General features: G+C 37.1%; 3 protein-coding genes across 4 annotated transcripts; 2 read left to right on the top strand and 1 right to left on the bottom strand.

The window, feature by feature from the left end:
- Positions 1–25,527: 25,527 nt before the first annotated feature.
- LOC148864877 (putative WRKY transcription factor 21) lies at positions 25,528–26,601 on the bottom strand. Its single transcript, XM_088980946.1, has 2 exons — positions 25,807–26,601; positions 25,528–25,729 (listed from the first exon to the last, which is right to left on the bottom strand). Exons 1-2 carry the CDS (start codon positions 26,099–26,101, stop codon positions 25,551–25,553), a joined length of 474 nt encoding a protein of 157 aa, XP_088837072.1. The 5' UTR covers positions 26,102–26,601; the 3' UTR covers positions 25,528–25,550.
- A 10,176-nt stretch (positions 26,602–36,777) lies between these two features.
- LOC148864876 (uncharacterized) lies at positions 36,778–37,452 on the top strand. The gene has a single exon (XM_088976342.1). It carries the CDS (start codon positions 36,778–36,780, stop codon positions 37,450–37,452), a length of 675 nt encoding a protein of 224 aa, XP_088832468.1.
- A 12,732-nt stretch (positions 37,453–50,184) lies between these two features.
- Positions 50,185–55,945, top strand: LOC148864875 (uncharacterized). Of its 2 annotated transcripts, none has more exons than XM_088975706.1 (4): positions 50,185–50,437; positions 50,573–50,650; positions 55,031–55,072; positions 55,610–55,945. In XM_088975706.1, the coding sequence occupies exons 1-4, from the start codon at positions 50,216–50,218 to the stop codon at positions 55,655–55,657; spliced, it is 390 nt and encodes a 129-aa protein (XP_088831832.1). In that variant the 5' UTR covers positions 50,185–50,215; the 3' UTR covers positions 55,658–55,945. The 2 variants fall into 2 exon arrangements, with proteins under 2 accessions (XP_088831832.1, XP_088831831.1); XM_088975705.1 differs by having other exon boundaries at positions 55,031–55,107.
- Positions 55,946–57,357: the final 1,412 nt, after the last annotated feature.

Raw genomic sequence — 57,357 nt, 5'->3', positions numbered from 1 at the left:
CCCCAGAGTACAAGGGGGATCTTTGTAATTTACCCTGAAAATTTTAACAAAGAAATGAAAAAAAAATCTTAAAAAAATACAAAATGAACAACAAATTGAAAAAAAAAATAGGACTTATTTTATTTAAATTTGAAAATTGAACAATACAATGGTAAAAAATATTGTAATGGCCTTTTTAGATGGAAGGCTAACGAAAGGAAGTCTTTGTCTCATGGTCATAGTACAGGGGTGGTCTTTGTCGCAAAACAAAGTACAGGGGTCTTTGTCACAGACCCCAGAGTACAAGGGAGATCTTTGTAATTTACCCTAAAAATTTTAATAAAGAAATGAAAAAAAAATCTTAAAAAAATACAAAATGGAAAACAAATTGGAAAAAAAATAGGACTTATTTATTTAAATTTGAAAATTGAACAATACAATGGTAAAAAATATTGTAATGGCCTTTTTAGACGGAAGGCTAACAGAAGGAGGTCTTTGTCTCATGGTCATAGTACACGGGTGGTCTTTGTCGCAAAACAAAGTACAGGGGGTCTTTGTCACAGACCCCAGAGTACAAGAGGGATCTTTGTAATTTACCCTAAAATTTTTAACAAAGAAATGAAAAAAAAAATCTTTAAAAAAATACAAATTGGACAACAAATTGGAAAAAATTAGAACTTATTTCATTTAAATTTGAAAATTGAACAATACAATGGTAAAAAATATTGTAATGGTCTTTTTAGACGGAAGGCTAACGAAAGGAGGTCTTTGTCTCATGGTCATAGTACAAGGGATCTTTGTCACAGACCCCAGAGTACAAGGGGGATATTTGTAATTTAACCTAAAAAATTTAACAAAGAAATGAAAAAAAAAATCTTAAAAAAATACAAAATGGACAACAAATTGGAAAAAATTAGGACTTAATTTTATTTAAATTTGAAAATTGAACAATACAATGGTAAAAAATACTTAACAAAATTGAATAAAATATAAAAAATATAATACAATTATAAATTGAAAATAAAAATTACATTGTTGAAAAAATAACAAATAATTTAAATAAAATTGAATAACAAAATTTACAATAATTTTAAAAAATGCTACAGAACTATTGAGTATACAAAAAAATATTGTCTTGATCATTTTTCTTCAAGTTTCACCTCTATCTCCATCTCGATTTTGGTCATGCTTTAGGTGAATCATCAGGTGTAGTATCATGCACTCCTTTGTCTTGTAATCTATCCTTAGCATCCAAGCAATCTTTTGAAGTAGATGCACATCTCTAGATTTTCATCATTCATGCAACTTCTTCTATCATCTAGCATCCTAGTACCTGCACTAAACAAAACTCCGATGGAATTGCATTATAAAAATCAGTAAGAATTTGTTTGTACGGAATATGACTCTCTACCATAAAACATGATTCCATCAAACAACTAACAAAAAACGTTTGTACTTGAAACCATAATTATGACATAAATATTTAAATTCTTGTTTTTTGCTCAAGAACTTTTAATATATATAATACAATTTCTAATTTTAGAAACATGATGAGAAATAATAGTTAAAGCATTTGAATACATAAATTTAAGATATAACATACACATCTAATATGAAATAATTTCCATTTAAACATGATTTTATTTAAGATTTTAAAATATTTTATTACTGAATTATTATTGCTAGCATTATCAAAATTAATAGAAAAAAAATTATTGTCAATTCCATATGCATGTAAAGTATTTAAAATACTTGCAGCAATAGCTTACCAATATGTGAACATTTAAGCCTAGTAAAACTTAAAATTCCTTTTTGTAAAACCCAGTTTTCATCAATAAAATGACCAATAACACAAATATAACTTATATTAAATTTATAGGTCCAAATATCAAAAGTAATTGCAACTCTATAATTAAGATCTGATAAAATAGAAATTAAATATTCTTTATATGAATAAAAAATGTCCAAAGAATATGCTCTAATAGTATTTCTAAAACTATAATAGTTAAAATCACTCCTACATTTTTAGCAAATGGGCCTTTTTCCCTTCCCCTCAACCTCCTCTATTTTAAATAATTTCCAAACTAGGCTAGTCAATTTAGCTCCCTTCTTTTTCTTTCCCCCGGTAGTAGTATTAGGGGTGGGAACTCCAACAATGTTAATAGCATTTATATCAATACTAACACTATCATGTTGCGATTGAACATCGTCGGCATTGAACATGTTGGGGAATTGGTTTTCGGGAGGAGTTGTCATTTTTTTAATTCTAAAAAATAAAAATTAATTTAATTGCACTCACCCAAATTGTTGGTTTAGAATCTCAACTTGATTTCAATAGTCGAAGCCTCCAAGCCTCCTAAATTGCTAACTTGAGATATTTGAGCAAGCCTTCTTCTTGTTGAAACTTGAAAAAAGTAGAGACTTGAGAATTGGAGAGTAGAGAGAGAAAGTATTGAGAGTATAAGAGTGTATGAAAACCTAAGAGAGTATGAGAAGAGAATTGTTGAATTGGTGTGATGAGAATGGTGGAGGATAGAGCTATTTATAGTAATTAAAAATAATTCAATTACCCAAAATACCCTAAAAACTAACCATTTTCTAATTATTGGGAGGGGTATTTTGATTATTGTAAAGTCATTTATCACTTTATCCAAAATGCCTCCAAACTAGATGTTATATAGTTGTTGGGGGCATTTTTGTCATTTTCTTCCCCAAAGACAAAATACATAAATACTGCCCATATAGCTATTTATAGTTATTAGGGGTATTTTTGTAAAAAAACCTAAAAAGCTATAACTAATCGTTCGAGGAATACATAAATACCTCCATATAGTTTATAGCTTGGGGGTATTTTTATAAAAAAAAACCCTTACCCCCCCCCCCCAATGACTAGTTCCTCAGGCGGGCCCGTAGACCATGTCATGCTAGCCCATGGCCTTGAAACCCCTAGCCAGCACGGCCCATGTATCATCGTGATGGGTCATGGGTGGCATGACCCGATTTACACCTCTACAAATACCCCCAATAGCTACAAAATAGCTAGTTTTGGGGGTATATGTGTATTTTGGCTTTGGGAGTAAAAGTTGATCTAAATGCCCCAACAATTATATAATAGTTAGTTTAGGGGAATCTTAGTAAAGTGATAATTAACTTTATGAAATACCAAAATACCCCTCTCAATAACTATAGAATGGCTAGTTTAAGGGCATTTTAGTTAATTAAATTATTTCTGATTTTATAAATACCCTTACCCTTCATTCTCATCACACCAATTACCATACTCATTCGTACTCTCATTCTCATTTACTCACATTCTCTCTCTCTCTCTCTCTCTCTCTCATATTCTCTGCCCTTAATTCTCAACTTTATTTAAGTTTCAAAAAAAAAAGAAGGATTGCTTAAGAATCTCAAGTTAGCAACTGGGAAAACTTTAGAAGCTTTATAAGTTGAAATTAAGTTGGGATTCCAAACTGGCGGATTGGATAAGTTGTAATTAATTTTCATTTTTTAGGGTTTTAATATTTCAATTTTTTTTCTAAAAATGGCTGGTGTTGGGACAGATGACCTTACAGAAGGGAGGGATGGGGGTGAATTGGATAGAGCTTTAAAAAATCTTTGACTATGAACAAGTCAAGCTCAAAACCATTTCCCCTAATTGAAGCTAAGCCTTCTTGATAATTAGAATCAAAATGTAGTAGAAGAAAGGCTTAGACAATTAACCTTAGTAGCTAATCAAGATATTTACCTCAATGATCAACATAATTGTTGAACAACAGACTGCAATAACAAAATAAATAAACAATCTAATAGCAAGAGTTGTAGGGGTTAGCAATTAATAAATATTAGGGATGCCAACAGATTGGGTTCAACACAGGTTTGCCTCAATCCTAACCCAACCCTCTAGTGTCCTAACCTAAACCTAACCCGATCGACCCTATAAGGTCTAACTTGAAACCAACCCAACTCGACCTATAGCATTTCAAATCTATTTTTCAACATGTTTTGATGACCTAAAATCCATTAATTTGCATTAGGAAATTGTTTTATAGATTCTAAGGTGTCACTTTTTCCATTTAAAAAAAGAAGAAAATCAAAATTAACATGTAAATAAATCATAAACTTTAAAGCTATAGAGTTAGAAATCAAAAAGTTGCAAGAATACTTTGTATATTTGTAGGGTGTTAAGACCCAATGGGGCAGGCCAGCCAAAACCTGAACTCAACTTGATTCAAAAAAATCAAAACCCTAACCTAACCCTAAAGCCAAATATACCTGACCCTAACCCAAATTGGGTTTACCATTTAACCCGATCCATTGACATCCCTAGTAGATATAAACCACAAGAAGCTTGAATAACTACTAACAAGATGATAGCAACTGAAAATACATGAAACAAATAAAATATTGTAGCTTACTATTAGGTTAGTGGTACTACAATTATATAAACAAATATAAATGTTGGAAGTAAATAAACTACAGAAATTAAATGAGCAATTAAGTGTAAATAAACAATAAAGTAAATGGCAATTGCACCAATAGTGTGTGCCTAAAGTAGTAGCTAAAGAGAGATGACTGGCCACTAAAGGTAGTTGAGAAAAAGGACCAACGACAAGATGATAGTTAAGATTATAACAAGCTATCAAAGTTGAATAAACTTAAGATTCAAGCAGTTTGTTAGACTACTATTGGAACCCAATGACAAATTGAACTATCGAAATGTAAATATAGTTGAATGATAAATGGACAATAAAAATAAATAACTGTAAATGTACAAGCAAATGCAAAGTAGCTAAAAGTAAGTGGTTAGCAGTTGAAAGATATTAGCAAATAAAGTCCAAACTTTTGAACCAAGATATTTGTACACTTAGTAAAGTTAGTGAGATTAGAAGCTCATAACTGCACTAACTGATCTTGTATCTTGCATATCTAAATAAAGAGAAACAAAGTAAGAGCAATGTCCGCAAGATCTCAAAAAAAGTTATTACAATTATGAGAGAATGTTAGTAAAATTAGTAAACAACTAAACTACACAACTTGAAAAAAAAATGCACATACAAAGGCACACAAGACTTTTATAAAGGTCTAGCCAATCCTGTCTACATCCTTCATCTCAAACCACCACTGATGATTTTCACTAATCTACTAAACTTCTCGAGTGCCAACAAAACCTTTTACAATGAATAGGACTTCACGGGTGCCTATAAGTCCTAAACTAGTTGGACTTCACGAGTACCAACAAGACCTAACCAGTAGTACTTCTGAGTGCATATGGCACCTTGTAGTTAGGCTTAACAAAGGTGCTAACAAGACTTTGATGGTGTTCATAACTTTGAACACCTACCTGCTTCAAGATATTTCTTTTTTAGCACAAAAGCATGTTTACAGTACGAGTACAAATTAATTCAACTGCTAGAGTTTCTGAAAAAATGCCCAGATCAATGAAGAGACTCCCAACAAATGGGTGAGACTATACAAGCTCAAAATCTTCTTAGATTTGCTAACCTCTAACACTATTGAAGCTCAAGAATGTTTTCAACAAAATGACTCTATACAACTTGCTATCTTTAAAAAAACAGTTGTATACATTATGTACAAGGAATACACAAGTTTATCTTAGCTTTGATTCAATCTCTTGCTACTTAATTTTAAATCAAGCATAACTCCTCTATTTATATTTATAGAGGTTTTGAGAGTAGGTGATTATTTTCTAACCATTGGAGGGATTTTTCCTTTCTTATAAATGATTCAAATTTCTCCAACATATTATAAGGATATCCATGGGATGAATCTTCAAAGTATTCAACTGTCAAAATTACCAGTAAGCTATTTGGCAAAGGGATGAATCTTTTTCCTTTCTTAGTTGACTGGTTCTCCATATCAGGCAACTAGTATTGCTTTAAACTCAGCTTGTTTGGGTTAGTGGACTATGTTATTTTGGGTAGTTGACTAGTCTTCTCAAACAAGATATATTTTATGTCTCAACTGTCACAATTAGTTGACTATGCCTTTTGGGGTAGTTTACTATATCTCAAATTTCTTGCATCAATGCAAATTTATTTGCATTGCAACCAAACATAGCCTTACAATCAAATCAGAATAGAAAAGTATAAGTTTTAATAGTAAACTGATCCTAAATTTGGAGTGGGTATGAAGATACAATAGAAATTTCAAAAACCATCATCAAAGCCTTATCAATACTAAGTTGACCCTAAATTTTGAGTTCATCTCTAAAACTCAGCAGAATATCAAAGTTTCTTATGATATTGTAATCAAGGTTGCCCTTCAACCTCCAAGGAGGAAAGAAATGGCAAGGAAGAAAAGTCATAGAAAGCCAGGTTGCTCAGTCTTGAGTATCATGTGTGGAGGATGTGTTGCATAAAGGATATTTGGTTGGGGATGGATGACCTTCAGAATTAATTCACAATTTTGAATGTTCATATTTATGTGGTAACAACACCCTCATATTAGTGCCGGGAAGGGTAGAGGGAGTTTTTATTCTTTGTTGCCTTAGTAAAAATAGCTTATACTTTGTTGTTGTTAAATTAGGACCTGTTTATTATGCAGTATATCAAATATAAGCAGTTTCAAATAAAAAAAAGCAAGGCAAATAAAGATATTTAAACATGGAACTTTAACTTGAATGAGGCTTTGAAACTCAAGGAGTTTTTAATTTTTCCATGTCAGCATGACATGTGGCGATATTCAAATACTGTTATGACATGTCATCTTATAAACAAATCTTGTGTTGTGGAATTGGATAATGCAACGATTTTATCAAAGTGGAATGAATCTAATAATCTCACAAAATTTTCTCAAAAACCAAACACTGGGAAACATATTCGATAGGACAACTGATATCAGCAACTAAATACAGGGTGATAGGAATGGGAAAGTACATTTTACCTTCTCATCTCATCTTTTCTTAGCAACCAAACAGACCATAAGAGTGAATTTATAGATGCAACTTAGGAGAGACGACCCAAACTGAAACATGTTTAGCCTAGGCGTTTAAAATTATACACAAATTGAACCTGATTTAGCATAGCATCAAAGAAAAAACAATGGTTTAGCCCAATATACTCTACCCAAGGTTTTATTGAGCTAGGGCTAATTCTAACCCCATTTACATGACAAAAGTCGGTTGCTGACTCACTTGGAGTCCATACAATTTGGCATGGTCAATTCTTTTAGCATTATGAAGCATTCATGTTTACTTTATCTTATAGGCCGGTCCAACCATATTAGACGTTAACCCGCCGGTCCCGCCGAAGAGCTTGGGTTGATTTCAACTCATTCGCCCATCCCATCCCAGTAGTCCAGTACAAGTACTAAAGTCAACCAGTCAACCTGGGCTTTAGGTTGGACTGGGCACAGCGTTGTCGGTCCAGTTTGCTCCCAGACTTATTGGGATTCCAGATGTCATTATAAGTTCAATCGAGGAAATTTTAGGAACATGAGAAAAGACCACATACACCCTGCACACAACAAAATATATAGAGCGTTTCGAATGAGCATTCAGATTCTTTCTCCTTTCTTCTTCTTCGTGATCTTCATCTCCCTTTCTCTGCTTCTCCTTTTCTATTCTTCTTTGATCATTTCGATTATTCGATTCTCCAAAGCTCTCCGATCTCTTCAAAACCCAGATCGGAGTTCTTATCATCTGATCAGCTTCGACTGGTTTTGTTATATTCCGCTGTATCTCCAATGAGGATTCGGGTTTCTTCAATCAGTTCTCCTTCTACTTCTACTTCATCCCATTCTTCTCATTCAGTTGTTTCTACTCATTCTTTTGCTTCATCTTCTAATTCTATTGCTTCGTCTTCACCGAATTCTTCTTCCTTTTCACTCGATTACCAGACTCGCTGCGAGGGGCTCGATCTCTTGGTAAAAGCTGTTCTCCATGTTGCAGGATTTGTGTTGGGTGTTCCATTTACTCAGAGACGAGTTATCAGAAGAAGAAAGAGAGCTTTCAGATTCAGAAAAATAGCTGTGAGCGAAGCTGGAAATAATGTAGAAGAAGACGACGAAGAAGAAGAAGAGAAGATGAAGCAAGATTTGGAAATCGATGTGATAGCGAAGCCGAAAAGGCGAAAAAGAGTGATGGCCATGCCTTCCAAATACCAAGATTCAGTTCTTCAGCCGTGGGGGCGAGGGAAGCGTCAACGGAGGTCAATTGAGATGGATGTCTGATCGGGTTAGCTGATGAGTTTTCTGATGTGGGTTTTCTTTCATTGGCCTTAAGATGTTCTTCTCTTCTCGAGAATGTTTGCAGAGATCCATGTTTCGATGAATATCTTGATTCTTTTTCTTCTTTCCTTCTGCTTATCTTATTTTTGATTATTGCAAATCTCTTATAAAGAAAAAAAAGAAAATTTTCATTACTGGGTTTCGGTTTTAGCTACAGATCTTTTCACTCTCAGATTGGATCTATTAGTTTTTTCTCTAATTCTGGTGTGATGTAAAATTATTGCAAATAGAATCCTGATGTATTTCATTTTTTTGGACTTCCTCAGTTTCCTCTTACATATCTGAACAATTTTGGTTCTTTTAGATATTCTATTGATCTCCTTTTAATACAAATTCAGAGTTGTCAATGCCACGGCAAAATCTCTCCTCCTTTGAATTGCAATGTGGTGAGAATGTGTTTGATAGAGGATGTCTCTGTTAATCCTTTTAAATCTTCTGTATTCATTGGATGCTGAAAAAAAATGCACAGTAGCAATTTCCTTTATTTAGTTGGTTTCCACCTACATCTATATTAGTTGCAGTTAGCTTGAGACTCCGTGATGATTTAGAATCTGCTGGTTTTATTTAGCAGATCTCATCGGTTTGCTAGTGTTCTCGTTGCTGATTGTAGGTAGTATCCGTACTTCCTTTTAGAACGATGAAGGTCGATTAATTGTGGAAGTACCAATCTGATTTCAGTACTGCTCTTTGTCTGGGTACTGTCAATTTTAATAAGAATCCATGAAAATAGTTATTCATGGTGAAGCTTTCCATGAATTGTTTCATGTTTGCAAATCTTCTTCAGCTTTATGATCCAGCTGAAGTGTGTTCACACTGACAGTGACAGCCGACTGCTAATCACACTACATTTTTCTGGGTTTTGTATGAAGAATTTCTTTGAGTTCTAGTAATTGAGATTGTTGATCTGTTTATGCTTAGCTCTAACAGCTTTGTCAACTGTATTTACCAAGGAAGATGTGTTCTGAGCTGGTGCAAGCTTGTAGCTTTGTTCCTCTGTTATGTTGTTGGTGAACTCCGAGAGGTTCGTCACTGTCTTTCCCCTCCAAAGACTGGCTATTGACCCAATAAGGTGAAGACTGAAAGAAGGTTGGCTTATGAAAAAACTTGGTAAAGAGATATGCATCCCTTTTTCGGTAGTTACAAATGGATTTCACAGTAGTAACCAGTCGAGAGAAGAAGATACATCATATATTAGCTATTTTAGCTATTAGTGTCCGTCCTTTAGGAGGGCTGAAGCGCAGGGACTTCTGGACAACCTATAAGCTATGTTTGTTGAAAAATCGGGACAGCCAAATCAGCTGTCCACCAGCCAGTTAAAGGCTGTCTGCTTCAGCCTCTTTGAGGGCCCCTTTTTGGGAGGGCTGAGCTGAAAATTCAGCTAAGCTGTTCAGCTGCGTTGAAGGCTTGAAGCGCTTTGGATAAGCTAATCAAAGAAGCTGAAGTGCAGCACTTAAAATGACTGATGGACAGCCGATCTGGGCTATTTTTTTACCAAAAATAGCTTATAGGTTGTCTATATTGGGCCCACTTTGAAAAGCCAGAAGCTGCATTTCAGCCCTCCCAAACAGGCACTGAATAGCTTATTGAAAAATTAGTGCTTAAAAATAACTCCTGATTCTAATAAACATTCATGAGCATTTGGTGAAAAAACACTTGTTTTAAGCAGAGGTAGTATAGGTATTTTCAAAATGACATGGCAGGCAGGCCAGAAAGTAAATAAGCATTTATTGAATAAGCAATTTGGACTTATTCTGAAGTGAATAAGAATAAGCACTTATTTGGGCCTATTTGACAAACACAGATAAACGCTTATTGTGTGGTCTGATCCAAAATGAGTGTTTATTTGAATAAGCCCTTATCCCCAAACTTAGCCTAAGCCAATTGTCAACAAACATTGTTTATTTGGGCTTATTTGACCAACACATATAAATGCTTATTGTGTGGTCCTGATCCAAAATAAGTGTTGATTCGAATAAACACTTATTTTTAAACACCCTAAATTTAGCCAAAGCCAATTGTCAACAAACATTGCTTATTTGGGCTTATTTGACAAATACATATAAATGCTTATTGTGTGGTCCTGATCCAAAATAAGTGTTTATTCCAATAAGCCCTTTTTTTAAATACCCCAAACTTAGCCAAAGCCAATTGTCAACAAGCATTGCTTATTTGGGCTTATTTGACAAACACATATAAATGCTTATTGTGTGGTCCTGATCCAAAATAAGTGTTTATTCCAATAAGCCTTTTTTTTAAACACCCCAAACTTAGCCTAAGCCAATTGTCAACAAACATTGCTTATTTGGGCTTATTTGACAAACACATATAAATGTTTATTGTGTGGTCCTGATCCAAAATAAGTGTTTATTCGGATAAACCCTTTTTTTAAACACCCCAAACTCAAACATTGCATATGTTACTTATTTGTGCGGTTGAACTAAAGCAACTGAATCAAAGCAGGTCTTCAACTCAGCCCTTCCGAACGGGTCCTATGATACAGTGATTTTAGCTTTGAGGATAGCATCGTATAGACTATAGAAGAGGGCATAGAAGGTCTCTCATGTGGATGTGGCATTTGGCATGCCTGGAAAGTGGGCTTCGCAAGGTCCAATGTAATATCAATTCTGGGTGGTTGTGAATTTGTGATTCCAAGGCCCAGACTTGGTATATGATTTAGGGCTCATTTGGTTTGCGAAAATAGAGGTTTGGAATTAGAATTCAATTCTAACTGTTTGGTTGGTCATTCCCTTCCTTCCTCTTGGGAATGAATGAGATCCCATTCCACTTTATTTCATTCCCGATTCCGATTCCCTTTAAGGGAATAGACCATTCTGATTCCACTTTCAATGGATTTCAATTCCAACTAGACCCTTAATTATTTATTGGGCCGAGATGTCCATATTTGCACATGAAAGGGTTTTGACTTTTGAATTAGGCAGCCAAATTCCCAACGACAGAGGTGAGTAACAGTATTGTAAGAATAGAGCTCCCCCTATTACTAATTACTTCCTGGATACTGCTTTCAGGTGAATCATACAGCATGCATGTATTCCGGACTCGTGGTGCTAGATGCATACAAGGAAAAGTCCTCACATTGTATTTGAGTCTTGAGACTTGAGAGTAGAGGTTCTTCAAATAATTGAGGTCATTTCCACGGTCTGTTGAGTATTGATAGGTGAAAATAGAAACGCCATTTCACGCAGTCAAGAGATGAAAACACATGTTTTTTTTTTTTTTTTTTTTTGTCAAAAATGGTTTTCATTCTACTCTATTCTCTAGAGCATTGTGGGTTTAAATACTATTAGAAACCAACATCAAATTATTTCAGGGCCTGTTTGCATTTCAGGAAGTTATTTACTTGGGTAAGCTTTTTTTGGGAAATATATATCCGGGTAATTATATTTACCCATGTTCTTTTATTTCTTAGGTAAATAAAATAATGACTGTTTTAGTCATAAAAAATCATTATTAAAGGGACAATTTTGTCCCATCAAAGTTTTGACAACTTCCTCCCAGGTGGAAAAGTTATTTATCCACTTGTGATAGAGAAATTAAATTTTCTATGAACCCTACATTAATCTGAAAAAGAACATAGGTATCTTAATCAATGGGAACCAAAATCCCATTATCTAATGACTTGTAAGTCAACCCTGTAGAGCAAAACGCCATTATCTAGTGACTTGTAGGGGCAAACATTTCTAACCTGGCCAGAAAATTAAAGTCCTCCCTGGCCCAGCCCAGCCCACTCTCCTCTCCTCTGGGAGAACTCCAATAAATCACAATGAACCCTGCGTTTCGAACTGGGCCTCATACAAAAACTTCTGAAGCTATGCTTAATGAAAATCCAGAAAACCAACATGGGTGTTCCAAATGCCAGAATGGTGACTGTAACAATGATAATTTTTCATGCTTGCAATAAAATGCATAGGACCCACATCTCTTACAGTACAATACTGATGAAATTAGGATTTTAGTCAGTGTAACAATATAATGTGACAATAGTTAACTATTATTTCTTTGTTTTTCTGTGAAGGTATTATTGAAAAGAACTTCCCTGATTGATTTGAAAGAGGGGTTATTTGGATTTGTTATTGTCTTTGCAACAATGAAACCCTTTTGGTAAAAGAAATTTCTTTTTCTACCACATTTCCCCTCATAAAGCTGGAGCTCACCACCTTTGTTGCAGAAAGCTAGGGCTTGATGATCTGTATAATGGGTTTTTTGGGTTGTATTTTAGGCTCCGTTTGGGAAGAGTGTAAATACAAATACGTTTAATTAATGCGTCTTCCCAATTGGAGCCTTAGGGGTTTCAAACTGTTTTTTTGGCAGAGCACAAGACAATATGACTAAGCAGGCTTTAGCATCTAATCTATTACCTGAAAAAGACGGAGCTCTGGAAAAGCATTAAAGAGCAATATGGGCTGAATAAAAGCTGAATCAAAACAGTCCCATTCCTGTGGAATCAAAACAAGATCCAGAACAAGAGATTTTTTTGGTAGAAAGAGAGCAAGATTTACAAGTTTGAGTATTTATGCCCTACTATTATACCCCAGAATGGTGCCACCCAGTGGTTATCAATGGAATGGAATATGTTTTTGGAGGATGTAATGGGAAGCTTTCATGGAGGCACCCTGTGCTTGTTGGCCTGACTGAAGAGTCCGAAAGCCTGTTCAGGGACACCTGCTAAGCCATGACAGACACAGACAACTTCAAGGCTGCCAGAGTCCTTTTGTTTGTGGTTTTGGAAGAAGACATTCGGATGCCAAGCCAAGATGTTTAGGTCTTGTAGCCAGATCTGACAGCGGCAATTGGAATAGTATGCTTGGAGATGAAAAGTTTGCCATAGCAAGACCAATCTTAGTTGAATGAGTGAAGAATATATATAAGATGAAAGCCGAAGAAATATAAAATTAACTGGATGAAGTAGAGTCAAAGTATGATGTTATGCAATTCAATTTTAAAAGAGGAATGATGTATATGATATCAGGGCCATTCACCATTGCTTTGACAGGCATCATAACTTGGGGTTGAGTCTGGAAACAATATTTAAGTAATTTAATGATCAATTGTATTCATTTCCGATGTATGAGATTGTAAGTGTGGTGGCGAGGCTAGGCAAGGTGGTCTCCTTGAATGACAAAGAAGGGTTAGGTCCAAATTTCGTAAGGGAAATAATGGCAGTCTCAGCGGAGTCGAGTAATGAGAGTAATTGAAGAGAATGTCCCCCAATTGTATCTTATCACCTGATTTTATAAGGGTGATTCCGAGACTTTAAGGGGAAAGATCCAAAAAAGGGTTTGATTTTTATTAGGAAAGAGAACCATTGTTTTTATGTCAATTATTAAGAAAACACCATTGGAGTTTTGTCATGTGTCCAACTAGATACTTTAATGACAAAGTTCATTTTTCCTTGAGGATTCTAGCCTAGCACGTGCAGGGTATTGAGAATAACATGGAGAAAAACTCTTCAACTGAACAATAAGGAGAAGGATAGCAGCATGTCATAGTGCCAACATCTATAAATACATAATCATCACTCTCGCATAGAGTGTGCGAGAATTCCAAACTTGTTTTTTCCTTTATGATATCAAAGCCTAGATTCCCTTGCTCAATGGCACTCTCACAAACTTCAAATGATCAGTCTTCAACTGCTGCAACAACTGAGACAACACATTCAACTATTGCTAGCCTCAGCCTTCCCACTTCTGTTGGTCATTTGATATCAGTTAAACCGGACCGCAACAACTACTTGATCTGGCGGTCACAATTCATTGTAGTTCTGAAAGGACTCAAGGTCATGGCACTACAACGATAAGGTAGATCTGAAGCCATTGTAAATCCCGAATATGAGATTTGGGAACAACAAGATAAGCTGCTGCTCAGCTGGCTGTTATCATCTTGGCCCAAGTTATTGGCTGCACGACTGCAAAAGCTGTTTGGAACACCCTTGCCCATCTCTTTGCTTCCAAGTCTTAAGCTGGGATTATGCAATTACGATTTGAACTGCATGGAAGATTAGATCTAAAGGGCTAGACTTATTGTGATAATCTAATAAGGATAGGAGCATTGTAGGTAAGCTCCAATATCTTACTATTACTAGGCCTGACATAACCTACTCTGTCAACAAGGTACGTCAGTTCCTACATGGGCCCACAATTGATCACTGGTTTGCAGTAAAACGCATGCTCCGCTACCTCAAACATATTATACATTATGGTCTCATGCTACATCATTGTCAGGACCTTTGCCTTCATGCTTATTCTGATGCCAACTGGGCTGGTTGCATAGATGATCAATGTTTACAGAGTGATTATTGTATATTCATGGGCAACAATCTTATATCTTGGTCAACAAACCAACCATTTCTTGATCAAGTACTGAAAGCGAGTATGGCAACATTTCCATGGCCACTTTGGAACTTCTGTGGTTGCAATCTTTGTTAAAAGAACTTGGCCTCTCTTCCGCTGCCAAACTAATGTTATAGTGTGACAACCTTGGTGCCACTTATCTCACCTCCAACCTAGTCTTCCATCCACACACGAAACACATTGAAATTGACTTTCACTTGTGCGTGAACAGGTGATGTCCAAGAACCTTCATGGTCAGTTCCTCTCCTCGAATGAGCAGGTTGTTGATATCTTCACCAAACCGCTCTCTTGGGACCAGTTTAGTCATCTCGGTGACAAGCTCACCATGTTATCCAACCCGATTAGGTTGATGGGGGCTATTGAGGATAACAAGGAGAAAAACTCTTCAACCGAACAACAAGGACAAGGATAGCAGCATCACCCTTATCTGTTGTATGATATTTAAATTGTATTTATCTTTAATTGCACTTATCTCTAACAACTGTACATATCTATCTCATAATGCCAACATCTATAAATACATAATCATCACTCTCACATAGAGTGTGCGAGAATTCCAAACTTGTTTATTTCTTTGAAGGCTACATCTTGTCATGGGTTTCTTTGTGGCCATGTGGCAAAGGTGGGGCTTGGGTTTGTGCGCTCAATCGCCCTCGAGATGTTGCGTCACAGCTTCCTCGAACCCTTGATTTAGGCGGCTTTTGGACTCATCGCAGGTTTAAGGTAGTTTTTTGAGCTCATTGCAAGATTGAAATGACTATAAATACAAATATGTAGAGTGCAAAATCTTATATTTTGCATGTATTTGTATAGTAGATATTTGTATTTGTACTCTTTCCAAATTGAGCCTAAGGGTGCAATCGAATTGAAATTCAATCCAATAGCTCTTTGGGCTCAAATTTAATTAGGTTCAATGCTATATAGCTAAGAGATGCTGAAAGACTTGAAAGTTTTGTTAGGTTTTAATCTCTATTATGTGGGTTTACATATTTAATGAAACAATTGCATTGGTGGGCTATTTTATAAATGGGCTTAATTAAGTGATTCATTTATGTAAAGTCCATAGACTTTAATAAGTGGGTATGGGTTTAATGGGTGGATACCATATTTTAATCCATATAGGCTTAATGGTTTAGGTCAAAATATAAGGACTCCTAGGTTATGCTTCCCAATACATTAAATCATTTAGCCACTTTCTATTCTCTACCCATCAGAGACAGAGAGTTGAGAAAACCTAAGGAAACAAGGGATTTAACTGAGGAAAGCCACACTTGTCGATTCAAGCACTCGTTCATCATTCATTCCGCAAAGGTTCGATTGCTACAATGAATATAGGTATTTATATCAGAATTTCCTTAATAACTATAGCATGATGGATCTTGGGTGTTTAAAGTGTTTTGATCATTGTGTGTTTATTGATCTTAACTAAGTCTAACAAGTGGTATCAGAGCCTAAATCATGTTAGGTTATTAGGATTATTATTTAAGGATGGAGCGACTCGTTCCAACTGAGGATAATTCAAATGAGGCCAAAGTTGAGAAATGGGATCACTCTAATCGCATGAGTCTAATGATCATGAAACGTTCCATACCAGAAGCGTTTCGGGGCTCTATTTTTAAGAGCAATAATGCTAAGGAATCCCTTGTGGCAATACAATAATATTTTGCCAAAAATGAGAAAGAAAAAAAAAACATTTTGGCTACTCTGATTTCTATGAAGTACAAGGGAAAAAGAAACATAAGGGAGTACACATTGGAGATGTCAAATCTTGCTAAAAAACTAAAGGCACTAAAGTTAGAGATAAATGATGATTCACTCATGCATTTAGCTCTTATTTATCTTCCTACACAATTAAGTCAATTTAAGGTGAGTTATAATACTTAGAAGGATAAATGGACTCTTAATGAGTTCATTTCTCAATGTGTGCAAGAAGAAGAAATGATCCATAAGAAAAGACTTAAAGTGCTCACTTAGCATCGACCTCTCAGAATAATAAAAAAAAGATGGCTAAGAATACTGCAAATGGAACACCCTCACAGGAAGAGGCAAAGAAGCAAGGTGATGAATTCACCTGTTTTTTCTGCAAGAAGGGATGACACATGAAGAAAGAGTGTTCCAAATATGCCACCTGGCATGTAAAGAAGGGTAAGTCTCTCACTTTAGTTTGTTCTGAAGCTAATTTGGCTTCTGTACCTATAAACACTTGGTGGATAGATTCTGGTGCTACTACTCACATAAGTATGTCTATGCAGGGTTGCCTTTGGAGCCAACCGCCAACCGATGCTAAAAGATTTATCTATGTGGGCAATGGTAATAAAGTTCTTGTGGAAGCTATAGGACACTTTAGATTATCTTTAAAAATTGGTTGTTATTTGAATTTAATTGAGACTTTTGTAGTTCCGTCATTTAAACGGAATTTAACTTCTATTTCCTATTTGGACAAATGTGGATACTTTTGTGGTTTTGGAAATAATAAAGTTAGTATCTCTCTAAATTCAGATGTTATTGGTACCGGTATTTTAATTGATCATCTTTATATGCTAGAAACTATTGCTTCCCATAATGAAATCCTTCATACAAGTTCTAAAGGTACAAAGCGTAAATTAACTGAGAATTCTGCTTCCTTATGGCATAAGCATTTAGGCCACATCTCTAAATAGAGAATTCAGATGCTTGTGTCAGACAGAATTCTTGATTCCCTTGATTTAACAAATTTCCAAGTTTGTGTTGAGTGCATTAAGGGAAAATTAACGAACATAAAGAAAATAGGTGTCAGCAGATGTATAAAAGTCTTAGAACTAATACATACGGATATCTGTGGGTCATTCCCTACACTAGCATGGAATGGTCAACAATACTTTATTACGTTCATAAACGACTACTCAAGATATGGGTACCTATATTTAATAAGTGAGAAGTCTCAATCTCTAGACGTTTCCAAGTCTTATAAAGCTGAAGTCGAACTTCAACTTGGTAAGAAAATTAAAGCTATCAAATCTGACCGTGGTGGAGAATACTATGGCAGATATGATGGATCAGGAGAACAACGTCCAGGACCCTTTGCTAACTTCCTAAAGGAAAGCGGTATCGTCCCACAGTACACTATGCCGGGCAAACCCAGCATGAATGGTGTTGCTAAAAGATGAAATAGGACGCTTAAGGACATGGTAAGAAGTATGATTAGTCATTCTTCTTTACCTGAATCGCTTTGGGGAGAAGCATTAAAAACTACAGTATATATCCTTAACAAAGTATCCAACAAAGCAGTAACTATAACCCCATATGAATTGTGGACCGAAAAAAAGCCTAGTAAAAGACACCTACACATTTGGGGATGTCCAGTTGAAACAAGGCCTTATAGGCCTAACGAAAGGAAATTGAACTCTAAGATAGTTAGCTGCTACTTTGTTGGATACACTGAACGCTCTCGAGGATTTAAGTTTTATGATCCCATTACACGGTCATTCTTTGAGACGGGAAATGCGAGATTTTTTGAGGATGTAGAATTTGGAGGGGAAGAATTAAGGAACGTCTCTTTTGATGAAACGGTTGTCTTGTAAGAAGAGGAATTCATTTCTCTTCCTGATATTGTTAGACAGTGATCAGACAATAATTTCTAACATTGTTCAAGAAGCAATTCCGGTTTAAGGCAACAATGAAGTTCCTCCTATAGAACAAACTCAACAACCTCAAGAAGTGCCATTAAGGAGATCCAATAGAGAAAGGAGAAGTGCGATTCCTGATGACTATATCGTGTTCCTCCTAAAACAAGAAGATTCTATAGGCTTAGCGGAAGATGATCCAATCAACCTTCGCAAAGCTCTTTAAAGTTCTAATTTTCAACGTTGGATCAATGCCATGTAAGAAGAGATGAAATCCATGAAAGGCAATGACGTTCGGGATCTAGTCGAGTTGCTTGAAGGTTCGAAACCCATTGGTTGCAAATGGATATTTAAAACCAAAAGGGATTCAAAAGGCAATGTCGAAAGATATAAGGCTCGTCTATTCGCCAAAGGATTCACTCAGAAGGAAGGCATTGACTATAAAGAGATCTTTTCTCCAGTTTCATCAAATGACTCTTTTAGGACAATAATGGCACTTGTAGCTCATTTTGATTTAGAGCTACATTAGATTGATGTAAAGACAGTATTTCTCAATGGAGACATTGATGAAATGATTTATATGGTTCAACCAGAAAATTTTGAATCCAAATATTCAAAGTCTATGGTCTATAAATTAAAAAAATTCATCTATGGTCTCAAACAGGCTTCTCGTCAATGGTATCACAAATTTCATCAAGTGATTACCTTATATGGTTTTGAGGAAAATGTGGTTGATGATTGTGTATACCACAAGTTCAATGGGAGTAAGTTTATCTTCCTAGTGTTATATGTCAATGACATACTGTTGGCGAGTAACAAAATAAGCTTATTGCACGAAACTAAGAAATTTCTCACTAAGAATTTTGATATGAAAGATCTTGGGGATGCCTCTTTTGTACTAGGCATACAAATACTGCGAGATCACTCTCGAGGTTTTCTTGGGTTGTCACAAGAGAGCTATATCGAAAAGGTGTTAAGCAGATTCGGCAGGTTGTTCGCTGTGAGATACACCTGTAGCTAAAGGAGACAAGTTTAGTCTCAATCAGTGCCCCAAAACAAACCTTGAAATAAAGGAGATGCAAAAGATTTCCTATGCCTCAGCAATAGGAAGTCTGATGTATGCTCAACTTTGTTCCCGTCCCGACATAGCATTTATAGTGGGACTGCTGGGCAAATATTTAAGTAACCCAGGACAGGATCATTGGAAAGCAGTCAAACGGGTTATGCGGTATTTGCAGAGAACAAAGGACTTTATGTTAATCTATAGGAAATCAAACAGTTTGGAGATCATTGGGTATTCTGATTCTAATTTTGTGGGATGCCAAGACAGTAAACGATCCACTTCGGGCTATGTTTTTATGTTGGCTGGAGGAGCTATATCTTGGAAAAGTGCCAAACAAACACTCATAGCTTCTTCAACCATGGTTGTAGAGCTCATAGCATGTTTTGAGGCCATTAAAATTTTGTCACTGGGCTGCGTGTAGTTAATGGCATTGAAAGGCCATTAAAATTATTGTGACAATAAGTCTGCAATTTTGTATTCCAATAACAACAGAAGCTCTGTGAAGTCAAAACATATTGACATCAAGTTTATGTCTGTTAAGGAGAGAGTTCAGAGTTGTCAAATTTGTATTAGAGCATATAGGGACAAACTCCATGATAGCGGATCCATTGACCAAGAGATTGCCACCTAAGGTCTTTCATGAGCACACTGCTCATATGGGTATAGGCATATTTTGAGATACCTTGATTTAATGGGAGTCTTTTTTTTTTTTTTTTTTTTTACTTTTGGATGTTCTATGGATTAAGACATGTTTTACATATTTATATTTATGCATAGTAAAGTTTTATGATTTATTTCATCATCTATATCTCTGAATATGTTTGTGAATTTTTAGATTGATCTCTCTAAAGAATAAAGTAGAACCAGTTGGAAATAGGCATGTTTTGAGATCACATTGCATGTAATTTCCATGCCACTCATCAATACTTGATCTATGTCATTGAATGTATTGATATGGTGAGCATGAAAGGTTTAGTCACGCTTGTATGTGACAAAAGCTGACATAATCTCATATTGGTATAGGAAATGGACCAGATTGAAACTAAGGAAAAGTCTAAAGAAAATAGCATAAAAGGTGTACACATAAGGAATTTGTTCAATATAATTGTTTCAGATTTCATATGTAGTCCAAGTGGGAGATTGTTAGGTTTTAATCTCTATTATGTGGGCTTACATATTTGATGAAACAATTGCATTGATGGGCTATTTTATAAGTGGGCTTAATTAAGTGATTCATTTATGTAAAGTCCATAGACTTTAATAAGTGGATATGAGTTTAATGGGTGGATACCATATTTTGACCCATATAGGCTTAATGGGACCCTATTAGGTCAAAATATAAGGACTCCTAGGTTATGGTTTCCAATACGTTAAATCATTTAGCCACTTTCTATTCTCTACCCATCAGAGACAGAGAGTTGAGAAAAAATAAGGGAACAAGGGATTTAATTGAGGAAAGCCACACCTGTCGATTCAAACACTCGTTCATCATTCATTCCGCAAAGGTTCGATTGCTACAATGAATACAGGTATTTATATCAGAATTTCCTTAATAACTATAGCATGATGGATCTTGGGTGTTTAAAGTGTTTTGATCATTGTGTGTTTATTGATCTTAATTAAGTCTAACAAGTTTGGCTCGGCTAATCTCGATTCAATTGCATCTTCTATTCCCACAAGTTACAGGTGCCACATATGTATTTTAGGACTGCCAATGGGTTAGGTCTGGGTCAGGACAGGGTGGTCCCAATCCCGAACTGATTATTAGCCAGAATAGATTTCATTTGGAAATACTTATTTAAAGGCCCATGATTCTAAATTTACCTTACTACCTTATACAAGAGTTATCAATTTTGAATGCAATATCATGTAAGCCACAGAGACACCAAGACCCAAGTATGGAGAGAGAGGTTAACAATTACAATCTTTTTTATCTACTTGATTAGTTAGCTTCTTATGGTAGCTCTGGGCAAAAGAGTGATTGTATTCTTCCCCAAGTGGGGAAATCAACCTTGGATTCCGATATGCTGGCTGGAATTCCTTGCACAAGTAATGAATTGCAATCATAATGCACTGTGAAATGTGATGGTGACCTAGCATCTTTGGTGTGGTGCCACTTGTGAAGATATATTGGCAATGATCAAGTCCACTCCAAATTAAGAATTAAATTATTGACTGGTGAAGATTATGCTTTAAAGTGGAATGCAAATTGGTGTTGGTTAAACAATCCCCAACCCTAGGCATCTAAATTGAAATTAATAAATATTAATTCTTGACAAGAGCTAAGCAACTGCACTTTAGTATTACAATGTAAAGCTGGATTACTAATATGACACCAAAATCACAATTTTACACCAAAAGATCTTAAAAAAACAATGCTGAAGGGGTTGTATTTCCATTCAGAAACCTTACCTTGAGGAAACCGAATTTTTCGTTGTCATAGAAGAAGAGTGAGTTCTTATAACTTGTAACCCCTTTTGTCTGTCCAAAGTTTTTGTCTATGTTCTTTAAACCTACCTATATGAGGCCCAAAGATATAGAAAGCTTACTTCTGATGCTACCTAAAGCCTTCATCTATAATCTCAGTCTTGAACCATACACATCTATACTACTTTAAAAAGCACGAATGGCCTCAAGAATATTTCTGGAATTTTCTAAGGACAAAATTTACTCCTCTATATTTAAATTTATTGATAAAAAAATGAGGGCAAATAGGTAATCGGTTCTTGATAATAAATGAGTTGAAAAGAGGTAATTTAAAGATAATTAATGCATTCAATCCCTCTCATTAAATCCAACATTTAAGCTATTAACTTGCATTCATGTTCATTGAACCATATATTTAAGTCATTTTTGCTTGTTCTCATCATTAAGTTCTATTAATTAAATCCATTCTTAATAAATTAATAACTTCAATAACATAAAATCTTATACTTTTAAAATATACCTAGCAAAAATAGTGTTCATCTAGGTGGTGGCAAGAAATTAAATCATTTTGGGTTAAATGGACTAATCCATATTACTACGATTAAATAATAAAATTAAATAATAGATAAAATGAAAAAAATAGAAATTAAAAAAATTGGGAACATTTTGAACATACATATTAAACAATAATAAGTATGATAAATAAGAAATGTTTTTATTGATGATGGAAATGGAATGCAAAAATTAAAACCAACTGCCAATAAAAATACTTTCCTATTATCTCTAATTAAATCCTATATTTAAGATATACTTTTCTCATCATTGAATTCTTGTAATTACATCCACAATATTAATTTTAATAATATAAAAATAAATATTTTGAAAAGTAATTTGAAAATAAAACCATTTTCTTCTCTCCTAGTGGTGGATAAGCAATTCGACCATTTGGGGTCAAATGGATTAATAAATAATATCATAATTAAATAATAAAATAAATAATTATGAAATATAAGAAGTGTTTTTATTAATGATGAAAATGGAATGCCAAATTCAAAGTCTACCTAGAAATGAAATGATGTCATAGTCAAATAATAAATTTTTTAATAATAGAAAATACAAAGAATCACAAAAAAAGATAGAAAAAATTTTGGGCACATATCTAATATTATTATAAAAAATAAAATATTGGGTACATCTCTAATATTGTGCATTCATCATATTGAATAAAAATAAGTTTTATACATAAGAAATAATTTTATCAATGATGGAAATGTAATACAAATTTTAATGTTAACTTAGAAATCAAACAATTTTTATTTTTAGATGGTGGGTTAGTGGTTTGAGTCAAATGATACCATAGACAAACAAAAATTAAATGTTTTAAGTAAAAAATATTTTATATAATGTAAACAAAATATATAATTTAAAGGGAAAATTATAGTTAAAGTCGGTTGTACATTTAAAATTAGGTTTTAGGTTGGTCCAGAAACCAACAAAACCCTAACAACTGGCTCTACATTTTAAATTATAAAATCCCCGCTATGTCATCGGAGGCTTATGTGTCTATTGCCAACATGAAACTCTTAGTCCATGTTGGACAGAGCAAAAAATCTATACCAAAAATAGGTTTTAAGTTTCTCTTCCACTCCCTCTGTCTTTTGATCTCCCTCCCTTCTCTCACTCTCATAGTCATCTCTCGATCTCCCGCTCCTTCTGTCTCTCCCACTCTCTCGGCTTCGATATGTAGCCAAATCAAACCCCCCCCCTCTCTCTCTCCCTCAATCTTTTTCATTCTTCACCCTCACTCTACCTCTCAGTCAATATCTCCTTATCCTTCAATCTATATCATTCTCCAATTGGTGTAAATTTCTTAGCTAAGAGCATCTTGTGAATTTTTATTAAATTGGTGTAATAATTTTTTAACCATACCAAGTTAATCTCATGTTCTTTTATACGATTAGATTAATACCACATAAGTGTGTAAGAAAATTAAAAAAAAAACGAGAGAGGGAGTGGGAGAGAAATTAAGGGAGAATGAGAGATCGACCAAGAAAGAGAAAGAAAGAGATTGAGGGAGAACGATGGGTAGAGAGAGAATGAGAGAAATTGATATAGAGAACATAAATACAAAAACTAAAAACCATTTTTATTTATTTTCAAATCATATAGTTGTTGAGCAAATAAAAATGACTATGAGTGTGAGAGAGATAGGTAGATATACAGATAGATAGATGGATAGATAGATAGAGAGATAGAGAGAGAGACTAAAAACCTTTTTTTTTTTCCAATTACCCAACATTAAAGGGCAATTTCAATATAAGCTTTTTTTGTGTATAACATGGATTAAAAGTCCCATGTTGGCAATAGCCACATAAGCCTTTGATGACATGGTGAAGGTTTTTATAATTTGAAATGTAGAGCCGGTTGCTAGAGTTTTGTTGGTTTATAAACCAACTTGTAGCCTAATTTTAAATGTACAACTGGCTCCGACTATAATTCTCCCTAATTTAAAACGAATCCAAAAGCAAAGCTATTTTCCTATCTAGATGATGGGTCAGTGACCCAACCTTTAAAAAAAAATCCATAATGTCATAATTGAATAATAAATATTTAAGTTTATTTTTAATCATATTGTTACTTTTGTTAATTTTCAATTTCTATCTTAACTATGATATATCTAAAATTTAAGTAATTAATATAAAGAAAAATTTCTCACGTGCAATGCATGTACTTAATTACTAGTTATATACAAAAAGAAATTAATAACGAACCATAAACAGGTTTGGTTGAATATGGATTGGTTTGTTCTTGAAACAATTTTGACAAAAATCTCCACCAAGTATATGTGTGAGCAGATTGGGATAGTAATCCCACCAATTTTGACAATAAGCATCGAGGGATCTTCTAAGCATCTCTTCACATGTTTCCTTGCTGGGCAACCTCTCATAGTGCTACATTTATAGTATCACTTGCAAAAGTTGGACCAACCAATATTATTTCACCATGAAATTGGAAATTCACAAATTTGCCACGAGAACCTAAGTGTAGATCCCTTAGATTAGGAAGTGCATCAGTCTTCAACTTATAATATTAAAGAACAGTTTCGAAAAGATTGAATGCCCAAGGAATTGTTGGCAATTTGAGCCTGAATGACAATTACCCAATTGTCCACCTTGAGGCAACAAAATTGACCTGACATGAATTTTTTCAAAAAAAAAAAATCACCCATGTCTAATGAATTTTCATAAACTCATGGTTGTTTGCTTTCCTAGGAATTACATGGTCTATTAACAGGCACCCTTTGTCACAATTAGAGGCGGCAATGAGTCGAACTCTTCATAAGCTATTTGAGCTCGGCTCGGCTCGGTTTGAACTGAGCTTCGAGTCGAGCTCAAGCCCAATTCATGAGGCAAGGTGGCTTTTTTTTTTAAACAAAATTCATTTGTATTGCAACCCATAAATCCATGATTTAACAAGTTTCTAAGTCATTTTCCATTCAAAATTTTCAAAGCATAATTTCCATGGAAGGAATGAAAGGCAACCAAAGTGCAACCTATAGAGTTAGGTTTGCTCAATTTAGCAATTAGCTTTTTTTTTTTTTTTTTCATTATCATTAGTTTACATTTTCCTTCAACAAAGTCAATACCAACATGCCTCCCCGTTTATTGAAAGATTTGGCAATGGAAATATCAATTCCATCCAAAGTTGGAAATACAATGGCAGTAATGGAAAGATTTGAGGATTTGACACATAAGTCCATTATCTTCTCCTAAGAACCAAACCTAAATAACCATCCAAACCTAACAGGCAACCATAATTTCAAATGGAAAGTCGTCTAATATGAATCAAACTTAGGGCCAATAACTAGTTAACCACAATTATACACATCAAGATCATCAAGCATGTGGGAAGAAGGTAAATATACCTAGGATGTGGAGAACCCTTGATTGGCTTCTGGGCATACTTCCTCCATGAATACTCAGCAGGAGGGATATCCGCAAGCTTGTTACTAATGATAGGAACCTTGATGGACTTCACCCTTCCTAAAAACAGAAATACTGGATAGCAATGAATATCGACCAATCACTACCAAATGGAAATATATGATTGATAACAAAACCTGACATCCTCTTTGAGCAATGGCATCTACCACTGCTTCCACATTTCATACTGCCATCTTCTCCTCTACCAAAACACCTCCTCTTGGGGGTCTGTTGTGAGTTCCGGTTGGATGATTGCGTTGCCCTGATCAAATGGAAAGCCTTTACATCCAAGTTGGACACAGTACCATCCATGCTCAGAGATGAGATGAAAGATCTGTTGGATGACATGGTGGTCGTACAATTAGAGTTATCAAACTTGAGGTTTATGCTATTGTTGCTCCTACTAAACATCACATCGGCTTGTAATTTCATCTGTTGCTACTGAAGCTGAAACTTTTGTTGTTGCTGCTGATGTTGGAGGATTGATAGTGCGTTGGTGGCGTTTGCTGGGCAAGTGGAAGAGGATTCTTAGAAGCAGAACCTAGTTCAAGTGTTGGGCTGTCCATAAATATCTTATAGGGAATTTGTGCAGGGTTCTTAGCTGCTGAAGCTATAGTGTCCATCTCTCGAACAGGGCTTTTGGGAAAGCTAAGTTGGAGGGAGAGTTGCAGAGGCTTTACTGAAGAATCTGCTTTAGGATTTGGATTCTCTAAAATGATTTTCTGGGGGAAAGGGGATTGACATTTCTTCAGTCTTTTGACCCTTACAAGACCCAATCCAATACCAACACTCAGAAGGGTCACAGACCCTTACGAAGTCCTTACCCCGACTTATCCTAGTGCTACTCCTACAACAGCTATCTACTAGCAAGACTACTGTAATAAGGATTACTTTCCTTCGCCGGAGTCCTTCTCTGCTCCTGGGTCCCATACCAGTTCCTATTGAGTCAGATGTGGGATTAGTTTCAAATTTCATATCATAGATGTATATAAAAGAAATTTCTAGATCTAGAGTCAGATTCATGTACAGCCGATTCTGTAATAGCGGAAGCGGCTACGAGTACTCAAGCAGTAGCAGCGGTAATGACTCCACCATCGGTTATTGCTACAACAGGACAGTAAGAAAGGAAAACTGCGAAATGGCTAGCAAGACAGGAAAGCAGTCAATCCAGTGACGAAAGGCACTAATAACATCGGTTACTGATTCAATCACAGCTTCTACGATCAGATTTGCAGCGGCATACCTTAGAAGCCTAGTAGGGAAATCATCATAAATTTCCAAAATCTAGCTCCAATGGATAGATTAACAGAAACCCATTTGAGGAAAAAACAAGAACCCATATGGACAAGGAGTAAATGCTCTCAAAATCTTCGATTCATACGAGGAAGAGATTCCATTTGCAGACTGAGATAAAGGTGGGCATATTCAACCGGCTATGTTAAAAACTAACCAAGAAAAAGAAAACCCGTATGTGGGATTAACCATTGAACCAAACACAACTAAGTGCGCGTTTATGGATAAGCTGTTATTTGTATTTTTTTCACTTTAAATGTTTATTTATACTTTTTTAAACATTTCTACCTTTTGTCATATGGTTGGGTTTCACTTTAAACACTTTTTACTTTCCACCTCAAATTAATACCCATTAAAGAGTGTTACATCAGCATTTGGTTTAAATAAACATTAGGGCATTGGGGGAAACAAGAATTTGATGTTTCCCCAAATGCCCCATCCATAAAAATCGAAGCGTTTCAGTTTTCTACGGTGAAACCAAACAGTTGTTTCATTTTGCTTCATATGCAATAAATGATGCTTATCCATGTGCTTGGTTCTGTGGGCATTTATGGATAGTCCATTTATTTGTAATTTTTCACTTTAAACGTTTATTTATACTTTTTCACTTTAAATGTTTTCTATTTTTGTTGTTTGGTTGGGATTTATTTTAAATTTTTTTTACTCTCTACCTCAAATTACCCATTAAAGTGTGCCACATAATATTTGGTTTTGAGAAATGTTGGGGCATTAGGGGAAACAAGAATTTGAAGTTTCCCCAACCGCCCCATGCACAAAAATCAAATTATTTCAGTTTTTTACCATTTATTTGATAAATAGTGAAACCAAACAGTTGTTTCATTTTTCTTCATATGCAATAAACACCAATGCCTATGTGGCGTTGATGTTGTGACGCTTTTTCAATAAACGCCCACAGAATCAAACACAACCTAAGTATGTGTTTGGTTCCGTGGGTGTTTATGGATAGGTTGTTTATTTGCCATTTTTCACTTTAAACGTTTATTTATACTTTTTACTTTAAATGTTTCCAGTTTTTGTTGTTTGGTTGGACTTAGCTTTAAATGTGTTTTACTCTCTTCCTCAAATTAATACCCATTAAAATGTAGCACATCAGCATTTGGTTTCAAGAAATGCTAGGGAGTTCGAGGAAACAAGAATTTGACATTTGCTCAAATGCCTCGTTCACAAAAATTAAAGAGTTTCGGTTTTCTACCATTTATTTGATAAGCGGTGAAACCATTTTTGGTTCTATGGGTGTTTATGAATAGGCTGTTAATTTGTACTTTTTCACTTTAAACGTTTTCTATTTTTTTTGTTTGATTGGGCTTCACTTTAAACGTTTATTTATACTTTTTCACTTCAAACGTTTCATATTTTTGTTGATTGGTTGGATTTCACTTTAAATGCTTTTTACTCTCCACCTCAGATTAATACCCATTAAAGTGTGCCACATCAGCATTTGGTTTCAAGAAACGCTAGGGCATTGGGGGGAAACAAGAATTTGACGTTTGCCTAAATGCCCCACCCACAAAAATCAAAGCGTTTTAGTTTTCTACCATTTATTTGATAAATGGTGAAACCAAACAGATGTTCCATTTTGCTTCATATGCGACAAACGCCAACGCCTATGTATGTATTTGGTTTTGTGGGCATTTATGAATTTGTCGTTTATTTGTATTTTTTCACTTTAAATGTTTATTTATACTTTTTCACTTTAAATGTTTCATATTTTTGTTGATTGGTTGGGTTTCACTTTAAATGCTTTTTACTCTCCACCTTAGATTAATACCCATTAAAGTGTGTCACATAAGCATTTGGTTTTAAGAAACGCTAGGGTGTTGGGGGGAAACAAAAATTTGACGTTTGCCCAAATGCCCCACCGCACAAAAATCAAAGCGTTTTAGTTTTCTACCATTTATTTGATAAATTGTGAAACCAAACAATTGTTCCATTTTGCTTCACATGCAACAAATGCCAACGCCTATGTATGTGTTTGGTTTCGTGGGCGTTTATGGATTGATCGTTTATTTGTACTTGTTTACTTTAAAAGTTTATTTATACTTTTTCACTTTAAACATTTTCTATTTTTGTTGTTTGGTTGGGCTTCACTTTAAACGTTTTTTACTCTTCACCTTCGATTAATATCCATTAAAGTGTGCCACATCAACATTTGATTTCAACAAATGCTAGGGCGTTGGGGGAAACAAGAAGTTGACGTTTTCCCAAACACAGAAATCAAAGTGTTTCAGTTTTCTACCATTTATTTGATAAATAGTAAAACCAAACAGTTGTTTTATTTTGCTTCATATGCAATAAATGCCAATGCCTATGTGGCACTAATGTGGTTGCATTTTTTTAATAAACGCTCGCAGTCCGTGTGTTTATGGATAGGTTATTTATTTATACTTTTTCATTGTAAACGTTTATTTATACTTTTTCACTTTAAACGTTTTTGGTTTTTGTTGTTTGGTTGGACTTCGCTTTAAACATTTTTTACTCTCCGCATCAAATTAATACCCATTAAAGTGTGTCACATCAACATTTGGTTTCAAGAAATGTTGAGGCATTGGGGGAAACAAGAATGTGATGTTTCCCCAAATGCCCCATGTAGAAAAATCAAAGTGTTTCAGTTTTCTACAATTTATTTGATAAATGGTGAAACCAAATAGTTGTTTCATTTTGCTTCATATGCAATAAACGTCAATGCCTATGTATGTGTTTAGTTCCGTGGGCATTTATGGATAGGCCGTTTATTTGTACTTTTTTACTTTAAACGTTTATTTACACTTTTTCACTTTAAATGTTTCCTATTTTTGTTGTTTGGTTGGGATTCATTTTAAACATTTTTTTATTCTCTTCCTCATATTAATACCCATTAAAGTGTTGCACATCAACATTTGATTTTAAGAAACATTAGGTATTGGGAGAAACAAGAATTTGAAGTTTCCCCAAATGCCCCATGCACAAAAATCAAAGTGCTTTAATTTTTTACCATTTATTTGATAAACAGTAGAACCAAATAATTATTTTATTTTGCTTCATATGCAATAAATACGAATGCCTAGGTGTTACATTTTTTCAATAAATGACCACGAAACCAAACAGCTCGCTATTTCGTTACAACAGTGAAGAAAAGAGAACATGAACAAACAACAAAGCAGAAATAAACCGTGAAACCCAAAATTCTTCTTAAATGACGTTTGTGAGATTGAAAGGTGCGAAACAGATGGCTTTGCTCTCAAGAGAATTTACACAGCAATAAGGAAAACAAAAATAAATTTCCATCTTTTTAGTAGTAATTAAATTACTTATTAAAATAATATTTATAAAGAAGAAAAATAACATAGGAAATGATAGATTGGAGAGAGAGAGGAGAGAGAGAGGGGAGGAGGCCAGGAGGGTTTAAGGGAGAAAAAGGGAAGGAATAGTGTGTGCATTTAAATACGATGCACACAGGAGTAGTCTTTTCGGAAGGGAAACTGTCGTCTCTATCACAGTACAGATCTGATGGTGGGGCCCAATCAAGGCCTCATTATTCCTTTTTTTTTCAATTTTTATTTTTATTTATTTTCTCTTTCACTCACTGTTTGTTCATCAAAATCTACACTGATGGTGGGGCCTATTGAAAGACTCCAGTGGTGAATAGTGGTGGTTCGCTACGCGTTGGGGGGTTACCTTAGGCAGATTGGACACGTGCCCTGAGATATGTTGATTTTGCAGCTTTTGTGGCGGATGAGATTATGCCAACCAAGCGCCGATTGAGTTCTAACCGAAGCTTCCTGGGTCCCACCTGCTCAGTGTTGATTGGACTGATAAAATCGTTGACTTGATTGGAGACCGCCCAACCGTCCTCTTTTTCTTTTATTTTTCCAGAATAGAAATTAAACAAAAAGGATCGTTTACTATAACATCCCCTATAATTTCATAGATTTACTATCCCATAATTTGTATTTTACTAAAATATTCTTTATAATTTATAATTTATTTAATTAACCTAACTTAATATTTGTATTTTAATAAATTATCATTTTCCACTTTCATCTAATAAAATGTTGATTAAGTAAATTGATTGCAAACTATGAGGGATGTTTTAGTAAAATACAAACTATAGGATAGATCTTAGTAAATTCATGAAACTATAAGGGGTGTTTTAGTAAATGATTCTAGACAAAATATGAAGAAAAATTGTTAGTTGGGCAAATTGGCCAAGCTTTGGCAAATTCGTCACTTTCTATAATATAATATTATTAAATGCTGAAAATACCCTCGTTAACTAACAACTCTGAGCCAAGGTTTTAAAAACCGACCTGAAAACAAAATTTTCGGATTAGTGGTTTGACTGTCCAAGTTGAACGGTTTGAACTGGTTACATTATTAGGGCAAATGTTAGTCTTTTTGACTCTTATGTAATAGTTTTTTATGAGAAAAGAGTGGCTATGGTTGTCAGGTAAAGAAAGAAGAAGAAAAGAAAGAAAGAAAGTAAAGAAAGAAGGAAAGAAAGAAAAAAAAGAAAAGAAAAAAAAAAAGGAAAGGAAGGAGAGAAAGGAAAGAAAGAAATGAAGGAAGGAGGGAAGGAGGAAGAGGGAAGAAGAAAGAAGAGGTTGAGGAGGATTCAACCTTCACCAGTGATGATAATGGCGACGGCAACGACAAACAGTGATGACAATAGAAATACTAATCTCAAATCTGGGATCTGATTTCTTTCCAATCTCTAGCTTTTTCAATCTTCTTCTTCTTCTTCTTCTTCTTCTTCTTCTTCTTCTCTTTGTTGTATATGGGATCTAGTGATCTCATATTTGAGATCGTTCTTCTCTCACTCTCTGTTGTATTCACGAACCACTGTCTGGGTCGAAAGGGTTGATGGTTCAACCGCCCCAATCCGTGGTTATTTGACCAAATCAACGGGTTTTGGCCCAGGAATGGATTAGGGGTGAAACAAAACTGATTGCCTGGACGATTTCTGCGCTTAACGGTTCGACCGTCCAGATCAACGATGGTTCAAAAACACTACTCCAAGGGCCAAACTTGTTTTTATCTATGGCCCGCTGAATTGGATGCGTGTTGATCCATTTAAAATCCGGTCCACACCTCGTCCCATTGCTTGACTTCCTTTTCTTTTTCTTTGATTAACTGTTTTTCCTGAAATCTGACCACTAGCATAAAGCATTTTGCAGTTTCTTTTGCATTGACTGCAATCCAAAATCGAAAACCGCCCATATGACCATTGGTTCAAACTCCCATTACAAATTTTCCCTCCACATTCACCACTATTTTGAGTTGCTGGCTGGCCCACCACTGACCCAATTGCATCAAGAAAAAAATTTCCAAGATCATGTGGCTAGGATTTCTCTCTCTCTAACTGAATTCATTCTACTTTCTCTCATATGAAGTCCTAAACTCCATGCCCACTTCTCAAAGTGGATCCACCTTACCTTACCAACCAATAATATCTAAAGTGATGTGGGTCCATATATTGCTTAGTAGACTAAAACCATCATAACCCATCAACCAAGGTTGGTTGGTCTAAATCAATGCCAGAGGCCATGGTCATTTCCATAAATAGATTTGTTTTTAGCTACACCCTTACTATTTTTGATTGATTCTCAAAGTGAGGCACCCTCATTGGCCCTCACCCCACAACAATAACAATAATTCCAGACTATCCTGATATAGACCGGGTTGGCCTATGGTCTACGCCGGCCCGACCTTGACACATCATCCCCTCAAGGTTGCTTAGGTAAGTAGGTTTCACCAGAAGAGACTGACATCATGCACAATTGGTCAAGCAATTCTCGTTATAAAAGGTCATTTTCCAATTTTGGTCCCAGCCATCAGCTCTTAGGAGGGGTAGACTTACATCATGCACAATTGATCTAAAAATTATCATTATAAAAAGCCATTACTCAAATTTACTCAAATTATCATCATAAGATACCCTATGTATCAGTTTTCAAGGCCATTGATATTCTAAATTAAGGTTTTAAAAACCGATACTGAATTACCACCACTTTGGTCACAAGTTTCTGGGTCACTGTTTTGATTATGTGGTTTGAATGAACGATCTATACCAATTTAAAAAATTAAAATTAAAATAAAAAATGGCCAAAAATAATTGTTTGAGTCAAATGGAATGACAGTTTGACTGTTCAACTCAGCGGAAATCAATGGTTTTTGGCCAACGACTAAGTTAAGGGTGAAACAGAATTGGTTGAAGATTAATTTAGTGATTTTAAATGTCAACAGATGTCATATTACCGCTGTGGTGGCGGAAGACAGGGTAGAGAGAGAGCAAGAGCGAGAGAGAAGAACCATCGCCGCTGCAAGTCAGTGGCAGGAAAGAGAGAGAGAGAGAGAAAGAGAGAAAGAGAGTGCAGCGGCAGTGGAGCTTCCTTAATTCACAGTGAGGATTTGATTCGATTTACATGAAAGACAAAAATATGTAATATTAAATTTTTTTTAGGGTATTTATGTCTTTTATGCACCTCTGAATTAGGTCTGAATGCATTAAGCAACTTCTCCGCCTCTTAGAAATTAAGATTTAAAATCCAATTTCAAATCTATAATAAGAGATAATACCAAACAAAACATCTGAAAAACAAACTTTTCAGATTCAGACATCTAAAAAGTGCAATCAAACGCACCGTCCCATTACTCTTTGCAATTAAATATTTATTTGAAATAAAAAAGTAAGCAACATAAAGTGTTTTTTTTTTATATATTTAAAGGGATTTTTAATTAATTAATATTTTTTTGGAAATCCCATAAAGTCGTTGTTCCTTCACATTGAATTGCCATTTGGCAGAGCAAAGGCGTCATTCTTTGACACTAGTTGACGTTTACCCTAAAACTCGATAAGCATTTTATCTTTAATGACAAAACTCCCTTAGTTTCTAGTCACATTTACTAACATACAACTTGATTTGCTTAGAGCTAGAGGCTTGAAATTGAATAGGGAGTTTGGGACCAATTCACTTCCTAGTTCCAACTCTTCCTACTTGTTGAATTGCTTAATCAAATCAGAGAAAACCTTTCAATGCATGATCAGATAAATACATGAGGTGAGAGAGAGAGATTTGTTGATGTTCTCAATCCCAGAGGCTCCTATCAGAGTTGGTGGGTTTGGGTTCAGGCCTCCATTATGAAGAAGACAAAGCACCAATGGTTGTCTGTATTTTGTGGGCTTTGGGGTTCACTTTAGTTTGGCAAATGAGATAGGTTTTGATGAAGGAAGATTTGGCCCGACCTCACTGTTACGCGACACGTGGTAGAAACAATAGCTCGACAAAAGGGGCCAAGCCTAAGGCAGGAACAAGGGGACACCAGCGGACCGAACTCCCTACGGGGGGCCCGAACTCACCCTTTTCCCAAAACCAGAGTAATCCGAACTGGCCAACCTTGTAACAGCTCGGGATACATCTCGCCGAACTGACCCACCTTGTAACAGCTCGGGATACACCTTGCCGAACTGGCCAACTTTGTAACAGCTCGGGAAACACTTCGCCGAACTGACCCACCTTGTAACAGCTCGGGATATACCTCGCCGAACTGGCCACCTTGTAACAGTTCGGGATACACCTCGCCGAATTGACCTGCCCTATAGATACCTCCGAGCTCAAGAGTTCGCCTCGCTCAGCACTCTGCATCACCTTCTGGGCACCAAACCAAACAAGTCGTACCATGCCTGACACTGAGGAAGTCCGTGCCCGAGGGCGCCGCACCTGACTGACTTGGGATCTGACGTTTGGCGGCCGCACTCTAAACGGCCACCTGCCACCGCCACTAACACCGCCATCTCCAGTTAGAGAGATGGTTAGGCAGTGACGGTTCTGTACCGGCAGAAAGGACGACGGCCGAATTGACAAGCACAAGGGTAATCATACCCGACCTGACAAGGGCCACGGGGCGAGTGCACGAAGTGATTATAAGAGCCCCCTGCCCCCAACAAACAAGGTATGCAAAACTTTGCGCTATCTGGTATTATCTTGCTTTTGAAGGATTCTAACTTGAGCTTCGGAGCCGCTACACCGGGTTCCCCCGGAGCTTCCTCATCTCCTCCGTTTCAGGTTCCTTGCTACCCTGTTCAGAAACAAGGTCACGGACAGCTAAGACCGGCCGGATCGCGCTCCATCAGGTTTCAAGGAAAAGTCAGCTGATGACCAATTGATCTCTCTTTACTTTTTTTGGTTACTTCAAAAATAATGTTTCCATGAGCAATGCTGTTGGATTGTTGCTACTTATTGGAATCCTCCCTCTAAAATAATTGTCATGACCCACTTGGGAATTGAGAATTGAGATCACTGACCACTTTATTTAGTGTTAAGCCCAATTTGGTTGGTTACTAGCTTACCCTAATTTGTACCAAACAAACTACATCAGTTCTCTGCCTGAAATTAGCTAGAATCAATCAAGTCATGAGTTGACTCACTGGAAGTGGTATTAATTGGAATTGTTTCCATTTAATTTTGGTGTCTCATTTTGATGTTTTGATGAATAAATAAAACAGGCTTCTTTCTCATATGTGGCTTTGCTTGAAATTGTTGGATTCTGAATTTTTAATCCAATGAACATGAACCCAACTTAAAAAATCGAAGAAATTTCTTTTGACTACTTAAGCAACAAGGTCAATTTCTGTTGCGTGAAATGTACAATTAGAATGAAAGGTCAAATTTCTGAAATAAAAATGGGCCAAGCTTAGACTTAGAAATGATCTGATTCATGAATGCTTCTTGACTATTTTATTCATCTTTTGAACCCCATTTGGTGTTAATCAATTTATGTGGGTTAGGAAGGCAAACTCCTTTTATGAGGAAATTAAATTTTTGAGATACTTGAGACTGACCTAACAAGAAGAAAGAGTGACAAAAGCAGTAAATATCAAGTAATTCTTAGAACTTTGATTTGAGAGAGAGAGAGAGAGAGAGAGAGAGAGAGGTATAACACAAATTCAAGGGATTGCTTTGAGAAGCTCTGGTGCTGGCCATACTCTGCCATTTCCATGGGATAATGTTAGGATGTACATGTATTTAATGCATGTAGACGTAACATGATTCATGAATGGATTTAGCACAATTGGGTCATTGACTTCATTGTGATAAATATTAGATATTCCTAATATGTGGGTAGTATTGGCGTGAGCTGTAAAACTAGGGGATATCCCTTAAATTCAGGGATAAATCTCATCCTATGTAACTAGGAGAGGTAGAACCAGAATTTATGTATAATTAGGAGATGTTTGTATTATGAGTATATATATTTCTCAACCCCTGCAGAGGACGAAATAAGAAAAACAGAGGAAGAGTTTCTCATTCTACTCGAGTTATCATGGTATCAGAGCATACCGATCCGTGATAAACTCGACGATATGATACGCTGTGAAATCTTGATCGCCGGCAGAGGCTCCATCCGCTGCTATTACCATTGCAAATCCCCGTCGCTACGAAATCTTGGCCATCGGAGGTGACCGCTGCTATCCCCGCTGCAGGTTCTGACCGCTACGAAATCTTGGTCGCCGGGAGGTGACCACTGCTATCTCCGCTACAGGTTGTGATCGCTGCGAAAACTTGGTCGTTGGGAGGTGACCACTGCTATCACCGCCGCAGGTTCTGATCGCTGTGAAATCTTGGTCACCGGGGGGTGACCGCTGCTATTACCGCTGCAAGTCCGGCGGTGGCTCTACCCGCTACCATTACCGCTGCAACTCCAATAGTGGATCTATCCAGAACTATCAACCCCACCGCGGACCCCGGGTGGTTGGCTACTATTACTGTCGTTGCAAGACCGACAGGTGCTACTACCGCTACAACCCACTGATAATCATGTCTGATTCGGAAACCTCAGATCCGTTTGGAGAACAACGACATAATCCTACTCTCACTGAATTGACCACCAGAATAACTGAACTCCTGCACAGACCGATCTCAACTGTAGAAACCTCCGCCGCTCAGATCGGTATCAAGTTAGACGGCACCAACTATGCCCTTTGGTCCCAAGTTGTTGAGATGTATATATCTGGCAGAGACAAACTGGGATATATTAATGGAGAACTACCTCAACCTCCACAAATTGACCCAACTTTTCGAAGGTGGCACACTGATAACACTATTGTCAAAGGTTGGTTAATTAACTCCATGAATGTATCCTTGATTGGTAACTTTATTCGATTCTCTACAACAAAGATGGTGTGGGATTCTGTGGCTACCACGTACTCTGATGGCAGTGATACCTTGCAAGTATACGATCTTCGGCGCCGTGTGACCCGCTTGCGCCAGTCTAGAGGGTCTCTTGAAAAGTACTATAATGATCTCCAAGGACTGTGGAGAGAAATTGATTTTTTCCGTCTGAATCCGATGGAGTGTGCGGTGGATATTCAACGGTACAATACTCTCCTTCAAGAGGAGAGAGTGTATATCTTCCTGGATGGCCTTGATGACAGACTAGACAAAATTCGGGCAGATGTACTCCAAATGAATCCGTTTACCACTATTGAATAGGCTTACCCACATGTTCAAAGAGAAGCTATCCGACAGAGGGTCATGATAACCGGCAACCATATTGAAACTCCAGGAGCAATTTTGTCCTCTAAAGGTGTTAAGACTGGGCAACCTACGCCCTCTTCAACGATCTCTCTACCTGCAAGCAGCGAAAAATCTGGTACGTCCTCTAAATCTCGAGCATCTTCTGGTGGTACTAAATGCTCTCATTGTGGCAACTCAAAGCATACCCGGGAGAACTGCTTCAAGCTATATGGCTATCCCGACTGGTGGCATGAACTCCAAGCTCGGAAACGCCAAGACAAGGCTGAAACCAGTGGTAAGGCTGCAACAGTTACAACAGAATCTCAAGTCTCATTCGCACCACAGGGAGAAGTTCACCTCTCGGATTTAGGTAACAATCTTCCCAATAAGACCATTGACAACAAGGCATGGATACTTTACTCAGGAGCCACTGACCACATGACCTATGATGCTAATGACTTTTCAAAGACTTCACCACCAAGATGGACTACAATTACTAATGCCAATGGGGCAATCTCTCAAGTCACAGGAGTAGGCACTGTGACTTTGTCACCTGCTATATCCTAGAAAAACACCTTGCTTGTTCCCTCGCTCTCCCACAAATTACTATCTGTTAGTCAAATCTCCTCTGATCTGAATTGTGTTGTGCTCATTTATCCCACTTTCTGTCTTCTTCAGGATATTCTCACCAAGGAGATAATTGGGCGTGGTACTAGGCGACGGGGGCTCTACTACATGGATGATCTTAGTATGGGTCAAGCACATCATACACATCATCAGGGTAACACCAAGGAACAACAGATTTGGATTTGGCATCGCCGGTTAGGACATCCATCATTCAGTTATATGAGACATTTATTTCCGAAGTTATTTTCAGATATACAACTGCATGTTTTTCAATGTAACACTTGCATCCTAGCTAAGAGTCATAGAACAATCTATCCCTTAAGTATGAATAAAAGTCAAGTTCCATTTGCTTTGATTCACTCGGACGTGTGGGGGACATCCCCAGTGACTACAGTCTCTGGATTCTGATGTTTTGTAATCTTTATTGATGATTGCACTCGCATGACATGGTTATATCTGCTAAAACAAAAAGATGAAGTGCTGACTGTCTTTCAATCCTTCCATATAATGGTGAAGACTCAGTTCAAATCACAGATTCAAGTACTTCGATCTGATAACAGCGGGGAATACATGAATCAACGGTTCCAAAATTATTTTCGGGTCCATGGATTACTTCATGAGACTTCATGCCCCTAAACTCCACAGCATAATGGCATTGCAGAAAGGAAGAACCGGCACATACTCGAAACTGCTCGCACCTTGCTACTTGGAGAACATGTACCTAACCGACATTGGGCTGATGCTGTTGCTACCGCCGTGCACCTCCTTAACCGAATCCCCCACGGGTCTTACAGTTTAAAACACCATTACAAGCTCTTTCATCTCATGTCTCATTGCCCTCTGTTTTGATGATTCTACCTCGAGTTTTTGGTTGTGTGGCGTTCGTGCATCTACATCCAAATCAACGTACAAAACTGGATCCACGGGCAGCTCGATGTATATTCTTGGGGTATGCGTTACACTAGAAAGGGTATCGATGTTATGACCCAGTCACCCACTGTACCTATGTTACCATGGATGTCACCTTCCTGGAATCTGAAACCTTCTACTCTCATTCTACAACCAATTCTTCTCTTCAGGGGGAGAGTCAAAGTGAAGAACAGAACTAGTTTTTACTCGACTGGCCGAATACGAGTGCTTTAACAGAAACGGTGGTCAATGAAGCAACCGGTAAAGCACCTATAGAGACTACACCAAAAGTATCTACAAAGACCTCAACGTCAGCATCGCCTTTACCAGCAGAAGAAGTAGAGAGCCCAACCTCGCCAGTACCGGAAAGCCCACCCCCTGAGGATATCCCAGAAGCACGTGAAAGCATCCTTGAGGTAACCTCCCCTACCACTCCTTCAAGCTCTAACGATACTTCGGTTGGCTACACCTTACCTTTCAGGCATAATCGTGGCAAACCGCCAAACAGATATTCTCCAGATATTGAGGATAGAAGGACAAAGTATCCAATTGCCAACTATGTATCAACGAAGAGACTCACCAAACCTCTAAAATCGTTTGTGCAAGAATTGTCCTCTAATCATATTCCCACTAGTGTCCAAGAAGCTTTGACAAACCCAAAATGGACTTAGGCCATACAAGAAGAGATGGAGGCACTACTGAAGAACAAGATATGAACCCTAGTCACCTTGCCTGAAGGGAAAAGACCAATAGGGTGTAAATGGGTATTTTCCGTCAAATACAAGGCAAGTGAGGCAGTCGAGAGATACAAAGCAAGGCTGGTCGCAAAAGGATATACCCAGACATAGGGTGTAGATTATCAAGAGACTTTCTCCCCAGTAGCCAAGCTGAATATGATCAGAGTCTTATTATCTCTTGCCGCAAATCTTGATTGACCACTACACCAGTTCGATGTGAAGAACGCCTTCCTCCATGGTGATCTTGAAGAGGAGGTATACATGGACATCCCACCTGGTTATACAGCGAACTCCAAGAACCAAGTTGTGTGTAAGCTACAGCGAGCACTATATGGACTAAAGCAATCTCCATGGTCATGGTTTGGGAGGTTCAGTCTTGCGATGAAAAAATATGGCTTCCAGCAAAGCAATTCAGATCATACACTATTCTTAAATCACCAACGAGGAAAGGTGGCAGCCCTAATAATATATGTGGATGACATGATTATCACAGGGAATGATTCGGGAGAAATAGCAACATTGCATAAGCAATTGGCATCCGAGTTCGAGATGAGGAACTTAGGTGGGCTAAAGCACTTTCTAGGGATTGAAGTTGCTAGATCAAAGGAAGGCATATTTCTGTCCCAACGGAAGTACACCTTGGACTTACTCTCCGAAGTGGGACAGTTGGAGTGCAAACCGGTAGACACACCTATCGTTCAGAACCATAGACTTGGAGATTACCCAGACCAAGTACCTACCAATAAGGAGAGATACCAAAGGCTGGTGGGTAAACTCATTTACCTTTCCCATACTCGCCCAGACATCGCCTACGCCGTCAGCGTAGTGAGTCAGTTCATGCACTGCCCAAGAAAAGATCACATGAATGCTGTAATGCGGATTCTTCGATACTTGAAGTCCTCACCCGGAAAAAGACTCATGTTCTCAAAAAATGATCATCTAAAGATAGAAGGGTACACAGATGCAGACTGGGCCGAAAATGTCTCAGATAGAAAATCCACCTCAGGGTACTTTACATTCGTCGAAGGAAATCTAGTCACATGGAGGAGTAAGAAACAGAAGGTCGTGGCCCTATCAAGTGTTGAAGCTAAGTTTTGAGGAATGGCTAAAGGGTTGTGCGAGCTACTCTGGTTGAGAAGATTGATGACTGAAATTGGTTTTCCCCCAACCTTTGTAATGGACCTATTCTGCGACAACAAGGCTGCCATTGACATCTCGCAAAATCCCATCCAACATGATCGAACAAAGCATGTGGAGGTGGACCGGCATTTCATCAAACAAAATATCGAAGACTGAACCATTCAATTTACCTTTGTCAAATCTGAAGACCAGTTAGCAAATATACTTACAAAGGTTGTATCCAGTAAAAACTTCTACAGCTCACTTGGCAAGTTGGGCATCCAAGATCTGTATGCACCAACGTGAGGGGAATATTGGCGTGAGCTGTAAAACTAGGGGATATCCCTTGAATTCAGGGATAAATCTCATCCTAAGTTGTATGTAACTAGGAGAGGTAGAACCAGAACTTATGTATAATTAGGAGATGTTTGTATTATGAGTATATATATTTCTCAACCCCTGTAGAGGACGAAATAAGAAAAACAGAGGAAGAGTTTCTCATTCAGTTTCTCATTCTACTCGAGTTATCAGGTAGTAAAGGCATTGCCTACTTTTTACATGCATCACAAGCTCATGGCTTTAGCAATTTTTGATGGTGTGTGATTTGGTATTTCTCTGCTAGAAAGATAGTTCAAACGTCGGTGTGTGAGGCCGGCTGGCCAAACTGTAAGTGAATAGTCAGAGTACTCAAGGTGGGCATTCTTATGCTTAAGTCAATGAAGAGTATGTGGATGCTTGAAAGTGAGAGAGCTTCGACAATTTGAGAGCTAAATCACACGTATTTTCTCTGATCAATGGGACACATTTATATAGGCGTAGGTTTCTGTGGACTTCATGTAGCACGTTTGAGATCTTTGAGAGGGTGTGGCTTACTTGTTTGCCTCGTCTGGAGGTGATTTCACACTCAGAGATGGCTTTCGCGTAAAGCGATAGAGCTTATCCAGTTATCTCCAAAATGGGTGGGGTGGGAGTTAGCTCCATCGATGAGGTGACATGATCCCAAAGGATCCAAAGATATAGCCTACACACAATGGAGGTCGGCCACCACGTCATGTAGGTCTCCAACTAGGCCTTAGTTAGGTCGGAGACGAAAGGTCACCCCTTTTGCTAAGGTGCTTATAGATCGGCCCTACCAAGATGGTGTCGATACTCTCTTGCAATGTGCATGAGGTGTGCTCAAGGTCGTTATCTATGTGGCACTAAGGTGTCATGCATTGGTTCTAGAATGCTACGTGTTGTGATGTCACAGGTGGGCCAAATCTCCCCTTATCATTTTTCTTTCCGATAATAACAACCCCTAAAGCTAGTAAATTCTTTCAAAATTTACAAATTTGATGGGCATATGTATCACAAATTGTCATGAATGTTGTTCAGACATTCATTTTGGAAAGAGGTTAGCTCAAGAACAGCATACACCTGCCTAGGCAGATGGGTTGAATGGTTAAGATCGTAGCATGGAATTCACTTGCAAGTTCAGCATCTATCAGGACAACGCCCGTTCAAACAGCCATTGTAAAAGTATTGATATGTATTGGACCGTATCGACCGATACGTATCATGCCAGTGGCTTCCTGATCAGGGGTTGTATCAGATCAGCCACTGGTTCAGAGGGTAGCCAGGCCTTAAACCGGCCACTCTGAACCGATTTCGAAAAAAAAAACTAAGTAAAACATAAAAAAAAAACCCACCAACATAGGTCGATACGTCGATAGGGCATATCAGCCCGTATCGATATTTAGAACCTTGCTTACAACCTTGCATTGGCAATATCTCCATACTTATATGCTTTATTTCATACGGAGATATTCTCAATACAAGGTTGCAAGAGGCTGTTAGCACACGGTGTGAGCACGGGCTTACCTTGACCGAAGCCGATCCCTTCACTAGCATGGCTCAAAGTATCATACATTCATACTCTAAAATCGAGTTTGGATCAGGTCCCAATAGCTATTACAGTCGTGTATTGGGAATAATCTCCTTTGTTCTTCATTGCAAGATGTTTTCTACAATGGTTATTGGGACTGATTTACGGGCTCTTAAAAGTCATGTTTCTAAAGTTTCACTATAAAAAGTCAAAGAAAGAGAGAGAGTTTTCTGGTTCTAGAGAGAGAGAGAGTAGAGAGAGTAAGGTGGCTTTTGATAAATCTGAAAATTCAAATCTGAAAAGTTAAAAAGATATTAAAAGTGTCTGAAATATGAAAAAAGGCATAGTTGCTTTTTTACTTTTTAGAGGATCTAAATCCATGAGTTTGTTTGTGTTGGATCAATCCTTTACCATCTGAAATTTATTGATTTTACTATTTTACCCCTAGAACATATTATTTGGAAATGTTGAGTTCAATTTGCATTATCTCATAAAAAATAATTTTCAACCTCAAAATAATATTGAAACAATACAAATAAAAGATAATAAATTATTAATTTTTAAAAATTAAAGAAATAATTAAAAATTACTAGTTAATAAAAATAATTAATAATTAATAAATAACACAAGTAAATTTAATAAAAAATAATTAATGTTTACTAAAAAATATTAAAATAATTAATAAAAATATTATTATTATTCACCAAACCATTATTGCTGCATGTTGTAGCAGCGGTGGCGGTGGTGGAAAGACAAGGGAGGGAGGGAGGGAGGGAGAGAGAGAGAGGGAGAGGGGAGAGAGAGAGAGAGCTGCCGTCGTTGCAAGTGGCGGTGGTGGGAAGACAGGGGAGAGAGAGAGAGAGAGAGAGGGAGGGAGGGAGGGAGAGAGCGAGAGCGGGAAGATAGGGGAAAGAGAGAGCCACCACTGCAACTTGTAGTGGCAGTGGTAGTGGTGGGAAGACAGGAGAGAGAGAGAGAGAGAGAGAGAGAGAGAGAAAGAGAGAGAGAAAGAGAGAGAGAGAGAGAGAGAGAGAAGAGAGAGAGAGAGAGAGAGAGAGAGAGAGAGAGAGAGAGAGAAAGAGAGAACCACCGCTGCGAGTTACAACGGCAATGGTGAGAATACAAGAGACGCAGAGAGTGCAGCAGTGGTGGAGCTTTGTTAGGTCGCAGGGACAGTTCGATTTGATTTACATGAAGGACAAAAACATGTAATATTAAAATTTCTTTGAGGGAATTTATGTCTTTTATGCACTCTGAATTAGGTCTGAGCGCATTAAGTAGTCTCTCCACCCCTTAGAAATTAAGATTTGAAATCCAATTTCAAATCTGTAATAAGAGGCTATACCAAACAAAGAAGATGTCTGAAAAGCAACATTTTTAGATTCAGACATATGAAAAGTGCAATCAAACGCCAGGAGAGAGAAAGTGGGGTGCCACATCATCATTCCAAGTTAGCGAAAACATTCAGTGGTTGAGAATCTAGGATGGCAGATAATGGTGGGCCCAAGATGGCCCACTATTTCTATGGTTGACATGCAAGACCCAGATCCGCTAGTAAGATCCAAGGCATCCAATGTTTGGTTGTAGACATTTCAAATATGTAATAAGAGGCTATACCAAACAAAGAAGATGTCTGAAAAGCAACATTTTTAGATTCAGACATATGAAAAGTGCAATCAAACGCCAGGAAAGAGAAAGTGGGGTGCCACATCATCATTCCAAGTTAGCGAAAACATTCAGTGGTTGAGAATCTAGGATGGCAGATAATGGTGGGCCCAAGATGGCCCACTATTTCTATGGTTGACATGCAAGACCCAGATCCGCTAGTAAGATCCAAGGCATCCAATGTTTGGTTGTAGACATATTTTTGTTCCAACGCATGGTTACTAGGGGAACAGTCTTATTTATGTTTCCGCATGCTATAATAGCTTTTTAGTCAGGTAGGATTAGGGTAGATCAAGCTCATGGCTTACCTGGATTATATCTCTCTTACATTGTAGTAGCAAGGAAAAAAAAAGGGTTTACAATTTGATAGCATATGGTATTGGAGAAGTGTTAAGCATTAGAAATAGGGAAAAAATAAAAATGGTTTGGAGACAAAATATGTGTTTGGTTCTGTGGGCGTTTATGGGTAGGTTGTTTATTTGTATTTTTTCATTTTAAATGTTTATTTATATTTTTTTTTTATTTTAACCGTTTTTTATTTTAAATGTTTCCTAATTTTGTTGTTTGATTGGGTTTCATTTTAAATGTTTTTTACTCTCCACCTCAGATTAATACACATTAAAGTGTGCCACATCAGCATTTGGTTTCAAGAATGCTAGGGTATTGGGGAAAACAAAAATTTGACATTTCCCCAAATGCCCCATGCACAAAAATCAAAGTGTTTCAGTTTTCTATCATTTATTTGATAAACGGTAAAATCAAACAGTTGTTTCATTTTACTTCATCTACAATAAACGCCAACACCTATATGGTGCTGATGTGACAAAGTTTTTCAATAAAACGCCCACAAAACCAAATACAATCAGAGTATAATGTTATTATTTATTGATTACTATACATAATCATCATTAAGTGCCAAATAGGACAAAATGTCAAAACAAAAAAATGATAAATTACAAAGACCCCCTGTACTATGGGGTCTTTGACAAAGACCCCCCTATACTTTGTTTTGCGACAAAAACCCCTCTATACTATGACAATGAGACAAAGACCCCCCTTGACCAATAGGTTAGATGACAAAGTATGTTAAATTATCAAAATACCCCACTAAATTTTTTCTATTTTCTATGTTTGCCCTTTTTCTTCTCTTCTTTTCCACTCCCTCACCGTCCTCTCTCATTCTTTCTCTCTCCAGCTCTCCGAAATGAAAGAACAAAGTAAACCCATTTCTCATCTTTCCTTTCTTCTCTTCTCGGCTGATCAATTGATCAAAAAGTTTTCAAAAGAAAAGAAAAATAAAATAGAACGAAACAAAGTGCATCTTTATTTGTTCTCTTTCTCTCTTCCTCACGATCCCCGGTTCTCCATGGGAGAGAAAGAAGAACCTAGTCGGATTTCGTCAACAAGTTTTTGTGCCTTCAGCTGAAATCGATCAAAACCCATCTCTGATCTCCAATGTTGGATTCAAAAAGACCCCAAAGATCCAATTGGAGAAATACCCAGAAGAGATCCTTATCTCTATCGATTTGTTCTCATTCCAATGAATCTGATGGTGAATTTCGTGGCTTTTTTGGGGGGTATCTGAACTGGGTTTCTAGGGTTCTCGTTGCCCTATCGACGAGGAGACGATAGAGACGATGATGCAGCTTCATTTCTCTCCTAGCATGAAAAGCATCACAATCTCGAGCAGCAATGGGTTTCTTTGTTCTCTTTCTCTCTCCCTCACGATCCCCGATTCTCCATGGGAGAGAAAGAAGAACCTAGTTCGATTTTGTCAATGAATCTTTGTGCCTTCAGTTGAAATTAATCAAAACCCGTCTCTGATCTCCAATGCCAGATTCAAAAAGACCCCAAAGATCCAATTGGAGAAATACCTAGAAGAGATCCCTATCTCTATTGATTTGTTCTCATTCCAATGAATCTGACGGTCACAACTTTTTTGGGGGGGGTATCTGAACTGGGCTTCTAGGGTTCTCATTCCCCTGATGATGAGGAGGCGACAGAGATGATGATGCAGCTTCATTTCTCTCCTAGCATGAAAAGCATCACGATCTCGAGCAGCAATGGGTTTCTTGACTTCATGAATATCAAGGCCGCAGCTCACCACATCTCTTATCGAACTCTCTTCCATTCGATTATCATCCTTGCCCCTGTCCTATCATGCTGCAATTTCACTGTGGTGGAAGTTGCCTATCCGGCTGCAGGAAGCAAGTGGAGAGAGAAATATGGGATCTGAAGAAAGCAGTAATGGAGAGAGAGATTAGGATTGAATTAAATGGGTTCAATCTCGATGCTGTTAAGGGAAGGAAAAGAAGAGAGATCGGGGGAGAGAGAGGAAAGAGAGGGAGAGAGATAAATGTGAAGGAACGGAAGCGTATCGGAAGGTTGGGGAAGATGTTCATCTAGTTATTATAAAGATAAATGTGAAGGAACGAAATGAGGTCTTTTTCTCACGGTCATAATACAGAGTGGGTTTTTGTTGCAAAACAAAGTACAGGGGGTCTTTGTCAAAAACCCCATAATAAGGGAATCTTTATAATTTATCCAAAAAAAACGAGAGATACAAACATCCAAATTTCCTCCTAAAAGTGATTTAACCTGAAACAAAATGGTACAAATAATTGTAATTTAATCAATTCAACCAAACAGAATTTTGGTTTGATAAAGTCAAAACACCTCTATGGTTTTATATGGTGACAAAAATACTCGGCAATACCACAATACCAAATACCTCCCACGTTTTCAATGTCTAACATCTCTGGGTTCCTCTTGATTTAGTTCAGCCTAGCCAAAAGCACATTTGGGTCTAACATGAATCTCTGGTCCTCTCATCTCCATGCCGTGTTTGGCTGCTAATATTATAATTTCACTGGAATTAGGATGGTTTCATAGTTATATTTGTAACATATTTTTGAATTGGGTAAAATACAAAAACCTCCTCTATAGTTTCATTTTAGTAAAAACTTTCCCTCTATTTTTTTCATAAAATTAATAAATACCTCCCTTTGGTTAATGACCAAGACAGAAAATGTTAAAGAAATGATTATTTTTTTCAAAACACCTATTTTACCCTTTCTCGAATACTATTCATCTCTTCCCGTTCGAACCCAAAGAGGCAGTGGTGGAACCCCTCTAATTAGTTATTACTTGAGTTCAGAGCTGCTTGCTTCTCTCTCCTCTTCTCAAACGATAAAAGATAAAAGGTACATCAAGAAAAAGCGAGCACTAAATATCGGCAATGATATATCGATTATGGGAATTGTAACGCCCGGAATTCTATTTCTCTCGGTTATCTTCCATGGGTAACAGTTGCGGGAAGTCTAACACCTCTTGCTTCCTCGACACCAGTGGAGTTCACTGTTGTCATGACATAGCTATCGTTATATCCGAGCCTCTCAATGAAGGTCATGGCCACTCCTGCTATGTTCGCCCCGATCCCTCTCATCTCTCCTCCTCCAAGGTTTACTCGGAGGAGACCACCACCTTTTGATCCATCTCCGGCGCTTCTGTAAGTGCTAACACGTCTACCCCTCTCTCTACAACTTTTGTTGACCTCCATTTCTATAACAGTCTTGATCAAGCTGCCACTTTTGAAAGCTCTACCTCCTTTGCTTCCATTCCCCTGCAACCTGTTCCTCACTATCTCATGAATTTCTGGTCCATTGTCTGGAAATTTCAGGGGAGTTATGGGTTCTGGTCCCCTCAACAGGGGATTTTTATCTGGTCTGATCGAGAGAGGCTTTATGTCTGGACCTCTTGAGCGTGGCTTGTTTTAAGGTCCTTTGATTAAAAGGTCTGACCAGTTCCAGATGAGCTTCCCTCATGGGAGTTATGCGTTTAGACCAAGATCCAAAAGGGGTCTCTGATTCAGGTTCTTCGGTAGGCCATTGCAAAGACCATCAGTCACGGTCAGAACTCTGTAGTTGCCCCGATCAAAGAGGTCGTCTCCATCAAAGAATCCGATTCAAGTTCTCCGGCAGGCCATCGCAAAGACCATCAGTCACGGTCAGAACTCCGTAGTTGCCCCAGTCAAAGGGTTCGTCTCGGTCAAAGAATCTGATTGGGTTGTTGCGTCAGAGAAGAACGGGGAGAACCTCACCGTCAGCAGCACTAATTTGAGCAGTGAAGGGAGCTTGGATGACGACTATTCTTTCGAAAGCCAGAATCTTCAATGGGCTCAAGGGAAAGCCAAGGAAGATCGAGTCCATGTTGAGAGCTGCTTTCTTCTCTCTCCTTTTTTCAACCCAAGGAAAATATAACAGAGCAAAGAAAAGATTTTTGGAAAGGCCATTGGCTTCAAATGAGGACCATGGAATGAATCATGTAACTAGAAGGTTGAACTGACATATCTATATGTTGGTACAGAAATATTTAGAAGGGTGAATTGCCTTTGTTTCTAGGTTTGAACGAGGAAGATGAATAGTGTTTGAGAAAGGGTAAAATGGATATTTTGATAAAATGGATATTTTGACGGAAGAGAGGTAATTGTTAATTTTATTGAAAATAGAGGGGAGGTTTCTATTAAAATGAAACTATAAAATTGTTAATTTTACCCTTTTGAATTAATCCAAACTTCAATTTCAAATTTTGGATACACCTTCGGCTTTGATGATTGGGCATGTTGTTATATATTTTAATGATTAAAAACAATTTCTCAAAAACCTTTAAATGGGTGTATTAATAGTATTGAATTTGTAATTTTATATAAATAAGAATTCATTGCTTGTTTGAGGTAGTAAATGACACTAACTTCCCTGAAATCAAGATTAAATAAAGGTAACCCATGAAGAATGAGAATATTTTTGGCAAGTCAACTCTTTATCTATTTATTTGATGTGGAATCTGATGTAGGTGTTTAGGTAAGTCAGTAGTACGTTGACATGCCGCTGAGGGGGTGTGCAGCGCAGGACCAATGGCGTGGCTACACGTAGCGACCTCAAATGGCCTCCCAAGGCCGGATTGCATCTTGATCGTCTACACATGTCTACCTCTAGGTGGTCTTAAGTATAAATAGAGGCTACCTCCCCCCCTCAAGGTAAAGAATAAAAAAAACCTAGGCTGGAAACCCGCTACTCCAAGCTCTCTATCTCCTAGGCGACCTCGTCTGAGCTACTCTATTAAGGCCTCTTCTGCGTCTTTGCTATGCCCTCACTAACTTGGCTGTCAGAGTCCCTGCCTTGGGTTAGTGCCCCGAGGCCTCTGACGTCTCCATTTTCGCAGGTCCTTGACCTCGCCACTCCTCGGATTCCACTGGTCCTTGGCCTTAGCACCTCTCGGACCCACTGGTCCTTGGCCTGGGCCCTCCTCAGACCCCATTGGTTCTTGGCATCGACAGTCCTCAGACCCCACTGGTCCTCGACCTCGGCCCTCCTTGGACTCAGCTGACCTCAGCCACAACGGGCTCTTCCATCTACCAACTCGTCTGGGAAGCAAATCTACAGAATTGTCCTCAACCCATTCTAAGCATCAACAGAATCTTTGTTAACAAAGGGTTATAAACTGATCCAATGTGATGGAAGTGTCTTGAATGATAACTTTGAATTCATTTGATTCACAGGAATAGGGTTTGGAATTAGAACCAACCGTTTAATTTGGTAGAATTGGAATCTCATTCCCATTTCTGGTGGAATAGGATTCCCCCATCTGAGTGAATGGCCATTCCAATTTTAATTCTGATTCTCATCTGAATCAAAAAGGTGAAGGAATGGAACATTTTAATTCAATTGCAATTTTATGAAAAAAAAATCCAATTATAAACCGAATGGACGCTTAGGACCTGTTTGGTTCGAGGGAATAGAAACCTGGAATCGGAATCGGAATGACCCATTCCCATTCCAAGTGTTTGGTTGACCAGAATGAAAATCCCATTTCCATTCTAGGTGGAATGCGATTCCCATTCCGGTTTATGGCTTCATTTTTTGTTTTTTTGGACAAAATACCCCCTTCATTTCCGATCCTAGTCGAACAGGGAGCTGTCGCGCCGAACAGAGACTGCAAACAAATCCAATCCATCTTTCATGTCGAACCGACCTTTGGTGAGGTAAGACCGCTGCCTCCTCCTCCTTCCAAATCAACAACCCATGCTCTGATCCAGTTCGGGATCTTCTTCTTTTTCTCTGCCTCCTCTTCCTACTTTTTTTTCACTAATTGAAATATGTTTTTTTATTTTTTGCAGATTCACCCTTGCTCTATTCGGGATCGACCTACTTCTTCACTGCTACCATTGACGAGCTTTTCACACCAGCCAATCCAGGTAATAGAAATTTTCTAATTCGTTGATATTCTTTTACATTGTTTTAGAATACCTCTGATATAGATGTAAATAGAAATTTTTTAGCAGAGTGTGTGTATATCCGAAGTATTTAACAGCAAGGTTTTAGTGTTCTTCACCTGAAATACTTGTTTTGGTTGCCTTCAATGTTCTACATTCATTTGAATATGATATGAGACACTTGTTTATGTTAATGTTATGCAAATTAATATTGTGAGATGAGACACTTGTGAATACTGAATTTGTGATTTGCAAGTGATATTAATGGCTCTTTGTTGGGGGTATAGGACTGCATGGTCAGCCTTAGCTAAGCTTAACTTGGCTGAGAATGAACTGAAGGACAAGGGTGCTATTTTGATCGTAAAAGCACTAGAAGAAGGCCATGGCCTATTAAAAGAAGTTGATTTCAGAGGGCTAGGGCGAGGTCCTTAGCACAACCTGTGGTAAATAAGCCTGAGTTTAAGTTGCTGAATATCAATGGGAATTGCATTTCTGATGAAGGTATCGATGAGGTAAAGGACATATTCAAGAAATCACCTGGTGGGCTAGGGCCCTTTGATGAGAATGATGAGGAAGGGGGAGAAAGCGATGAAGAGGAAGAGAAGGGTGATGAAAATGGGGATGAATTGGAACTGAAACTTAAACAACTTGGAGTCAGCAAGGAGGAATAGCAGACTATGATGGATTCTGATATTGGCTTTAACTTGTGGAAGAGGTTTAAAGTATTTTTCTTGTGATATTTGGAATTGATCAGCTCATTGAATCCTACTAATACAGTTATTGATTCTGTAACACAACCACTCAAGTCATAATGGGTCATTTTTTTTAACTTGTTTTCTCCCCATTTCAAGAACACTAGTTTAATTATTTTTTTATTTTTTATTTCTGATGTTACTTTAGCGAATTAGAATGGATTTTGTTCTGTTTTTTGCTTAGATGGTTGATATGTTTTGAGATATTCTGGTATGTGCGAGTTGTGCTTGATAAAAATTTCCTCATAAATCCAAGTCTTTTGTGGCTTGATGGCCTCCAAATAACAAGGGCAATAGAGTTTCTATTACCAAAAGATTTTTAACACTACTTAAGCAAATAACAGTTATATATTTTAAAATTTGGTCTAATTGTAATGCAACTTAATTTTGAATAAAATATTACTAATTTTATACGTGGGGTTATGGTGAATTGTATTTTCTAATAAGTTTAGTTTTTACCACCTCCTCAAATTTGTGAAAACTAATGTTGATCATGTGATGATTTTATGCAGTTTGAATTAAATTATAAGTAACTATTTTCATTTTTAATGCTATAGTGTTAAAATCAAGGTTCATAGTATTAGAAAGACAAAGAATGTTGGATAGGTAAACTTAAGAGATGTATGATACACTTTGGACACCCATGCATACAGTGGAAAAATTAGGATACATATACACTTTTCTAGTGAAACTCCAATAAACCCTAAGGATTCAATAACACTAAATTCAATTCTTAGATGATTATAAATGAGGTATATACATATAAAAAACATATTTATGTGAATATTAGGACACACTTGAAAAATGTTAAAAAGTATACAGGAATTAAATACATGCCATGTATATCTTAAAATTTTTTGGACACCAATATTGTTCTAATAGAAAAGTAAATATTAAAATTAAAAACAGAAACAATTACCAAAATGAAGGTGTAGTCTTAACTGGTCAAGTGGGTTGTTTTGCCATCTATTGATACAGGTTCAAGTAAACTTGTCTTACTACAATTTCTAAATGCTCTCTCACCCCTAAGATTTTAAATGTTCAAAGCTATTCTCTTCATCTTGCTACTCAGTTTTACAACATTGAAGTTTATAGAAAACAAAAATGGTTAGTTATCAATAGAATTTCATCTTTTAGAGTAAAACTATGGCATCTGAAACCCAAGTAATTGGTCCAACAAACCTCCTCTCGAATGGCTGCTTCCCTTCCCTCCCTCCTCTATGTCCATGTACACTAGAGCATGCAACTTTCGTTCATTAGGCTGCATTTGTTTGTGATGCAAATGCTAGTTCAATACCTAAATGCACTCCGGGTCAGTTTTGCAAGTGTTTGGTAGGTATGCATTTGTGTATATAGCAATGATGACAACTATCAGAACTTCCAAGACATGCATTTGTAAATCAGGGTTTGGGGGTATAGGACTGCATGGACAGTATTTGAAAATCCCTGTGTACAGCTCTTTGTCGTACATGCTTTTTTTTTGGTCGTACATGGCTCATCTGAGGATTCTATTATTGGATTAGCTCCAAAATAAACGTGAGATTTTTTTTTTTTTTTGATTGGTGAATTTCAGAATTTTCAGTCAATGTTCTTTTATTGTGTTGAAATCATGCCAAAGTTTGCTTAACCTTTTTGGTCTTCCCCTGGTTCTTCTAGCCCTTTCAACTTGTAATGGATCACTGTGCTGTAAATGGACTCCAAGATATGTATCAGATGCTGATTCCTGTTTCCATAAACATGGAACACTGCCTTCTGACCTTAACTGTATCTTTCTGGTATGTTTAATCCACCCCTAAACCTTAAATGGATCCATTTCCAGCCCTACAAACACTTGTTCATCAGTTCACTAGTTTTTATCAGTTGGAATACTGGCCTTGCTTTATGGCCTCAGCCTCAGGTGGATGCATTTCTCTAAGGTTTTAGCAGGTAGATGTGCAGGGTAACTTTCAAAGGTGTTGTTGGTTGGAGCAGAGATGGTTTTGATCATTCCTTGATGGATCTTTGGTTTATCTAATTTGATTACCAATAGTCTTTTGAAGAGTGGGGTTGGGACTGAACCATATTGTGGGGGTCTTTACTCTCTAGGTAGCATCATTTTCTTTGTGCTTAAAAAATAGATAAATTTCCACAAATTTCCTTATTTTGTCCAAGGTAGAACTTCCAAGATGATCACTTCCTCCCCTTCTCTACTATGAGTTCTGTTTGTTAAAGGGACCTATAACTACTAAAACATCCCCTGCTGAATTCACTCAGGTTAGAGAGGGGGGGGATTCCCCCTCCAAGATCCTTATGTTCTATATGCAATTCCTCTTCCAAATTCGAAATTTCATTTCCTTTCTTAGTTTCTTTATTTGGAGATCATAGACTACTTCGGTTAAAATTAATTACCTCCTTCCCCTCTCCACTAAAAAATCGGTCAATTAAGTATGAGTTCATTTTTTTCTTGGGGAAGATGAAGTTGTATAAGAATGTTTAGTGCTTTGAGAGTTGGAGTGAAGTTGAGGCAGTAGAGGGGATGGCTGGATAAAAGTCAAGTGAGGATATAAAGGAAGGAAGAACTAGGAGGTAAGGGAGGAATAAGATAGAAGGGGAAGGATCTAATGCAAGACATACACAGTAATTTCCATATATGTGAGATGTCTGATGCAAGCCTTCTTATGAGAGTCATTTTTAAGTGTTCTAAGCATCGCGTGTATGGTTCTTTGTTTTGTAGAATCCTGCTTTTGGAGCTAATATAGTTGAGAACAGCAATCTTACTGATGTTCTCAATGGGTGGTTTTCTCTTGGTAACTGTACTCTTAGTGTGGGCACTGGTTCTCCTCATCTACTTCCTCCAATGCAAGAGATTCCCTCAGGCCCCATGAACCTTTAAGAGGCCGCTACATCCTTGTGAGCAATACACAGACCTGGATGGGCCCTGCTCAGATGATCACAGAGAAACTAAAACTTTACCTGACATACCAAGTATCTGCTTGGGTTTGCATTAGTCCCGGAACAACTAGTCCTCAAAATGTAAATTTTGCACTTAGTGTGGATAACCAGTGGGTCAATGGGGGCCAGGTTGAGGTTAGTGATGATAGGTGGCATGAAATGGCAGGTTCTTTTAGAAATGAGGAGCAACCATCCAAGGTTATGGTCTATATCCAAGGATCATCTTTAGGTGTCAACTCAATGGTTGCAGGGCATCAAATTTTCCCTTTTGATAAAAAACAAGATTTAAGCATTTAAAGAAGCAGACTAACAAGGTATTTTTGTTTGTTTTATGAAAAGCTCAATATATTTTATTTATCATTTCATTTTTTTATGCTGTATTCTGTATCTTTGGATTGTACTTTTATATTTTCCAAGGTTTTGGCTTGTAAAATAGCTTATTATGCAAGATTACAGACCTATAATGTCACAATTGCTGAGATTGTTCAACAAATTTGCTCAGTGATATTTAGTGAGATTACAGACCTATATGACTATCAATTTTTTTATGTGAGATTATTGATTTACCTGGACGGCTTAATCTATTTTTAATGTTTGAGCTCTGCGTGAGTTGGGTCTTTTCACCAAAACTCTCTTCTCACATTAATTGTTTAACTATGTTACCCTTTCTGTTCTGCAGATACACAAGCACGATGCCATCCCAAAATTTGCAGGATCTGATGTTAGTAATTTGTTTGGCATATTTGTGAAAGTTAGGTAGACACAAAACAGTTTCCCATTTGGTTCATGTATGAATAGAACAAATATAGACAATGAAGATTTTGTTGATTTCTTTGTTAAGAATTTCACACTTAAAGGTTCTAAAGGGTCACCTTTTTTGTAGATGGGTTTTGTGAGAAATTGTTGTACATTTTTTCATTTTTATGGTGGAGAATGATTTTTTTTTGTGATTTTTGTTTGTTTGTGTTTTTCTTTTCATTTTTTTTTCATATTTTCTCCATATATATGCACTTGTTAGCAGGTTGCCAATGTGCATATATGTTGAAAATATATAAAAGGTGGTTGTTTTTGAGGTTCTTTTAACAGGGGCCAAATTGGAATCTTTGGCTGATTCTGATTCCAGCTTCTAATTGAACCAAACAGATGCTAGGAATTTCTGATTCTTAGGGATTCTGATTCCGATTCCAATTCTGGTCCTGTCCACGAACCAAATGCACCCTTAGTTTTTTTCGATTATTGTGTGTTCTTGTGGCTGCAGGAGGAAGTGTTGGAAATCCGTTGGAAGCGGAGCTGGGTGGTATATTGAAATCGTTAAGGTTGGTTCTCGAGCAGGACTGGAAGGAGAGAATTGTGATTTCGGATTCAATCGTGGCTATAAAAGCTTGCTCAAGAGTGGACCAGAATGTTAACTAGTCAAGAAAAATTGGATGATATTTCGAGCATAACATTTTTCTTCGGTTATTTTTGTTAATTTATAAAATATAACTGTTACGATTTCAGTCCATACTGTTATTCAAAGGGCTAAATTTTTTGCTGAAGATGCATTTTGATGCTATTCACCACAGATCTAGTAATTGATATATAATATTTTTTTTATTGATTAGTGTAATTTTCAAGGTTTATAAAACCAGACTGGACAGCAAACCGTTCTGGGTCCGGTTTCTAGGTCAAATGGCCCAACTATCCAGTCCGAACTGATGGCCCATTCCGTAAAAAAAAAAAAAAAGACGGCCAAAAACCATTCTCGGGTCAAATGGTTTGATGGTTTGACCTCCCAGGTCAGCAGTTCATTAATCAAATTAATGGGTTTTAGTCAAATAGCAGTTTTGGAATAAAACAGAATCAATCAAGTGATAGGTTCCCCGTTTTTCCGGTCTGACTGTCCAATCTGGTCCAATCCAGTTTTGAAAACATTGGTAATTTGGTTGAGCCATTGTTTGAAATTGCATGTTTTTTATGCTCAGTTTGGAAAGAGTGTAAATACAAATATAAACAATATAAAATAATACAAAATACAAGGTTTTACACTCTATATATCTGTATTTATACTCCTTCCAAATTAAACCTAAGGCTCAGTTTGGAAGGAATACAAATACAAATATATACAGTATAAATACATACCAAATACAAAGTTATATGCTCTACATATTTGTATTTGTACTCCTTCCAAATGGAGCATAGAGCCCACAATTGAATCTATGTGACATGGTCTTTTGTGTCCAAGTGATGTAATAGAGACAAGAAATAGGGCATGGGCATCTCAGTGTTGGGATGGGAAAATTTTTGATTTTATGTAGCAAACCTAAACAAAAGAGTTGAATTGAGTGATCTACTGGAAGAATCCCGTCAAATATTGTTTACAAGTAGATCAAAAACACCAAGGCCCCATTCGTTTTTCGATAAGTTATTTACCTAGGTAAATGCAGTTACCTGAGTAAGTTTTTCATGGGAAACACTTATCCGGATAAATACATTTACCCATGTTCTTTTATTTCTCATGTAAACAAGGCAATGACCATTTTAGGCTTTTAGCCATAAAAATTAATTATTAAAAAGGACATTTTGTCCCATTCAAGTGTTTCCAACTTCCCCCCTAGGTGGGAAAGTTATTTACCCACCTAGGAGATGGGTATCACTTACCCGGATAAATGATACCCAGGGAAATAAACTTTTCTTGGTCCCCACATAAATCTGAAAAAAGAACATTGGATTCTTGGTCAATAGAAACCAAAATTGTATTGATTAATTTTCCCCCCTCAAAATCCGAAAAAAGAATGCCTTCCAAATGAACTATTGTTCTGATCTGATTACACAAAGGGAGTCAAGCCAGGTGGTGGCCTGAAAGGTCAGACAATAACGACAATGGCCAGCTGACAAAAATGTGCAAGCTTCCAACTAGTTAATTATCAATATAATGAAGCTTGTATTCAGACTTGACAGGAAAAGGCTCCCGTCAAAACAACAGTGATAAGCATCCATATAGGTCATCGGTTCACTCTTCTCATT

Source organism: Nelumbo lutea, chromosome 3, assembly GCF_056320005.1.
Source record: "Nelumbo lutea isolate HS-2025 chromosome 3, American lotus-T2T, whole genome shotgun sequence".
Lineage (NCBI taxonomy): Eukaryota > Viridiplantae > Streptophyta > Magnoliopsida > Proteales > Nelumbonaceae > Nelumbo > Nelumbo lutea.
This window is presented reverse-complemented; position numbering and strand designations above follow the sequence as displayed.

Bases quoted from the DNA above. Each gene is read 5' to 3' on its own strand.
- LOC148864875 (XM_088975705.1), top strand. From the start codon at position 50,216: ATGACCCATTCCCATTCCAAGTGTTTGGTTGACCAGAATGAAAATCCC. The intron at 50,651-55,030 runs GTAATAGAAATT...TCTGTTCTGCAG, and splicing joins TTTCACACCAGCCAATCCAG to ATACACAAGCACGATGCCAT. The intron at 55,108-55,609 runs GTAGACACAAAA...TTGTGGCTGCAG, and splicing joins GGCATATTTGTGAAAGTTAG to GAGGAAGTGTTGGAAATCCG.
- LOC148864877 (XM_088980946.1), bottom strand. From the start codon at position 26,101: ATGAAATTACAAGCCGATGTGATGTTTAGTAGGAGCAACAATAGCATA. The intron at 25,730-25,806 runs GTTTTGTTATCA...TTCTGTTTTTAG, and splicing joins TTGCTCAAAGAGGATGTCAG to GAAGGGTGAAGTCCATCAAG.
- LOC148864876 (XM_088976342.1), top strand. From the start codon at position 36,778: ATGTCTGATTCGGAAACCTCAGATCCGTTTGGAGAACAACGACATAAT.